This window comes from Beta vulgaris, chromosome 1 (genome assembly GCF_026745355.1).
Source record: "Beta vulgaris subsp. vulgaris cultivar EL10 chromosome 1, EL10.2, whole genome shotgun sequence".
In the NCBI taxonomy this organism is placed as follows: domain Eukaryota; kingdom Viridiplantae; phylum Streptophyta; class Magnoliopsida; order Caryophyllales; family Amaranthaceae; genus Beta; species Beta vulgaris.
The window spans coordinates 49,305,248-49,377,336 of NC_079202.1; the positions used below are offsets into that span (position 1 = coordinate 49,305,248).

Sequence of the window (72,089 nt, forward strand, 5' to 3'; positions counted from 1 at the left end):
CCTACGGAAACACTAAGATAAACGAAAGAAAAGGCTATGAAAAAACAATGGGAACTCGCCGGAGAACCCGTCAGTGACCTATGCGGCGCCGGAATTTCGGCGAGTTCCTAGGGTTAGGTTTTGAGACTAGGTTTTGAGGAGAGAGGACAGGGCAAAAGTTTAGAGAGAAAAGGAAATGTGAAATGAAATCTAAGACGTAAAAACACTCATATTACAAGAAACGTTGTTAATAATTTACAATTTTAAGTAATCGTGTAAACCCAAAAAAAATCTATCTTTACTGCGTGTTACAAATATTTTCTTTTAAGAGAACATTAGCTACTACGATAGGTTTCCTAAAAATGCTCAAGTCCACTGTTGAAGAAAATGATCTGATCTACTCCATATTAGATGTATCATGTATATATCTTACCTTTCAAAAAAAAAAATGTATATATCTTACATAATAAAATTTTGTACATACTCAACTTAGGAGATATCTCTTAGATTTTTCCGCAATCTGGGTTTACATACACGGGTTTACATGGATGTTAATGCAAGTATACGACTACAATCTATTAGGAAACAAGATATACAAACAAGACAAAATAAAAACATAACAAAAACATGAAAATCTTATTGTGCACATGTGACCAAGCTAGCCATGTCCTACAACAAGACATGATCGTGTAATGCAACAAACACATTGTACCACGCAAATTAGATCATGCACCGAGGTGTAGGATGAGCATCCTACACCTTGCCCATGTGGCTGACTTTTGGCAATATTTTTGAAAGTGGGCCAGCTCTTTCTCTCTCATCACGTGAAACAATTTTTTTAATGTACAAATGCATATGGTTTGGTGTACAATAATCTACGAGTGTACATTTAGGGATTTTCAGTGATCAAAACAATGACCATCAATGTACATTGTGATTTTATTGAATTTCGGTATGAGAATGTAATTGTACATATTGAATTTCATTAGTGAACAAACATCAAACACACCAGTGTACAAAGAATGGAAATTACTCACTTGACATATTTCGGTATGGGACTGTAATTGTACATATTGAATTTCATTACTGAACAAACATCAACACACCCAGTGTACAAAGATTGCAAATTACTCACTTGACATCAACTTCATGAATTGGGTTAATTTCAGCTGGGGATTGTCATTGTACATTTTGATTTTATTAATGAACAACCATGAAGCCAAGGATGTACAAGGAGGTTGAGTGTGGAAAAGAGAGAAGTGGTGAATTTCGGTATGAGACTGTAATTGTACATATTGAATTTCATTAGTGAACAAACATCAACACGCCTAGTGTACAAATTTTGCAAATTACTCACTTGACATCAGCTTCAGGAATTGGGTTACTTTCAGCTGGGGGGCTGTCATTGTACATTTTGATTTTGTTAATGAACAACCACGAAGCCAAGAATGTACAAGGAGGTTGAGTGTGGAAAAGAGAGAAGTGGTGAACAGTATATGAGGGGACATCAAATCAGTTATTAAATGGTGAACAGTAAATGTCAAATCATTTACTTTTTGAATTTTCGATTTTGTACATTGGATGTAAGGGGAATGTACATTGGCTGTCAAATCAATTACTTTTTGCATGTTGAATTGTGCGTTTTATTCTTCTTGCCTTGCGTTTTGGACAAGGTGCAGGATGCTCATCCTACACCTTGGTGCACCATCTACGCATTGATTGTACCATGGGTAATTTATACAAATAAATTTCACTTAGGATGCATTCGCTTCATCTTAACTGAATTTATCTGAACTTATTGAATATGATTGGACTTGATTCAACTTATTGGACCTGATTGAATTTAATTGGAACTTATTAGACCTAATTGAAATTTATTAACCTGGTTGGAACTTATTAGACCCGATTGGACCTGATTGAAACTTATCAGGCATCATTGCTCATTGACTTATTAGAACTTGTTGGATCTAATTGAAACTTATTGGAATTTGTTGGACCTGATTGGAACTTATTGGACCTGATTGAAACTTATTGAAATGATCAGACCTTATTGGACCTGATTGGACCTAATTGATACTCATCTAAACTTGTTTGATCTGATTTGAACTAAATATCATCTTATCTAAACTGATTGGAAACTGAAACTTACTCGCTCTGTGTTTTATCTTTCTCATTTAATATCTTGACACAATTCACACATAGAGAGAATCTTCTCAATTTTTTTCAATTTATAAGAAAAAATATAGTCATGTGGTGTCTTATTTGATTCGTCTAAATTAATACTTTATTAATACTCAATCATTATAATTTTTACTAATAAATAATGAAAGATATTTATTTTAAAGAGGCGCATTGGGAGACATGCACTAGAAAATGAGAAGGATAAAAAAAATAGAGCGAGTATTCTTTAAGGCGAAGAGAATACGTCCTTATTTGAATGTATCTTAATGCATATTAACTTATTAGAGTCTATCAAAACTTATTAGAATATATTAAACTTATTTTACTAATATTTTCTCGTATCTTTTTGTTTTTCCCACTTTACTTTTGGAGAGTCACCAAGGAACTGAGTTAGTGAAAAATCGGAATCACATGGGTTGTTTTTCTAAGAGATATTATAAATACTCTAATTATGATTAAATTAATAAGGTTATATATAACTAATGAAATGATCATCAAACATATATTATTAAAACTTACTAATATAACTACAATAATTATTACACGGTTATATATGAATACTCATGTGCCTTCCATTAATAATAACAAAGATTATTAAAAAAAAATGGAGTTAATTTGAACTTATTGCATGTAATATAAAATTATTGAAACTTACTTATTTGAATTTGTTGGACCTAATTTAAATTTAATTTTTTTAAAAAAAGTAAAAATAGGTTGAATAGAACATTACACGTTTCCAGACTACCATGACGCTATCATGCCCTTGAATTCGACAAGGTTGTGTCTGCGCAGTTGCTAGTCTTTGCTTATTGTCCTTGTATCTCCTTCCTAGCATGATCAAGATTACTTCACAACTCACCACGTGATCACAAATCCACTATTATGTTGGCTTGGTGTACAACTTACTAAACTTGGAACACACAAAAAACTAATAATTATGGTTAGCTAAGTGAAATATATGAGGTTATGGGCCTCACATAGTGCACTAATAAAACTAACCTTACTACCAGACCCATACTATCAACAATTTAGTTGATCAAAATTTAGTCAAATAGCCTTCCTAATATAAAACTGCCTACCATTAAGAAATTAAAATAAAAGATTACTTTGTGACTCACTATGTGCTCACAAACCGGTTAACATGTTGATTTAGTGTGCAACTAAATTGACATTATACACACCCAAAAAAAAAAAGGACTACTACAGTCAGCTAAATAAAATATATGAGCTAGGTTATGGGTCTCAAACAGAATGCACTAATAAAAGTACCTCGATTACTAAATCTATACAATCAATAACTTAGATGATTAAATTTTAGTCCAATAACTAACCTACTTATATAGAACTGCCTAGCACTAAAAAATCAAAATAAAACATGTAGACATAAAATGAAAACAAGCTTAAAGATAAGTAGATTAACAAGTGCATCACAAGAATGAAAGAAAGAGACAATAATGGAGGTATGTAAGGAGGGGGAGAGTACTTGGTAGTTGTAGGGCTAGAAAAAAATGGTTGCATAATTAGCTGGTGAAAATGTCCCACCAAAGAATGGAGGTGGGGGTGTAACGCATTTAATTTTGTAAACTTATATTAAAATGTACATAATTTTTTTAAAGGAGTTTCACATATCACAATTCATATCCAACCCCCCTCTTTGGCAGTTTGGCCCCTTCCTCTCCTTCCCCTGAAAAAGAGCCCACATGTTCCCACCAGAAGGGAATAAAGCAACATTGAATGAGACGAATTTGGGGTAATCTCTCCACCTTTGAGATCATTTTTCCAGACAGCTATGACAATGGCGTAGACTTTCCCCAACATTTGATGTGTCTAGTTTCTACCCACATATTTTCTTCTTTCTCCCTCTTCTCCCTACTACTTCATCAGAATCTCTTTTCTTTTCTTTATTATTCTCTCTCTTTCTCATCTCTTTTGTCTTTGCTTGATTTAGAAACTATATTTATTAAGTCTTTACTTAACATAAATAATAGGTTTTTGTTTCATCATGATGATACCTTAAAATATTCCATTACTTTAATTCCTTTTTTTGACTAAGGCGTAGTATTATTAGTTTATTAAACTAGATCAAAGTAACCACGATATGATAGATAGATATTGCCATGCATTCTTTAAAAGAATACCTGTTTCTGCATGTTTTCAGGTCGTTTTCTTTCCTTCTCAAAGCTTCATATGATGAGACTACTCCATTAAAATAGGAACTGTACATGGTGAAAACACAGTAGTTGGCGTGGTGTAACAAGATTTGACTAGACACACCACGTACATACCATTATTGAGCTTAGGAGTAGTATACTTCTACTAGTTTGAGTAGTGATCATCATAGTGTGTTTGGAAGATATTACTCTAGAGATTTTGTTTTGAGACATCATCATAGCTATTTTCATTTGTACCTCTTTCAAACCGAAAGATTTCATGATGCACACTTACTATGCTGTATGACAATATAAAACTCTCATAACTTAACTACAGATGCACTATAAGACAATTCAAAACCCTCACAACCTCGATATAAAGTATATTTTCATTGGATGAAATGAGTTTGATTGTACAATATACTTCCTTTGTTTAGAAATAGTTGCACCATTTCTAACTTTCACGCACGCATGCCGATGTATGGTTTCAAACATTAATATCTTTAATTATCAACAAGTAAAAAATATAAAAAGATTATTTTAAAAAAATTTACATCGAGACAAATCTAACAAGACCCCCACGTGACTATGTTTTTCCTAAAATATAAATCACCAAAGACAATCGAAGTGTAAGATGTGAATAATGCATAAAATAGAAATGGTGTAACTATTTCTAAACGGAGGAAGTATGATTTACAACAGAAGTAAAGTATATTATCTTACTCTAAACCAGCAAATAGTAATACCAAGCTTTAAAGTTTAAGTAAATTACTTGTTCATATATCATTGTTTTCATTGGGACGTATTTGGTTATAAGACTTAGAATATTATAATTCCTCGTTTTTTATTTTGTTGTTCCACATCGACTTTTACACTTGTTGATGCACATCTTGACCATTATAATTACCAATTAGAAACAATTGTATGAAGTTGATATTATGCAATATGTTACATTAAATTCAAAGAGATAATATTGCTTACCCATTACAATAGCTTGGAAATAACAAATGTTACCTAATAATAACAACAATTCGCAAGCGTTCTCAGCAATAAATTAGGGATCTAAGCTATTTATTCTCTAAAAATTTCCCAATTATTCTTCTTTATCTTTTATGGATGTAGTGAAATGTGGTATGACATATTGCAATTAATTTCGCAGTTCAAGAACATGTGCTATTCTTATATATTACGAGTAATCCTTTTATTGCATATATGAACGTAGCAAAAATACACTCTAGTACCATATGACTCAACTACAAAGAGCAAATGCTTCTGGTCCTTCAAAGTGGAGGTGACGAGGAGGTCTTTTAGAAGTTACCCTTAGCCTTAAGAGTTTCTCTTTGTGGTTGAGTCATATGGTACTAGAGTGTATGACCCAACACAAATATTGGTGTTTGGCTAAAAGAGCAAATACAATATACTTACTTACGCATAAGAGTTTCTTATATGGCTTAAAGAGCTCTTCATCACATATATTATACTCTCTATAATCATCTTCCTTGGGTCATTACAATAATTACCTAATTGTTAGACACATATCTGTTGCTAAAAAAGTCACTTGTTTAATACTCTTTAATCGTCGAAATTAAATCAAACAACATACACTAATCTATCATCATGCATGTTTAAGATGATGATATAATTGCAATAGCAATGAGATATCTATTGCATTTTGGTTTATTTAGTTCTTCCGTTCTATATTAATTGCAACGCTTTCCTTATTCGGAAGTTTCTCATCTGTCCCTCATTTGATAATATATTATCTTCTCTCTGTCTCTATTCGATCTATCACATTTGTCTCGCTTTTTATTTATCTCTCTCTTTTTCACATGAGTTTCTTAAGAAATGTGTCAATTAGAAAAGATATTGCAATAATAAGGAAAATGAAAAAGTATGTACATATTATGAGAATATTTAAGGTCTGGAAAAATAGATATATTTCAAGATTGAGGAAGACTCGAGTTTTGGCCATTTTCAGGATTCACTAGCACACAACGGTTAAGGTTTCAAGAATGGTAATATATTTTGGAAGTCCCATAGGTTTTTATCGAATTTTTATAGGAATGTTTACTAGATAGGCTCTTCTCATGAATATCTTCTCTCTTTTAACATGACTACATTTATTAAGGAATCCTAGTGGAAAAGAATAAAAATTGAGATGTGCCTTTTCCTAATAGGTTCCTTCCCTTCTCCACCTTTCTATATTCAACTACTATGTTCTCTCTCGATAGAGTTGCATTATTTCTTTCTTAATAGAACTCTAACAGGGTTCACCAATCTATCATCAATTTTATTCACGAGCTTCATTTAATATAATCAAGATCAGAATCTCGAGAATATTGTCACTTTTAAGCATAGTGTATATATTACCCCAATTGAACTTTTAATTACAATAAATCAGAGTACAATCTCCATATACTAGGTTGATGTATTAGTGTATTTATTAACCAATCATCAACTCATAATATAGTTTGCAAAGCCGAATTATCACATTGTTGTGATCCTATTTATCTCTACATTGATTTAAGTCATTAGCTTATTACATCACATAACCTCCTAGCTAGTAATGATCTAGAAGAATTAAAATTCATGAGACTTCTTCATCCGACATGATTCAGATCACAAACTTGGATTGCTGGACAACCATCACTATATCATGAAGCCAGGAGCATCATGATTTGAGGAAACATACAATTCAAAATAATTGAACATATATACTTCCTCCGTTTCATACTACTCGCTACACTTTCCATTGTGAGAAGTTTTACATTACTTACTACACTTTCTTTTTGAACAATAAACTCTCTCTATCTCTCTCCTCTCACATAGGTCCATTTTCTTTTTACTCTCTACCTCTTTCTTCTCCAAAAATTATCTAGGAGTCCGTGAATTGAGAAATGTAGCGAATAATATGAAACTGAGAAAGTAGTAATTTTCTTGTTTATCGGCATGTCACCATTTTATGATATGATCATATGAATGGGGTTCAAAAAAAATGTTTCATAAGCTGGGAACTTTCGGTTTCAGCCATTTTCCGGCTTCACTAGCTCAGATTTGGCCGAGGCTTCGAGAACAAAAAATTTTCGAAAACGTAAAAAACCTCGAAGTCGTGCTCCATAGCATTCGACAACGCAAATTTAATCATAGGTAGTGTACGTCACTACATACACTTTCTAAGTTAAACCACATTTACACTTTCAAAGTGAAACCAAATTTAGAACTCATATATGTATGTTTCATATCTTTAGTCTCTCTTAACTTTGGATATAAGCATTAAATAAAGTGCTCTCATAACGGTAAGAAAGAGTAGCACTAAATTCAGTTTCGCAGAACCAATACTTTCACAATACATGCCACATAAAAGGGTATAATAATAAAGTCCTTTTGAAGACAGAGAGTGGGAGCAAAGTAACTCCACAACAAGGAAGAAGAAAAAAAAAGGGTATAATGTTCAAAGAGTGAAGTAAGATTACCAAAAAAAATTATCATACATCCAGTGTACCGTGAACATGTTTCACTCAAGGTTATTTTTAGCTCATTACTCATTTGAATTCCAACTGAGCAAAATGTGCAATAAAGAAGACTTTCGAATGAGCAAATGAGAAAAAAATAGTTTTGGGTGTACCATGCACATAAAACACCCGAGTGTACGAGAAATGAACTCGGAAGATTACAATAGAAAAAACAGAAAATATGAAGATAATTAATAGGGGGAGTTAAACAAAAGAGGTAACGGGCGTAACAAAGAAGCAACCAAACACGAAAGAGAAAATGTGCTCTTTCCCTAAATTCAGTAGTATCACAAAATATAACTCTAACATCACTTATTTTGGAACTTACTCTTTTACTACATCATCCAGCTGTATATATAACGCATGATTCCCCCTTATTCTTCACCAAAAAAAACTAACCTTTACCCAAAAAAAAAAAAAAAAATACTTTGAAATTAAGTCAAGGAAAAAAAAAAGGGGAATAAAGTTGAAGTATCTTTTGCCCAATGAGATGAAGTTTTTGAAAGAGTAACAGCAACCGTGAGCTGAAAGTGTAGAAAAAATAAAGGAGGAAATTAAGGAAAAATAAGGGATAAGTATGGAGTAAAATTAGTAGATAAGATTATGAGAGCAAAAGAAAGGAGAAGATGACAGATGTTAATGAAAACAAAAATATACTCAAACACCTAAGTTTGGTTTGCATGCTAAACACGTTTGATTCTACTTTGGAACTCTTCTATTCAATGAATTTTGATTTAATGTACATGATATCATATGATCTCATCTTCCTACATTAATACTAACTTGCTTAGTTATATTATTAATATCTATATTTACTAAGTACTAACTAACTACTAGTACACAAAATTGTGTACTACTAGCTAGTAGTAATTGATATTCCATTAATGTTTTGAGCCATTCATTAAAATTGTGTGATTGGGTTGAATGTAGATTAATAATGTGGTACGTATATTAGGGTTATGATTTCATGGTACTCGATTTCGAGTTTTTGATTTATTTGTCTACCCCAGAAGTTGTTCTGGGGTAGACGCAGAGCTTTTTTTTAGTAAACTCTTCATAGTTTTCTTTCCGAAGAAATTAAAAATGAAAAATAAAAAGAATAGTTGATTAATGTTACAAGAAATAAAATTGGAGAATGAGCAATTGCTGAATAATGTGAATATGATGATATTAATAATAAAAATATTGAATCAACTCAATCTCAAAATTTCTCGTAATATAATGTACTGGGATATAAATATTTGAGCAGCTAGCAGCCTAGCACCACCAAGAAGCTAAGTACATCATCATCATCAACGTCCTAGAATGAGAGAAAAAGAGAAACGAGAGAGAGTTTAGCACTACAACTACTACTAATACTCTTCCAAACATTTAAACCCTAAAATAAAAAACTCTAAATTACCGACCAATTTATGAATAATGCACTTAAAAATTACTCACTAATACCACAAATGACACAGCACATAACAACAAACAACAAATTGATCTCAAGAAAAGAAATCCATAGTCTAGTAATAATACTAGCTAGTATGCTTATTATAGAAAGGCATAATGATGATAAATATTTAGGGCTTTTTACCAAGTGTATGCTTGTTATTATGCATCCAAACTTTAAGCACTTGACGCTTAACTTGAACTTCAGCACAGAATTGTTGCACAGCAGCTTCATCATGTTTCTGAATTCTCCACCCCAATTTCTCAGCAAATGCAAGCATCTTATCTTTTTGTTCTTGACTAAACTTAGTCCTGTGTCTCTTTTTTGGTACCATCATCATTGCACTACCTCCACCACCACCACCACCTCCTCCGCTCTCTCGTCTCCCATCCCCTCCGCTACTGCTCGGGTGAGACATATCATCCGCCATATCGCCACTATGTGTCCCACCCGATGTAGAGGGGAGAGCAGCGAGAGGCGTATTACTATAATGATGGCGCATGTGGTGCGAGTGCGGGTGCTGATGCTGATGCTGATGTTGCTGATGGTAAGCAGATGCAGGTGGAGCTGGAGTCCTATAGTATGCTGAGAATTGCGGGTACATTGTACTTGCTGGTGCAGCAGCTGCTGCTGCTGCTGCTGCAGGTGATTGTATAGGTGGAGATGATATCATTGTACTATTATTATCACCATTGTTTGTGTCGGTTTCTTTGCGGTGGAAGTTGCGGTGACAGTTACAAGCAGCGCATTTTAGTGCGTCGAGTGAGCCTTCTGCACCAGCTGCCATGAACTCACCGCAACCATCTACTGCGTGACCTCCGATGTTTACTGCGTGATTCTTTAAGCATTCTCTGTACCTCACCGCACTAGATCTTCTCTCTCCTCCACCTCCACTCGGTGGGTTGACTCGGGGTCGACTCGGTACTGAGTTGCCTCCTGTAATTGAGTCGTAACTAGGGGGGATTATAGCTGCTGGTTGTGGTGGTGGGGGTGGTATGGTAATTTCATCTTCATCTTCATCTTCCTCTTCTTGTTCTTCATCGTGTTCGTCTTCAAACTCCATCTCTTTTTTTTTTTTTGTTTCTGTAAGAAAATAAAAAGTTTTACCTCGTAATTTTCTTTTTTGGGATTAATTAAACTTGTAAATTAATTGCATAGAAGATCTGGGTTTTGGGAGTTGATGATGATGGATTTTGGTCGGAGAGAGAAAATAAAAGGTTTTTGGGTTTTTTTTTTTTTGGGTTTTGAAAAAAGAAATAGTATAATTTTTATGTAAAAATGTTGATAGTTGAACAAAGTATATGAAGAGAGAGTTGAAAAATGAAAGAGGGGGTTTATTCTATAAAAGTGGGGGGTTTGGGTTTAAGTGAGGGTAGGAAGAAGATAAGAGATTGAGGATGAGATGAGATGAGACTTTGAAAGAGAGAGGATGAGAGTGTGGACATCAATTACCCGATCTGCTGCAAGAAAATTTTAAATAAAATTAAAGGAAAGTGTGTCCTACTTTCAGTCTTTCATCTTTTGCCTCATTTTGCTTTTCTTAATTTTACCTTATTCTAATTTTCACTCAATTGCTCTACTTCATCTTCAGCCTTCCTGTGGAACTATACCATAACTCAAAGTCCATACTCCATGAGTAATATTGTAACTTTTAGCTATAGGTAGACCCGTTAATGGACATGGTAGCTCAATGGGTGTTAATGTGTTATTAGAGGTGGTAAAAACTTATACATACGAGTCATAATTCGACCGGAACTTAATACGAAATTAACGGGTTTGAGTTAAGGTTTTCAATATGTTTAAGTAAGCGGGTTGAGCCGACATAACCAGTTTATCAAACGAGTTGGGTTAGGGTTGAACATTTTAATGCGAACATGACACGACAACCCGTTTAACTATTATTCTACTATCAATATTATTATTAGTTTGGCTTGAAATAATTTGAATATTTTTTTATAAATATATAAGATTTATTCTTTAGTTGTTTAATTTGAAATATAAGACGTCACGCTTGATAAACAGATCAATAAATCAGTCGGATAACCCGTCTTATAGGTTAGGGTTGAGGGTGTTTGGACCATTTAATGCACCGATGGACCCAGCACGATAATGACACGACACAACCGGTTTTCTGATTCTATGCTTTACTCATTATGGTTTGGCCTTTCATAGGTATGGTAGACTAGTCAAATGGTTTTATATGTGCTCATTTTATCTATTTTCCCTCCTATACGCACGCTTTCTAATAAGTTCTTTCTTAGCATGTCAATCATCGACCTGCTATTGACTCTTAATTGAAATTCTGATATATTTATCGAGGTGATCAATAAACTCAAAATCACAAAACAACAATTAAAGTCCAAGGTGATTAATGGAATGAATTTTGACAAAAAAAGAAGCAGTTTAAAAAATACTTATACAAAAGTTCATTGTATTAATGATTTTTTTATTATGTTTATTCACCATTTATATAACTTATCTCCCCTACCTACGTACTTTCTCTTCCCTTGATTTTCATGTACGATTGACTTTTTCCAACTAAAATAAAGTTATGATTCGGGAAGGATTCGACCTATTTCAACGTAATACAAAGATAATCAAGTCATGAAACATGTACCAATCATAATTCTTAAGTATTTCTCAAGATAATGTTTATCTCGATATTGGGGAATATTTTTTAAATTTAGTTAATTATTCAAATTAAGCGTAATTTTCATTAAAGAACTTTGTTGAACTCACGTTCAAGTTTATGTGTTAAAAAAGAACAAAAAGCTCAAAGTCCCACATTGGCAGATTTCTAGATTTCTTCCTTCTTTATATATGGTTTTCCTCTTAATAGATTTGTTGGAGGTTTATAGGGAATAAGATGCTAGTAATCAAAAATGCGACCCAGTCAAGGGTGAGTGGTGCGATTGTGGTATATTTTATATCTGTATCATATTCTTGGCCACTGTTACATAATAATTTTGTTCTAATTTTATGCCTTCTATTTCAAAAAATAAATATTCCTCCTTGTTTTGTTTTTCCCTTCTCCGGTATAAATAGCCATCAGTTGGTTTTTACCCAAACACAGTAAAAACTTCTTCTCCTCTAAACATTAAACACTAATAATTATTCATTTTATTTTCTGGTCGTTGTTCTTCGTATTCTCTAATTGTTCCTTTATACAACACTAGATAAAACAATAGTCTTATATCCATGGAGGTTGATTGCCAAGAAGTCATGTATACATAACGAAATAAATTCAACTCTAGCGCAGTGTTCATTCACGCCACGACATTCAAGTTGTTTCGATTGTTCCTACGATTTTAGTTCCTACCTACAAACTTCATATTGAACCGACATATATGCTCATTTTTTTTAATGAGCTACAACTATGAAACTATATCCCCGAATAGCATATGAACCCTAACTATACCATATATCATTTTCAAACTATAACATAAAAATCATTACAATAATATCAATTTCCATAATAATGGCAGACAAAGAACGATGCAAATACTCCAATTTTGTGAATAACTCACTTAACCCTAGATGAATACTACTAACATATATTCTTCGTCTTTAGTATATTTATTTGATCACATGATCTCCAAATAAAAAAATTCAACACATACAAGGGATGTTCTCATAATTTTGATTTTTTCAATCATGTTCAATCAGGTCTAATATGTTCGGGTCTAATTAGGTTCAATATGTTTAAATTAGGTTCAATTAAGTTCAATAAGTTTAAATAAGTTTATATAAGTTCAAATAAGTTTAGGATTTTCATGTGAACCAAACGCAAATCAGTATTATCAATATTTTAAAAAATAAATTTTAGTACAAAAAAGTTCAAATAAGTTTGGTGCAAAAACCCTCAAATATTGATGCTTAAAAATCGAATAGATTAATGAAGTAAGTGATATTCCATGAATTGAAGTCGCCTCCCTTTGTTCGCATCCACCCTCGTCTCCCATATTATTTAAGTGATTGACTAGAACGACGAGTGCCATAACACTCGCCATAATCAGCATCAGTATAAGTGATCAAACGCAACTGAGTAGTAGGATATAAATGTAAAATATAATGCATGATACACTTTAATGCATTATAATGAGTCTCCCGAGGATCATGCATAAAAAGGCATACCTGCTGAACTGCATAAACAATATCTAGACGAGTAAAAGTGATGTACTGCAGAGCACTTGCTAAACTGCGATAATGAGTCGGATCTGCCATAGGAGGACCCAAATACGCAGGCTTACAAGTCCCCATATCTTCACACTCCAATATTTCCAGTGCATACTTTTTCTAAGAAGGAAGTATGTAGGAAGGTATACGAGTAACAGAAATGCCGTACCCAAAAAATAACTGAGAGGCCCCAAATCAGACATAAGAAATTTCATATTTCAAGTGAGTAATGATACGGTCTTGCAAAGCATTAGAAGAGGTGCATAAAATAATATCATCAACATATAGAAGCAGATATGCCACACCGTTACCCTGACAAAAAGTGAATAAAGAGTTGTCACTCTAAGCAACAACAAATCCCATCTGAAGAAGAAAATGTGCAAAACGTTGATACCAAGCTTCGAGAGCTTCTTTGAGGCCATAGAGAGCCTTGCGAAGGCGAAAAACATAATAAGGAAACCTCTTATCAAAAAAATTGGGGGGTTTATGCATATATACTGTTTCCTGTAAGTCACCATGTAAAAAAGCATTTTTGAGACCAAGCTGATGAATAGACTAGTTTCGAGCCATAGCTAACCCCAACATTGTACGAATAGTAGTAGGACGAACAATTAGACTAAAAGTTTCATCATAGTCCACACCAACCTCCTGAGACCTGCCATCACAAACAAGACGAGCTTTGTGCCTTTAAATGTCACCTTTATCATTTTCTTTGTGAGTATAAATCCACATGCAATTTCCATTGTTCACCCCAATAGGCCTAGGTACTAGTTTCCATGTCCCTGTATTGATTAAAGCAGCATATTCATCATGCATCGCCATATTTCAATTCGGGTCAAGCAAAGCATATTTTGAGATTTAGGAAGAGGAGATCGATGAATAGGAGGGGATTGAACAATTAAACTTTAGGTTATATTTGGGATTTGGGCGGGGGATGCCAGCCTTAGACCTGATGATCATGGTGGTGGTGGGGGGGCGGGGGGGTTCGCGTAGGCCGAATGGCTGGGAGCCCACGAAGGGGTAGTGGGCTGTAGCGAGGTTGAAGAACCTGTTGGGGCTGGGAACGCACAATGCGGGTAGGGGTGGAAAAAGATGGCCCGACGCATGTAGGAGAATAGGACAGTGGGTCTGGGCCTGTTGAGGGATGCACGTCAATGGGGGGTTTGGGACAGGTGCAACACGTATGATAGGGGTGTGTTAGGACGTATTGTTTCGTGGAAGGGGTGGGCGTGAGTCTAGGCTAGCAATGTGGGGAGGAGAATCCCACAAAGGGAAAAGTAAAGGGCTAGGCCTAGAATCGTCCAAGAAGTTATACTCGCCAGACTAGACTTTTCTCAAATTAGTAAAGGAAAAAGTATTCTCATAAAAGGTTACATGACGAGAAATGATGATTTTATTGGAAGATCTAGACACTGATAGCCTCTATGATGTGACGAGTAGCCTAAGAAGACACAAGGTGTATATCATGGAGCTATTTTGTGAGGAGTGGTAGCTGTTCAATTGGAAAAGCAAAGACACCTAAAAACACGAATATGGTCGTAAGAGGGGGTTATGTGAAACAATATTTCACCAGGAGGAATATCATGTTGTGTCTTAGTAGGCAAGAGATTGACAAGATAGGTGGATGTTTCAAGAGATTTTACCCAATATTGAGGAGGAACAGAGGCATGACATAAAAGTGTATGAGACATGTTATTCAAAGTCTTAAGCATGTGTTCAGCTTTGCCATTTTGAGAAGAAGTATGAGGGCAAGAGAAGCGAAAAATGATGCCATTTTGGATAGAAAAATATAATTTGAACGGGGTATTGTCAAATTCCCTACCATGATCACACTGAAAAGCTTTAATAGGGCGTTCAAAATGTGTTTGAACATATTGACGAAAATGAAAGAATTGTTGATATACCTCAGTTTTCAATTTCAGGGGAACGGTCCACACATAAAGAGGAAAATCATCCAATAACACTAAATAATAATTATGACTTTGAGAACTACGGATAAGAGAGGTCTATAAATCAACATGAATAATGTCAAAAGCAGAATGAGTAGTACTATTAGATGGATGAAACGGTAAACAAAGATGTTTGCCTACCTGACAAGAATTACAAAAATTGGAGGAAGGCTCCTTATTACAAGGAATTAAATATCTACCCCTGAGAAAGCTTAAAACTTCGGATCCTAGGTGTCTTAGGCGATCATGCTAGGTACTGAACGAGGTGGCTGTGAGGGCGGTGGCAAGACATGTAGAAGGTGGGGATGAAAATGGATTGGATTCGGGGCATGTGGAGCTTCACCCGCATCCATCCATCACCCGCATAAGCCATCACCCGCATCCATCCATCCTTCCATCGTTTACCGGGTGACGGGTGGGTCAGATGGTTAGCAAGTGAGGAGATATATAACAATTTTTACAAAAAAAAATTATGCCATAAGATACATATTTATTATATTTTTCAACTAATTTTTTTTTAATAAAGTAACTAAATAAACATGTGTAATTGATAATATTGATGACGGATGGGTGTTAAGGGGATGATGGGTCGGGCGAAGAGAATCTTACCCGCATCCATCACCCGCTTTACCCCACACCCGCTTGTCATCCGTTTATTTTGGATCTTCACCCGCTTAATAAAATCGGGTTAAGCGGATGATGGATGATCCATCATCCATTTCCATCCCTAGTAGAGGGTAGAATGGTCACTGAATATAATCTCTCGAACTATTGCATCTCGCGATTATATTCCTCGTGCGAAGGTCATTTACAAAAAAAACATAAAGATCAGATTCAATAGAGGCATGATCATCAATAGTAACTTTTCGGACATAGATTAAATTTTTGATAATTTGTGGGGGGAAATAGGATATCACGAAGGGCTAAAAGGATGGTGCAGAGTCGGGAGGGATGTGTGAACATAACCATGAGCAGGAATGCGATGATCATTACCAACTAAAATATGATCAGTAGTGCTTAAATTAAATAAGGGTATAAGAGTACTTGATGAGTTCGTCATATGAGAAGTGGCCCTCGAATCCATCTACCAAGAGTTATCCTGAAGAAGAGTCATTGTAGAAAACGCATTCCTTAACTTAGTGGGAGTCATAAGGCCTCATAGTCTAAATAAGGAGGAGGGGCAGCATAATGGGCTTGTGGCCCAAAGTGGGTGGACTGGGCATACGACACAGGTTGGCTGTAGTGTGGACTTGGGCCTGGAGCGTACTGAGCGGGGGAAGGGGCCCTGTAGTGCTGAGGATAGGGTGTGGCACTATAGCCCGACCCCATGCTGGAGGAGGTTGCGGTGCAGCTGGGCCGACCCACGAAAGTTGGGATGGAGACTATGTTCGTGAGGGTTGTTGGCCAACAGCATGAGGGTGCTGCTGTTGGGCATCGCGACCACGGCCACTGCCTCCACGAACCCCCCCCAATCGCGGCCACGACCGCCGCCACCACGCTAATTGGGTTGTGGTGGTTGCTGCGGTGTGGGTGCGGTGGATGTACCGATGGGAGGGCCTTGCGCAACGAAGGAGGATGAGGTGGGAGCCTAATGTTGGGCTTTCCGAGATTCTTCCAGCAAAAGTCGCGTACGAATAGATTCAAACCGTAATAGCCCTATTTTTAAGAGCGTTTATTTAAACGCTAATTATAAATATTAAGTTAATTATGTTTCAGATACTTTTATTTTATTTGAGTTTTGGAAGTAATTTATTATTTGAAACTGTAACAGGTTAAAACTATTTAATTCTCGCTTTAGAGTTGTCCTATTTTCAAAGGAAACTTTTTCGGATTATCAATAAAAATTTATGAGAATAAATTCTGAGAATCAGGGTGTTGTTGTGATGGTTAATTAATTTGAATAGAATTGAGAATTGATGAGTTCCACACTCTCCAATATAGTTTGGTGAGTGTGATGGTAATAGTCCGGGTTATCTCGACTAGAGTTTCCTTCGCTGTGCTTAATCCTCTATAAGCTGGTTAGGGAAATTCGGGTTGTTACAAGTGGTATTAGAGCTTGATTACTTTTGGATACGCTGCGATATCATATCATAGTGTAAGGGTTAAAAAATAGGTTTAAAGTATTCACTAAAGAGTTAGGTATAAATAAATCAAGCTGTATGAGTGTTTGCGTTTATGCGTGTGCTATATGAATCTATTTACGTGCATATGTAGTATTTTATTTGAATATTTGCTAAAGTGTATAATGTTATCTTCGTATGACTTGATTGTTTGTGATATTATTTACTTAAAAAGTGTGTATTTCGAGAAAACTTATATGATTTGCTTAAGTAAACAAATTTCAAGCAAGATCTCTGCAAATGAGATGATTGGAATCCAATGCCAACAAGTTTGCCCCTTTTGTTTTCTTTGCTCCTTGATTTTGCGAGTTGAGTTGAAGTAGAGATACGAATTGAAAGATGATGGTAGAATGGAGGTTGGACGCCTAATATCTTGCAATCTTGAGATTTTGGTTTTATTTAAATTATTATTTTTAAACTTCGAGAACGAAACTTTAAATAAGGATGGTAGAATGTAATAGCCCTATTTTTAAGAGCGTTTATTTAAAAGTTAATTATAAATATTAAGTTAATCATGTTCCAGATAATCTTATTTTCTTTGAGTTTTAGAAGTAATTTATTATTTGAAACTGTAATAGGTTTAAACTATTTCTCGCTTTAGATTTGTCCTATTTTCAAAGGAAATTCTGCCGAATTTTCTATAAAAATTTATGAGAATAAAGTCTGAGAATCATGGCGTTCTTGTAATAGTTAATTCATTTGAATAGAATTGGGAAATGAGTTCCACACTCTCCAATGTAGTTCAGTGAGTGTGATGGTAATAATCCGGTTTATCTCGACTAGAGTCTCCTTTGCGTGCTTAATCCTTTGTAAGCTAGTCAGGAAAATTTGAGTTGTTACACAAACGAATGTAAGGTCGTCTGTTGGAGTAGCCACAACATCAAAATCAATACCATTAAGACCAGAAACAAGCCGAAGGACCAATTTTTGCTCCGAAACTAGTTGATCAACATTGGCAAGTTGATCTTTCAAAGTCTTTTAATTTTGTGCAATATGACGATATGTCAGAAAAAATAGACAAGTGAAGAAAATTAAATTAATTTTCAAGATAGACAACACAAGTATGTTTATTATCTTGAAAAATAGCCTTCAATTTGTCGCAAAGAGCTTGTGCGGAATCCCCACGACAAAGAATTGTATGTAGAAGATCAGAGGAAATAGTACCATATATCCATTATTTAACAATAGAATCAAGACACAATCATAATGCATCAGATATGTTAGAATGGTGTTTGGTTTCTGAATTAATGTGATCTAAAACATTAAAGGCGTGGGAGTGGCACTCAAACAACTCAACCTAATTTGAATAGTGAACTTTCTCACGATCAAGAATCAAAGGGATACAATTTTTTATGTTTGTAACCAAAAGGGCGGGGTGGAAGTCAATGTTAGGGGTTCGATTTTGGCGGATTGGTCGGTTTCCGACGGTGCCACGTTAGCGGAAGCAAGAGGCACACAAAAAATAATGAAGGTGGTGCACACGGTGGATGTAGGCGCAGGGATAGTAAAAAGAAAAATAATCTATAAAACCTATAATTGTGATACCATGTTAAATTTGGGAAAACTCTTCAACTGGAGTGATTACCATTGATCAATATTTATAGTGATACATCCTAGGATAGTCCTATTATGATTAGAAAACCTATCCAAAGTATAATTCTATGAACAAAATATATCCAAACTATATTTATTTTCTATCAGTTTTAGCATATAAACTCGATCCTGTACTTTGAGCATGTAGTGGATATAAATGGATGTGGAATTTATTTTAGGAAATATTAACAATAGAGGTCTCAACTTTGGGTGATAATTTTTAAAAGATCTGAATTATTGATTAACCTGTGTAGGTCCCAACTTTAGGAGATCTTAACTTTTAGCGGGCCTTAGTGATTTAAAACCGGCTTAATAGGTCATAACTTGTAAAACTTGGGTCACACCAGAAGGGTTAATTGAGGGAGGGAAGTAGGAACTAGGTGAGATTTAAAAAAAAATCGTCAGTTTTAAATCAACGAGGCCCGTTAAAAGTTCAGATCCCATAAAGTTGGGACCTACACAGGTTAGTCAATAGTTCAAACCTTTTAAAAATTATCGCCCAAAATTCAGACATCTATTGTTAATTTTTTCTTTATTTTATAGTTAAATTTATACTTGTCATTGATAGTAATCGAGTACAAAAAAAGAGTAATAGTTCGTCTCGCCAATCTATTGCCATTTTACATGCTAGGTAAACTAAAAACTAAGGTTTCATTAGCTACCCATCAACGTTTGTGATGAGCATAAGTTCATCCTTTGTGCACTGCATTATGAGACCTTTCCTCATATCTTCTTGTGAGTCCCTTTTAGTATTGGTTGTGTGTGCATGCATGATGTCCCTAGATGGTTCCAGCTTAATGGAAGTCATTCACTATATATAAACAGGGAACATTATATTTGTGTTGTTTGATTCAACTTATTTTGTCTTATCTTATCTGAAATTATCTTATCTTATTTTATATCTAATCTTATCTTAAATAAGTTAAAATAAGTTAAACATAACAGGACCTAAATATGTTAGAACTAAATATGTCTATTAAGAAAATTGGCTATAACTTGGTTAAATTATCCTATACTTTGTGATATTAATATTCTCCCTTCAGGCTGCAGGGTGGAAAAATGTTCAATGAGAGTCAATATATTGAAATTTTGAAATGATTCGAGTTTAGGATATTCCTTTTAGTTTTATCATTGTATAATCTACTTTTTTTTATCAAGTACATCTATATAAAATTTATTTTATAAATATTTATTGTAACCTGGTGCTCATTGTAAGTTATTGTTTGTCATATTCAACATACTTTTTTTTTAACTTACCTTACTTTTCTAGAGTAAGATGAACTCTTCTAAAGTTTTAATCTTTTTTTCCAAGAAAACTTCTCTTAACTTCTTCAAAAAGAAATATTCTAAAATTGGAAAAAATAAGTTATACACAAATGTTTTTTTTTTACACGGAGAAACTGAGAATGTGACGATATATTGAGATTTCATCTTGAACGTACAATAATTTGGCAGAGAGAAACGAATCGTCCCATATCAACAAAGCAAATCTAAGTATATCATTATACATGTGCATACTTGGTAATCGAAATGATGAGATAAGCTTAACAAAATTTCAGCAACTTGTTTGGAGAAATACTTTGCAAGTCACCACTTATTATTACACATGCACATGCATTACCGGCCGGCAGCTGCTACTTGCTTCGCTTCTCATTTTTGTGTTTATGTTAGTCCTTTTTCATTCTTCAACAATTATTCTCTTTATTTTTATGTTTTTTTTAAAAGAAACAATTGCTAATTTCTTTTTGGTGTTTTCACTTTAGGGTGGTTAACAACAATTACTTTTACAAAATTTTATAAGATATACATCTGCTCGCTAGTCTCATCCCAAAAAAATTGAAAATTCAATAGCAAACGCATGTCTTTTTTAATTTAGAAACTTTATGCAAGGAACATCATTTTAAAACATAAAAATTATGCAAACTTTAGGATTTGTAAGACAATTAAGCATTAAAATTTAAAACAAACTAATCATCTTTAAAACTTATAGAAATTACGAACAAAAATGGATAGTAAGGACATCTTTATAAGTTAGGGAAATTACACTTGGTAACATTGTACTTTGGGTTTTCTATAAGGTACCCAATTTGTTTTTCAATTCTATATGGTACCACTGTGATTTGGAATTATTATCTACCGTAACATTACGTTAAACAAAAACATTAGTTTGGGGTTATATGAGGTTAGGGGTTTGTCTAATTTTGCGTAATTAAGGTTTTGGGAGTCATTTTTTTCCTTAACGACCAAATTTAAGGTTCAATTTAGTAAAAAAAAATTACGTATTTCCTGACACGTGAAACAAAGTTCTAGTCGTTTTTCTCCAATTTCAACTTTAATTTTTACCTATAAGAGTCAAAATGACTTCCAAATCTTTATCGAACTATTCTCGATTCACAAGACACGTAGACAAGGCAAACTACTTGTTAGGTTTTTGGTGGAGATGCTTGAAGCAAGGAAGCAAAGAAGAGGCGAAGAAGAGATGAAAAAGGCTACCATCACTAGCAGCCTGGGCAGGCAGTCTGGGTTCCCGGGGGAGTGACATGCGTGCCCATACAGACAATTGTGGGCTCGGGTGGGGGTGTCCCTGGGCGGGGTTGTCTTCGCTCGGGCGTGGGTTTTTAGGGCAGAAGGAGGAAGGATCTTGTCGGAAGTTTGCCTTCGGGCGCGCGACTTTCGGCCCCGGGCTTGCTAACTCAGTTTTGTGCACGTGTTTTGGCAATTTAAATTTTTTATCGTGGCCGTTGGATTGCTTTTATGTCTTATAGTATATATACCCTATTTTCGTTTTTCAAGAAGTGCAGCACACATATCTCATTATTAAAACATGGAACTTCATCTTTTCTAGGATTCTAGGAGAGTGAATGAGTTTGTGGGAGATTTGTATGTTCACCATTGTTCTTCATTGATTCCATAGTGCAAGTTTGTGGGTTTTTCTCCCAAAACTCGGGTTGATCACGTTAATCTTGGTGTGTTCTTTCTTGTTTTCTTTCCTCTTTGCATTACTTGGTTGTTGTTCATGTTCATGCTTCTTATAATTATTGTTGATTGCACAAATTAGTTAGCACTTGTTTCTAAATTACAATAGTTGATATTAAGAGCTAAGGTTTAACTTGGGGAAAGTAATTTAGTGTTGTGTTGGTAAACGAAGATTTGTGGTTGAAAAATAAAGTTCGGATATTTTGGTGTAGAAAAAGGAAAGTTTGAATTTCGGGATTACATCTCAGATAACCCTGACATATACCCCTTTTTTCCAAATAACCCTCACATTATCACCTTTATCGTGAATGACCCTATATTTGTAATTTATCAGTAAACATGACGGACTTACACTTAGTTTGACTTTGGATGAGTTTGGCGCCATTTAAGGAGGTGGTTGATAGTTATTCAAAAATATGTTGATTAGTTTTAATCCACAATTCAAAGGTTTTATTTTTGGCAGCAAATCATTAATAGGGCGCCAAACCACCTTTTTGAAATTTAATGCCATCAACCACCTCCTTAAATGACGACAAAACCTTCCAAAGTCTAACAAGTTAACACCATTTGTAATTCCATCATATTTAATGACAAATTAAAAATTTAGGATAATCTGCGATATGGGTGACAATGTGGGGGTTATTTGGGAAATAGGGCTATGTGTCAGGGTTATCTGAGATTATCTTGAATTCTTTGGTGAAATTAACAATGGAAGAAGGGAAATTGAGGATTAAAAGGTTTGATGGTAAAGATTCTGGATTTTTCAAAATGCAAATGGATGATCTTTTGTATCAAAAGAATCTTTTACTTGTCTCTTGAGGAAAAGAGACCAAGTGGTATGTTTAAGGATGATTGAAAAGTTCTTGATAGGAAAGCACTTGGAGTTGTGAGATTGACATTAGCCTGGAGTGTAAATTTCAATATCAACGATGCAAAAACAATGGCGGGTTTGATGAAAACTTTGTCAAGTATGTATGCGAAACTGTCGGTTATCAACAAAGTATACTTGATGATCATTTGTTTGATACGGAGATGGTTGATGGTAGTTCGGCTACTGAACACATCAATGAGATCAATTCGGTTTTGGGTCAATTATCTTTGGTGGATATCATATTTGAGGATGAAGTGAAGGCATTGATCTTGTTGTCTTCTTTGCCCTTGTCATGGGAAACTACAGTGACCACCATTAGCAACTCCTCCGACAAATAGAAGTTGAAGTATGATGATGTGAGGGACTTGATTTTGAGTGAAAGCTTTCGAAGGAAAAAGTCCGGTGAATCATTAGGTGGTGCTTATAATAGTAAAAGTAGGGGGAGAAGGAATCAACAAAGGAAAAATGCAATTCAAGGAAGATCGAAGTCAAGAGGTCATGGCAAACCGAATGGGGGAGCTCATGTGGTGTGTTGGGGGTGTGGTGACGAAGGACATTTGAATAAAAATTATTCAAAGCGATGGAATGAGAAATGAAAGAAGAAGGTTCAAGATAGTGATGAAGAGTAAGATGCATCAACAAACTTGACTTCTAAGTACATTTCTAATGCTTTTGTGGTAAAAACGAATGATTAGGAAGAGTTGGTTGGGTGCTAGAGATCATGGGTCTTGGATTCCGGTTCTTCTCATCATTCATCACAATAAAAGGAGCTGTTTCGGAATTTCAAATATGGAAAACCTGAAAAGGTCTATCTTGCGGATGGAAAGGTACGTAGTGGAAGTCATGGGGCAAGGTGATGTGAGTTTGAAACTCACTCATGGTGGCTTATTGGAGCTGAAGGATGTGAAGTTCATCCAAGGTTGAAGAAAAGCTTGACATTAGTGACCCAACTTGCTAAATCGAGTCACAAGGTTGTGTTTGATGGTAGTTATTGAAAGATTGTCAAGGGAGTTATGGTCATAGCTCGTGGGACAAAGAGTGGGACACTTTTCGATCACCATAGGGAGCACAAGAAAGGGGTTTAGAATTGGGATGAGAACTTCATGTTAAATGGCGTTTGGTCGAGAACCTATAAATAGTGGGTCAAGGGACGAGAAATGTGGTGAAGCGGTATCCCAGTGGCATATTGACAGGTAAGCGCAAAAAGTGAAGGTCGGCATACAAGCATGTTGTGTCGTAAATCCTAAGTGGATAAAAGGGTGTATTATTCAGGTGGGAGCAATGTAAGTTTGCTTTTAGAATAATGAGAAACTTCTTTGGCTTAGGTGATGATTTGTTTGCAGGAGTTGGATTGGACCTCAGTGGTCTTCCTTGGTTGGAGAGGTAGTGGTTGATCTTCCTTGGTTGTAGAGGAAGGGTCTTTATTTGGTTGTGCTTCTCTTAGGTGATCCAACCTCCAGGAGACCAGGATAGTAGGGTGTGTAGGTTGATGTAGTGATAGTGCAATTATTTGGAGGTTGGTTAGTGAGAATTAAAGTTGGTATAGGCTTTGATGTCCTTGTATCGGAGTTGGTTCAAACTTCGATGTCATTTCCTTGGTGTAGAAAAGATGTGTTCTCATGGGGATGCCTTGTCTAAGTGGGAGCATGGTGATAATGCTTGAGTTTGCATCTAGGTGGTGGGAGCATGACTATGATGGGTTTGGAGAGATGTGGATCGGGGTTGGTTGAGACCTCAGTGTTGTTTCCTTTGGTGAAGAGGAAGTGAGATTGGCTATGGCTAATGTATGGAGAGGTGATGGTACCGGGTATTTATGGAAGGATGCTCTCTTGGTTAAACCGATCTCCAGGTGGGAGATTGTTGGATTTTTGGTGGAGATGCTTGAAGCAAGGAAGCAAAGAAAAGACAAATAAGAGATGAAGAAGGCAGGCTACACCAACAACCCGGGCGGGCCGTGTCCTTGGGCGGGTTCGTCTTCGCTTGGGCGTGCATTTTAGGGCAGAAGGAGGCAAGAACTTGCAGGAAGTTTACCCCGGGCTGACAAGCATCTTTCCCGTATGGACGGTTTTCGAGCCAGTGCAGGCTAACCTAGTTTTATGCACATATTTCACGATTTAAGTTATAATTGTGGATGCTGAATTACTTTATGCCTTGTAGTATATATACATCCTATTTTCTAGTTTTAGGAAGTGTAGCACACATATCTCATTATTCAAACTTAGAGCCTCATCTTTTCTAGGGTTTTAAGAGAGATAGTTTGTGGGAGATTTGAATCCCGGAGCTTGGATTTTCTACGTTAATCTTGGTGTGTTCTTACTTGTATCCTTCTTCTTTGCATTACTCGGTTGTTGATTGATTTTCATGCTTCTTCTTGATAGTTAGCACTTGTTTCTAAATCATAACACTACTGTACCTATTTGACCCAAAACTAATGTTTTATCTAACGAAATGCTATGATAGAAAATAAGTCCAAAATACAGTCGTACCTTATAGAATTCAAAAAAAATCCCAAAGTACAATGGTACCAAATAGAATTTTCCTATAAGTTGTAACCTCCTTAATTATCATTTAATTTAAGCCCCTTTATTTCCCTACTGCCCTAATCACATCAAATTTCATCAATCAAATCCTTCAATCAAATTTTTAATTAAGCTGTATAACTTTAAAGGCTTTCTCACGTAATGTAATCATTTAATTACATATCAACGTAATTATCGAGAAAGTTTATGAAATCACTCTAATGTATAAGTTTTGTCTTACGTGAGAAGTTTTGCTTTATCAAAATTCGACCTCGAACATCGTACGTGCCTTATATTGTGAAACGTAATTATCGGAATAGGCAAAAGAAACAAATTTTGAAATTTTGTTTTATCAATAATTTAATATGCGCCTTGACGAACACTTGTTGTCTAAGACAATATGTTATTTGTGAACACTTGTCTCCTTTTTTTCAATTGAAAAACCTGTTATAAAATGTTATCATATTATACATGACTAACTAACGGTTTCCTCTGTTAAACAAATATGAAATAGTAAATTTTATCTCACTTACGTCAAATAAAAGAGCAATCTCGCATTACAATCAGTGATTGAGGACATTGCAGGAATGTTAATTACATTAAGGGGGTGTTTGGTTGGGGGGCTTCATGAAAGGGTAAGGGAAACAAAGCTCTTGATTCCCTTACTTGATGTTTGTTTGGTCATTTTAATCATTCTCTTTACCCCCTCCTTTCCCCCAAAGTCCTCTACATCCATTCCCCACACCCCCCTAGGGTTTCACTTTACCCTTTCTCTCCTCTACTTCATGGTCACCTTGACCAATTGACCCACCCACCACCAACTGAACTCACCATCCTTGCCAACAGAACCACCACAACCCCACCTGAACTCACCACCCTCGCCACCCTCGCCACCACATCGCCACCTGAACTCACCACTACCACACGTCATCTGAACCAACCGGAAAAAATTCCCCCAACCATCTAACCACCCGGTTAGCCACCCCCACCCCTTGAAAACCACCGCCCGAAAAAAACCACCACCCGTAACAAAAAACCACCCCCCTAAACCCTAAACCACCATCCGTAACAAAAAACCACCACAGAAAACCACCGCCCGAAAAAAACCACCACCCCTTGGCGCCAAACGTAACAAAAACAATGTAAAATCCAACTTAAAAACCCAACTCTAATAATTGATTATGGCTTTAGATGGTCAAATTCGGCTATAAAAACTTCAGATCTGAAATTTTTATGGTCCAATTTGACCTTTAAAACCTCAAATATGGTCTTTAATGGTGGTAGAGAAGGAAAACAAGGAAGGGGGGATTGTAACGGGCGGCGGTGAGGTGGCGGTGTGAGGTGGCGGTGAGGTGGCGGTGTGAGGTGCGGTAGTAAGAGGGAGGTGTTATGAGTGGCAGTGAGAGGGTGCGGCGGCGGTGAGGGGTGGGGGTTGTGGTGGTGGTGGTAGTACTTAGGAGAGAAAGGGGAAGAATGTGAGGAAAAATAATGGGAGGAGGAAGATGAGTTTTCAAACCAAACAACATTCTTTAAGAAAGGGTTTTCTTTTCCTTTCTCCTTGTTTCTCTTTCTTAAACCCTTTCCCTTTCCCCTTCATGAACCAAACGCCCCCTAATTATAATTGCATATACTGAGAACTATTGAAATGGCCAATTTTGAAACGGCTGAAATCACACAGATTCACATGATTATACTCCCATAGTCCCATCATTCACAATTTCACATGATATTAATGAAGATAGGACAAAAAACTCTGCTTGAGTTATAGGATAAGATCATGGCACACTTTTAAGCGCACACCCCTAGCTAGTCTCAATCTATCGATAAGAGATTAACCTCTTAATTGCAATCTTTGTCCCCATATACTACCATATGATCTTAGCAAGTTGAGAGCAAGTTCAAACTTTGTATAAATGAAAAGATAGCATCAAAATTCAATACAGCTTTAAATGGCTTATAATCTTCTCTCATAATAATTGTTTTACGGTGGGAGAAAAATTTATCGCAATTTTTAACACGATTTAAATCTAACTCAAAATAGCGAATTACGGTTAGGAGTTTGAAGCCATACAACTACTCATTTAATAATAATATGGGTTAGACTAAGGTGGACATTTCCAACCCAAATTTAATCTGATTCAACTTATTTACATATAAATTTTCTAAAAAGCTATTTTGAAATTTGTGAGAACTTCAGAAAAAAAAAAATCTAATGATTATACTTTGAGGTGAATTTACCGTTGAAAAATAATTAGCTCAAATTAAAATTTAATAGTAAGAAATACTCTATAAATAAGTAAATTAGGTTATTTGTTTAATAAATCGGTTAAGTTAAAGTTGAATTTATCAACTCTTTTAATAAATATTATAATTTGTATTATATTTTAGCCGAATATAACTAGGAACCTGACCTGATGTATTTACCAGCCCTAATCTTATTGTCATTTATGTAAAAACGACCGGTAATAATTAAAGCTATCTATCTTATCTTCCCTTAGAGAAAAGAGTATTAAGTCCAATAGTATATTGACAATCTAAGGCTATGTTCAGTTCACCTTATTTTTGCTTATTTCATATCTAATCAGATCAGATCAGAAAAAATAAGTTCAGATCAGATCAGTTCAGATCATGCTTATATTTAAAAACTCATTATTATTTAAATATCTTCCATTACATATTAGTAAAAATTATAATAATTGAATATTAATAAAGTACTCATTGAGACGAATCAAACAAGACCCCACATGACTATATTTTTTCTTATATACTCCCTCCGTTTCCTAAAGATCTTCCCTCTTTCCGTTTAAGGTTGTTTCCAAAAGATCTCCCCTCTTTTGCTTTATTCCTTATTTGGCAACACAAATTTCCCTATTTACCCTCTCATGTCACTATCATATGGTCCACCATTACATTATTAATTTAATTTACTCCCTTTCTCTCTCCTACTTTAACCCCTTTAATTTTTATTTGTTTATTTATCTTAACCCCTTTCTCTCTCCTACTTTACTCACACCATGCCCCCACACAACTTGATTTTTCTTGGTATCTGTAGTAACAGTAAGTGGGAAGATCTTTAGGAAACAGAGGGAGTATTGAGAAAAATCTAAAAGATTCTATCTAATGGTGAATAGTGTCAAGATTCTAAGTGAAAAAGATAAAAAAATACAAAGGGAATATTATTATTTAATAGTACATTTGTTCAAAAGAATTATTATTGTTTGTTGTACTTATTAATATTGGTAATTATTATTAATCTTGTTGTTACCATTATAAATGTCATTGTTATTTTATATTAAGTTATTTTTTGTTACTAAATAATGAAAAATTAAAAGCCACGTGTTAAGAACATAAGATTGACACAAAAATAAGAAATATATAAAATATGATATCTCAAATTCATGACAACGAAACTACTAAGTTCGGATTACATTTCAAAATAAGCTAAGTGTGAGATACAAATTATAAATTTAGATTGTACATTTTAGATTAACTTGTATATCTTATATTCAAATCTCTCTAGCATTTGAAGTTACACAATTTTTATTTCTTTTTTTGCTCAAGTCATAGTTGTTTGTATATCTTATTTTATTTTATATGGAAAAAAAAGAGTTGAGTTTTCCGACTTCTCAAGTGTGAAACATTTTTTTAAAGAGAAAGTGTGAAACATTGTATAAGTGCTCTTATAAATAATGACTTGAGTTATATAATTATTTTTAGTAATAATAAATTATTATGATTATAATATTATTATTGTTCTTATAATAATGATAATATAATATTATTATTATTAATAAAAGTTGTGTAAAAGTTGTAATAGAAATAAAATGATAATAATAGTAATACTATATATAAAGATCTTATAATGTATTGCATAATAATGATTTACAAAGTAATAATATAATAGTAATAATATATATTATAAAAGATAAGATCTTGTAAATCAGATAGATCAGTTCAGATCAGATCAGATCAGATCAGATTAGATCAGATCAGAAAAAATAAGTTCAGATCAGATCAGATAAGTTCGGATCAGAAAATTTCAGGTGAACTAAACATAGCCTAAGGCTATGTTCAGTTCACCTAATTTTTTTCTTATTTCAGATCTAATCAGATCAGATCAGATCAGATAAAAAAAAATAAGTTCAGATCAGATCAGTTCAGACCATGCATGGTTATATTTAAAAATCATTATATCTTTCATTACATATTAATAAAAATTATAATAATTGAATATTAATAAAGTACTCATTGAGACGAATCAAACAAGACCCCACATGACTATATTTTTTCTTATATATTGAGAAAAATCTAAAAGATAAGATCTTGTAATCAGAAAAAATAAGTTCAGATCAGAAAAAATAAATTTAGATAAGTTCAGATCAGAAAATTTCAGGTGAACTAAACATAGCCTTTCTGGACATATATAAGGTTGTAGTTTAGTCAGTAGGTGACTTGGTGAGCCACTTGTACTCTATTTCCATCACAAACCCAACTGGAGAAAAGAGTAGACGTTTGGCCATTTCTGGACATACAAGTGACTATCGTTTTCTATTGATAATGCAAGTTTTTTGGTCATTAATTGTCCTTAAAATATAATAATGGTGTTTATTAATTTATTGTTGGATTTATACTTTAAATCTTAATGAATAAATTTGAAGATTAATTTAACAATAATCAAAGTTAATATCAAAATCAAAGCAAAAAATCTTTAAAAGTAGGTGTGGTTTAAGCAAAATTGTATTTTTAAACCTCAACGTGAAAATAACAAAATTTTCCCGGAGTTCGTAGAGGAAATGATAATATACTCATATATTCAACATCAAAACCCAACTTATTTGTAAAGATGCTCCTAGATGAGATGTTTCTATCATGATCATAAATCTCAAAATTTGAAGATTAATTTAAAAATTAAAATTAATATCAAAATCAAAGGGAAAATTCATTAAAAGTAACTATGGTCTAAGCAAGTGCATGTTTTGTTAACCTCAGCATGGAAATAACAAAATTTCTCGTCAAATTGTAGAGGAAGTGATATACTCATATACTCAACATCAAAACTCAGCTTATTGTTAAAGATGCTCTCATATGGAATGTTTCTAACATGATCATAAATCTCAAAATTTGAAGATTAATTTAAAAATCTTAATGGATAAATTTGAAGATTAATTTAAAAGTTAAAGTTAGTATCAAAATCATAGCAAAAAATCTTTAAAAGTAAGTATGGTCTAAGCAAAATTGTGTTTTTTTAACCTCAGCATGAAAATAACAAAATTTTCTTCAATCGGTAGAGGAAATGATGATATACTCATATACTTGAATTCAAAACCCTAAGTGTTGTTAAGGATGCTTTTAGATAGAATCTTTATATCATGGTCATAGATCTGATCATGATAAAGATGACAATGAAAATATAATGGATTAATTAGATTGATTATGAGCCCACATTTTAGAATCTCAAATTATTATGGACCATTAAATTTTTAGTCATCTTTATTTATGACCATATTATAGAATTTTCATCGCAGATGAAGTGTTTTAATGACCTTTTAAAAAGTTACCATAATGTTGAGAAAAGTTATGAACCTTATTAAGAGTGAATGCATGTGGTCAAAGAGGACTTTGAAGCTTCCACGAATATTGGTATATATTTCCTGCAAAATATATTAATGATGGTTCAAATGTCACGTTGTATAATAATTTGACAGTACAAGATGCATTTTCAATGGCCAAAATATAAAATATGGATGGAAGCCATGTAGAACCAAATATGACCATCACATATATAGGAATACAAGAAAAGACAAATTTAAGTGCATGAATATGTATGGAGATATATATACAACATAGATTCAAAGGCAGCAAAGGAACATTCTGGGCAAAGGACAACATAGGCTCAAACAATTTGGTCCCAAAACATAGTAAAATTCCTGTTATAAAATTTAGGAGGAAAGTTATCTGCAAAACAACTGAGGCCCATCATCGAAGTTATTCATCAAGTTAGATCGGCAAAGAGATCATATATTTTTAATGTGATAAGTTCTTGACATGTCGGAATTTATGGTGACTGGTTACGTATGTCTGTCGTCTATGAGCATGATATTAGATATACTTTTCTTCTTTTTTTGATGCTTATAAGTTATATCTTCATCTTTACTCCTATTTGTTTGGACGTTGATGGCTACAACAAGCAAGCTAAAAGTCTAGCTATGGAATATACTTTATTGATTACAATACAAAAGTCTTGGAATTCATTTCATATATGGACAACGTTGGCAAATACTTTATGTTATCCATCTATGAGCTCCAACTTAATATTAATTGAGTTGAAATTATTGTTAAATTCATTAGTTAATATATGTTCATTAATTGTACGGATATAATTATATATAGCAGGAAGTATAATAAAAATATTGATCAATGGTGCGTCTCTGATACCCTTATTTCAGGCCTAATATCCACCACCTTTCCCCCCCGTGTGCACCCAGGCATCATCGCTGGCCCATCCTTGGTACACCCCTCCCCCTCTTTATGGGATTCCCCATATTAGGCTCACACGCCCACCCCCTCTCCTCCTCACCATATGCGCACAAGGTCTATGTCCGATATTCAAACCCAATCTCAAATAAGGTTTGACTAATTTTTCCACACCTACTCTTTATCGCTCCTATTCCCAAGTCACATAAATTTACCTAAACTGATCGTAACTAGAATGTGGCGATGCGTGATGAGTATAATGCTCTTATTAATACAGGGATATGGGAACTAGTATCTAAGCCTCCAATGGTGAATATTGTAAATTGTATGTGGATTATACTCAAAAAGAAAATGATAAATTAAAAGGTGCTCTCTAAAGGCACAAATCTCGTTTTGTTTGTGATGGCAGGTCTTAGTAGGTAAGAGTTGATTGCAATGAGACTTTTAGTCCTGTTGTGCACCCTACTATGATCTGCAGTGTTTTGGATTTGGCTATGGCTTGGGATTGGTCTATTAACCAACTTGATGTAAAAAATGCTTTTTCACATGGTGACTTGCAGGAAAAAAATTATATGCATCAACCTCCGAGTTTTGTTGATAAAAGACATCCTCATTATGTATGTCGTCTGCGCAATGCATTTTATGGTCTCAAACAAGCGTCTCATGCTTGGTATCAACGGTTTGCTCATTTCTTGCTGAAGATGGGATTTGTTATTGCACATAGTGACAACTCCAATTGTTTACTTTTCGCCATGGTACAAATATGACCTATCTTCTTTTATATTTTGATGATATATTATTCTCTGCACTTCTTCTGATGCTTTGCGAGATCGCATTATCAATTCTCTTAAAATTGAGTTTTCTATGTCTGATCTTGGTCCTCTCAGTTATTTTTTGGGGATTTTTATTACTCTTATGCCTTCTTAAATGCTCCTCTCTCAGAAGAAGTATGCACAAGAATTATTGGAGTATGCAGGCATGGGGTCTTGTAAGCCCGCCGCCACTCCCATCGATACTAACTCCAAACTTAGTTCGAGGTCCAGCCCTCCAGTGGTCGATCCCACACTATAATGTTGCAGTCTTGTGGTGCTAATTTACAGTCTCTTACTTTTACTCGCCTCGATATTGCCTATGCGGTACAGTAGGTTTGCCTTTTTATGCATGATCCTCGGGTGAATCATTTTCATGCCTTAAAACGTATCCCGCGTTATATTCAGGGAAACATTGATCACGGGTTACATTTATATCCTACTACTTAGCTGTGCTTGATTACTTATACTAATGCACATTGGGGTAGGTAGGTGTCCTGACACCCGTGTTTCTACTTTCGGATATTGTTGTTTTCTTGGTGAGAACTTAATTTCTTGGCAGTCTAAGCGTCAACCTACTTTATCTCAATTGAGTGTCGAGGCTCAATACAAGGGTGTTGCTAATGTTGTTGCGGAAGCTTGTTAGCTGCATAATCTTCTTTTGGAATTACATTGTCCTTTCTGATAGACTAGTATTGATAATGTCAGTGATATTTACCTATCTCACAATCCTGTATAGCACCGACGCATCAAACATGTTGAGATAAATATTCATTTTGTTTGAAAAAAGGTAGTGTTTGCTCATATACCAGTTTTGCATGTTCCTACCATGTATCAATTTGCAGACATTTTCACTAAGGATCTTCCGCGACATTCATTTATGGAATTTAAGATTAGTCTCAGCATTCGCCCTCCTCCCACTATGGTTGCAGGGGTGTGATAGAATATAATATTTTGTAGGATATATTTTTTTCTTAGAATACTAATTTGGAAAGGTTTCTTAATATGTATAGAACCATCATTAGGTTATTCTCCCTCCGGTCTTTATTAATTTACCCGTATTCTTTTTTGGGATGTCCCTTATTAGTTTACTCCTTTTTCATTTCTATTTTTGGAATGGGACCACTAACTTTTCATCATACATACATTTAACTTTAATATATACTCCCTCCGTCCCTTAGAGCACCTCCATTCATGGGGCACCCCATTTTTTCTCTCTCCTCACCTTATTTGTCCACCTCATTTTCCACTACCTCCCCATTTTATCTTACTCAAATTTGAAACACATACCTCCACTCATTTACCTCCCCATTTATCTTCTCTCTCTTATTTCCTATACTCCACCACCTTTTCTCTCTCCTACTTTCCCATACCCCACCAATATTTTATCTATTTATTATATACCCCAACCTTTTCTTCATTTGGGCACCTCCCCTAAAACTTGAGCATCCTCATTAAATGGGGAACCAACCCCACTCATGGGGAGCCCCATTTGAGGAGAGAGAGTCCATATGGGGAGGGTAAAATTTGCCATTGGAGGTGCTCTTAATAGAGTGTCCATTTCTTTTTTGGACACTATTCAAAGATAAGGAAAGCCCTCAAAAAATATTTCTAATATATAAGAAAAAACATAGTCATGTGGGATCTTGTTTGATTCGTCTCATTACGTACATTAAGAAAATCAAACTTTTATAATTTTTACTAAAATGAAATTAAAGATATTAACGATACAAAACGTGCATGGGCAAACGTGCATTGGAGAAATGGGCACTCTATTTAGGGACGGAGGGAGTAATAATAATTTCTCTTTCTTTCTATGACTCACAACATTATTTCTCCTAAAACTCTATGCAAAAGAAAGGGGTAAACTAATAAAAACCGGAGGAAGTATAATATAAATATTGGTCAATGATATAGTCTTCAGACAAGGAGTTCAATCCAAACTAGCGCAAAATTTTGTGCAAGAGGACCATAATAGGCTAATGAGAAGATGAAGAATGAGCCAAATAATTGGTGTACGCTTATGCTTGGCAAAGCTCGATCATATAGGCATGCAATCAGGAGTATTGATTTCAATGTGTGGCTCAATCATGCCAAAATTTGCACATCTGAGCAAATGATCATATTGAACCTCTAATGTTATAATATATATTGTTTACACAAACTTCTTTTTATTATTGTTCACTCATGGCCTTATTTTAGACCATGTTTTCCTAATGAATCTATAGTTTTATTTGATTGGTTGATAAAAATACGCCCAACATAAATCATATTTTTTTTTTAGGTTTTTACAAGAGAACTTATCACTAAGAACCTAGAAGTTTAAGTGCTTGGATGGATATTGGTACAATTATGACTAAGTTTATGTTATTCCTAAACTACATTCAATCATGATAACTTATTGCAATTTCTTAAATTATTTTATGATGTTTTTTTAAATTATGTTCTATCATGAATGCAAGTTTTATTCAACTTTCAGTTCTCACACAAAGTTCAAGTTATGAGTGCAAAAATCTATATTGTGTTAGCAAAGGTTATATACTCATTAATTTCTACTAGCGGCTGCTTATGCTTCATTTGATGATGTTGAACTTCAAAGTCCTAAAAACATTGGAGCAAGGAATGTAGATATAGCAAGGAACAATTGAACATTATTAGTATTTAGTTTTAATATATGGATAATGTTAGTTAAATGAAAACAGTTTAAGAATTCAAGATACATTTTCACATCAATTGAGGTAATAAATGCTTGATTTAATATTTTATTTCCATTTTAAGCACCTTATACATAGCCATAAGGGCTACATATATCATTTTCCTTAATATATTGCTCCCATTAACCCAAAAAAATTATAAAAAAAAAATAAGGCAAAGAGCAGCAGGAGCTCCCTTGATTTTATTACCACCATCTTTGTGTTCAATCATCTTTTACCTGAATTCATCAAATTTTGTGTTTGAATTTAGATAAAAGTCAATACGTCTCCATTATTTTCAGCTTTATATCAAGATTTGTGTTTCTAGTGGCCTTAAATGTTTCCTTCACACTATTTATATGAACGATTGTTTAAAAGACCATGAACACTTAGAAAGTTAATTGCTGTGAGTGTATCTTAAAGTTATCTTTCAAAGTCACAATTCTTTACCTTGGTTTTCAAGGTTGACAATGTATGAGTAATTGAGTGCAGACCCTTATTTGCTTTCTTCACGTTCAAATGCTACAGTTCACTAGAAACCAACTTCCTGATTTGCTCACAAGTCCTAATTGACAACTTTCTAAAACTTTGGACTAGTTGAACAAGCTAGGTTGTTATGATTTTGCAACAATACAATGCAAGTATACAACGTTGCTAAATGAATATAAAAGTTACTACAAAACTAATATTTACATCCATTAGTTTAACAACTTATATTTCAATTTTACACATTTTCGTGGAAGTACATAATTACAATGAAGGACACGAGTAACAATTTTGATGCATCTTCAGTTTAACAGCTCATTAAAAAATTTAAGCATTACTATTCATTATATACGTTACATAAACTAGATGAATTAAAATTGAGGTCATTTAAGTTAGGTTGGGGTTCAAATCTTTTGAGGTCATTTAAGTTAACAGAATCAACACCAATCAGTTCTTGAAAATGTCTGGTACGTTATATGCATACTTAAGGAGTATCTGATAAATTTTTAAAAAAGTAGAAATACTCATGAATTTTGTACAATCTTAAGAATATCTGGTGAAAAATCCGTAAATTTCTTCTTACTCTTTTTTTTCTTTGTCCCATATACTTTACAAAAACACGAAATTACACCTTTAATTACTTGCTTTGAGCCGTAACGCTTAAAAAGAAGTCCAGAAAAATGAAGCAAACAATAAAAGAGCGCAACGCAAGAGAGGGTAGTAGTATTGGTGAATGGTGAGGAGTATACTACAAAAGAAGGTTGATTATTAAGTATAGATATGACGTAATGAATGGATGGTGTCCCTAAAATGAGGTGAGATATCATGTGAGCCTTCTGTGCCCCCGTACCCCCAGCTGTCAGCTGCCAGGAAACCATTTCTCTATTTTCTCTCTCCTACAAATTCTTGCCCAGACCACTCACACTCGTAGTAGTCTTTTTATTCACTGAAAATCATTTCCCCCCCCTACTCACTTCACTACTCAATACTCACTACTCATTCTAAACCGTTTTACTGTCCCCTCCTACCCTGTTCCGTCCGTTTCTATGCATGGACAACGTTTACAGTGCATTCAGCAGTAATATCAACGTCACATACTCAACAGTACACTATATTTTTTCACTCGTTATTGATTTTGTACCAACAACTATACTTAGGTTATAAATTCAATTTAGCTTAGCTCAACCCACTTCAACTTAACTTATAGTTCCAATTCAGTTTTTTTTTTTACTTCTCACAACTTCGATTCAATTTAATTCAATCAAGTCATTCGGTTTAATGCAGTTCAATTCAATTCAAGAGAACAAAACCTTACGCTTAAAAAGCACAAAACAATGAGTAAAAGAATAATGTTCACTATTCTATATTTGAAATATATGGTTTTTTTTTTTCCTAACATAGGATAAAGTCTCTTGTAAATAGGGGAAAATTAAAAATTCCTCCATGCATGAGATAATATACGATCTTACTGCTTTTTAGATCGAAAATGATATCAACACTACCAGACTATCACCTACTGTTAATATTCGAGATATTCGAGATAATGATACACCAAGGTTATTAACGATGATAAATTTTTACTACTATACATCCAAAGTCCAACCTGCAAATGGTCCTACAATTATACATGGGGTCTGAAACATCTGCAACAGAGAAAAAGAAAGGTCTCTCCATTCCGTTCCGTTTAATTTGGGTATTTAACGTGTGCAGATGAGTAGTGGTAATTTCTAAGCAGAAGGTAAAGAGGGTAAGGTAAGATTCTTTTGTCCTCTAATGTGAAGAGAGAGAAAAATGAGAGATAGAGAAGAAGAGGGAGTGGAGGGTCAGAAAGAGGTGAGGACATGGATGTTGACAAGACGAGAAAAAGGGTTCAGTGGACAGTGGGTGGGATTTCTGAATTTTTTTCTTTTTTATTTTTTTCCTTATTTTATTTCGATTTCTTATTTCTATTTTTATTAACATTTTGGATGCTTTTGGCAGCCTTTATGTTTTTTTTTTTGCCTCTTTTCCTTTGTCAATGCGTCTTCTTCTTGGTGGGGGGGTCCAATCCTCTGGTTTTTCTCTTCCTTCATTAGGGTAAACAGCTCATTACTATTACTCTATCTTTTGGTAAAATTAGGGTAAACAACTCATTATATAAAATTGTATATTATCATGCTTCCCTCTCCGCCTTTCTGTTTCTTTTTTTGGCTTTTCTATATGCCCTAGAATATGAGAAAATATAAAAGTATAAAAACGCTAAATGGCAATGTTTAGTCGGGTATGTTCTCTTCTCCTTAATTTTGTTTATTTAAAAAAAAAAGTTTTAAAAAGTTGAAAAAAATTCAAAAAAGTAAGATAGGTTAAGCAAAATTCAGGTGAATTAATTCACTTTACAGAATTAGGTCTGATTAGGTCTAATCAGATGTAAATAAAAAAGTGAAAACAAAGTTGATCATCAAATCTAATAAGTTCAATAAAAATTAAAATAACACACTCTAAAGATGTAATCTTTTGCCAATGCTAGAAACTATGTTCTAACTTATGTTTAGTAAAAAAAAAAAAGTAAAAGATCCCCTAAAAAAAGTAAAAGACTATATAAAATATTGAAATTAGATGTTATTTCCCCTCAAAGAAAAGAAAATAAATATTGTTACTATATTTTTTAGAGAAACTTCTAACAATGTTTTTTGCTTTGCCGCAATTTATATTTTCAAAACACAATTTATACTATGAATTTACTAATTCCTCTTCTTTTTATCGATAAAATTTGACTTAACACGTTTGTCAATGCATATTATTGACGGTTATTTACACATGAGTAAACAATTTTTGAGAAAGCACATTAAGAGTAATAAATAAAGATCTCATATGATTACTAATTTCTTTTCACAAGCTAGTCGAAGTATGATATATATGTGATTACTAATTTCTTTTCACGTGTGTGTGTGTGTGCGTGTAACGCCCCGACTTTTAAGCATCGTTAATTCATTAATTAACTCTTAATTAGCAGCGGAAGACCTTAACTTAGTCGGTGCGTTACTGCCGTACTTTCCTTTTGGAAAATACAAGGCAACATAAGTTCGTTAAAGAACGTAACTTTATAAATATTAAACTTCATAACTAACTTAGAAATGCGTAAATAACTAGGTGAAACATAATTAAGGTTCATAAACTAATGTTCTCAAGCTTAGAATACATATCAATAAGAGTCTGCATAATTTAAGTAGTAATTATTCCTCACTGCTACGCCATTCCGTCATCCCCGTCATTACCTAAAACAGAAAAGCAAACGTCATGAGCCGAGGCCCAGTAACATACCACTCTAACATCGTAAATTCATTTCAATTCATTTTAGTTGCAAACAGGGAGGAGAGAGAATAGAGTAAAAACATTTCATAAACATTTTATGTAAACATAAATTCATTATTATCTTCATATCATAATCATCATCATAATTATCTTATTGGTAACTTGGCGAGTATAACATACAGGGACGTCTCCCATCATCATCATCATCATCATCATCATCATAATCATAGGGCAATAGCCACCAGGGACATCGTCCCTAACCAGAAGGTGGCATAAAGCCAAGCATAGTGCGGTGCCACCAGGGACAATTGCCCCAACCAGAAGGTGGCGTTTCCGCCATAGAATAGAACGGTACGTGCACGACGAACATAACGTCGTACTGTCAAGAACCATCTTTCACTTTTGTTTATCATGTTTCATTTCTTTTATTTATACATTATACTTCACAATCATCATGAAATCATATTCTTTAATCTTTCGCAAGTCATCATAAATTACGTAACGTCATGAAATATCATGTTCATAAAAAGATTTCATATCCCGCAATCCATAAAATCATATATTTAACATAAACATTATAGATATCAACATAAAACGATATTTAGAAAGGGAATGCGGGTATTAGCAGTAGATGTTACCTCAAATCCTGCTTAGTAACTTTGATTGCCGGGGGAGGCTTGTAATATCCCTTTTTCCCTAATCTACCCAATAATTGATAACGAGACGATTAATATTGTACCTTCCCTATTTGTCATCATTATAGTTATAAGGTTGACTCGTTGACCATATTAATAGTTGGACTATGTATATTCGTTTATTTAGTAAATTTATAAGTGCCATCTTATTACTTAAATAATTATTATTATTACATTAGCATTTATAAAATAAAACTTGTCATTTTTAAATATTAATAAATTGAGGTTAACAATATTAAGTTAACAAAAAATATCAGATATGACTACTGTAACACCCCCAAAATCCACACGCGTCTACCACTGCTACGTCGCGTCGACTTCGGGGGCGTTACCGCCGCGATGGAACGCAAGGCATAATAAGAGTTAACGATAACTTAAAACATCATCTTGAAAACTAAAATGCAGCGGAATTAAAATATAAATACAACTCGGGAATCATCAATGACCCCTTTCCTTCAAACCACAAACCATTTATATAAGTCTTAGAAAAACCAATAATACTTATTTAAAACTGCTTTAATGTAAATACCAAAGCCTAGTCCCCATATGCTCGAGAATATGCAGCAACACCAGCACACCTAGTCTGCTCCCCATTGTAGATCAATGGTTCATCGCAGTTCATCAAACACATAATAACACACAATCAGCTATGCTGAGTACGTAATGAACCATTGAATACATATAAGCATAAATGATGCACACATTAACGATCTTAATGAACTACATTATGTCATCCTTTAACCTTATATCTTCATTTATTTGGCATCGAACGGGCACCGTCATCTTACTAGAATCATACGGGCTACTGAATCCTTAAAGACACTTGGTCTATTAGATGAAATGCAAATACGGTTTTGTTCCGTCTCACACCCATCACCTTAGTATGCATACCCCCAAGATCGAACGGAACCTTCCGCCTACTTGAGTTATCAAAATATAAGGACACTACTGTCGTCACAGTAGGCCTGCGTAGGAGTGTAGGACAAGTCCTACACTCCCCCCATTGTTCTATACTTGTAGGGAGTCCAACTACAAGTATCGCCATAATCTTCTTTTATTACCAATCATTCTTTTATAACTTTAAGGAGTCATTTACATACTCTCTTAATTACCAAACTCAATCTTATCCAGTAACACTCTTGTTACTCTATAGATCAGATTAATAATGCTGATGTTACACTACGATAGAACTTCGCATTTCAATGCAACATATTTCAATGCATCATATTGATTTCACGTTATAAACGTCTAACCAAACAATCACAATCAAATGTTCCCTATCATGGTACTAGGTTCCAATAACATGAACTGCAACCTAAACATGATACTAAGCTTTGAAAGTAAACTGGTACGCGTACGTACCTTGTAACGGAGAATTTTCGCTGACTTAATAGAACGAGCCGCTTATGAAATTGGGACCTAAATCGTTAAAACAAAGCTTTAGTGTTACGTCCTTGATAACACTAACAACTACTACGTCCAGATAACGATTCGAATTAGTAGTTTCCTTATCTAAATTTCGTTATAATTCTAATCTAGTGAATTTAACGTCTTTTAGAAGTCAGAATTAGTGAGTAACTAAGTTATTTAGTAACATTAGTCCACTATTTTACCAATCCAAAATGTCATAAGTCCAGCCTGTCTTATGTCCAAAAGTCAAGTCATATGTCCAAAGGTAAGTCATATGTCCAAAAGTAAGTCATATGTCCAGAAAGGTAAGTTCCATGTCCAAAATAAGTTCCATGTCCAAAAGTAAGTTCCATGTCCAAGGTCATAGTCCCAAATCAGGTTTTGAAGTTTCGAAACATAATAATGTAATAAGCACACTTTTCCTACTTCCAACTTATTCCAATTACAAACCTAACCAGAATTTATACTTAAAAAGAACAATAACTTAATAGTTAACAATCTAATAAATTACTAAACACTCTAATTATTAATTATAATTTACAAACCTTTCTTAACTATGAAAATAGTAATATAAGAATAATTAATAAACTGACATACTAAGTTAAGTACAAAATTATACCACTGACTTTCGCCGGCACAAAATTCCGGCGACGGAACTCCGGTGGCCTTCCGCTGTCACGCACACGCACGCTACTACTTCGCGCGACACACCCGTGCGGTCTTTGTCGCCCAAACTTCACACACGCGACCCCGGTTTTCTCGCGCGCAGCCCTCGAACACCGCGACACCCCCGTCGCAGCACTCGAACCACACACACACACGCACGAACCCGCGGACGAAGGCTTCGCCTGAAATCGCACGAGCCTCGAGCCAACCACGCGCAGCACCAACCCTCGCGCGCTCGAACCACCTCGTCGCTCGCACCAACTCCCGGGCAGACTCCCGACCACTCGCGCACACTCGACCCACGACGCCTGCGCACCGCTCGAACCACACAAAACCTTCGTCGGAATGTTTCGCACGAGGCCAACGAAGAAAGACAGTGAGAGAAACCCGAGAGAGAGAGATCTGAGAGAGAGGAGAAGAAAAAATTCGAAAGAGAGAGAAGAAGGGTATGAAAATCGGCTGAGGAGAGAGAGTGGAAGAAGAAAAGTCGGCTGGGAGAGAGGGAGAAGAAAGGGTTAGGGTTTTCTGAAATTCCCTCTCCTTTTCTTTTTTTACTCCCTTCCAAAAGGTAGTAACCCTAGGTCGATTAGGTTACTCTTTTTTTAAAAATTCCGGAAATTCCTAACAAATTCATATTACTAATAATTTATTCCTATTAACTTGTAAATAAAATTAAAATACCTTTTTATTAATTCTTTTATATTTTCTTAATTAGTACGAAATTAGTATAAAAATACGGAGTATTACAGGCTTCCCCCCTTAAAAGAAGTTTCGTCCCGAAACTTTGAGGTAGCCCGTCTTAACGACGATCTTTTGCACTTCTAAGTCCCAAATTTCACAAGCGTTTTCTAACGTTCACACAATAGATAAGCAATTTTCACACATAACTAGCATATAACTAACATAATCAACATAATTAACATACTTTAGGGTGAAAGCGCGAAATTCTATCGCATTCTTCCCCCCTTAAAAGAAAAGTTACGTCCCCGTAACTCACTACCTCTTGGAAAAGCTCAGGGTACTTCAGACGCATTGCATCTTCGGCTTCCCATGTGGCTTCCTCGGTAGTTTGATTTCTCCACAACACTTGACAATTCTGACGTCCTTATTCCTCGTACTTCGCACTTTGCGGTCTAGGATCTGGACAGGTTTCTCCTCATAGGACAAAGTTTCGTCTAACTCTACGTTTTCAGGTTCAAGGACATGTGACGCATCAGGTACGTATCTCCGGAGTTGGGACGTGAAACACGTTATGGACCCTTTCTAAGTCGTTGGGTAAATCCAGGCGATAAGCAACTTTCCCTACCCTCGCCAGTATCTCATAGGGTCCTATGAACTTAGGGCTTAGCTTCCCCTTTTTCCCGAATCGCATCACTCCTTTCATTGGGACACCTTAAGCAACACTTTTTCCCCAACTTCGAAATTTTCGTCCCTTCGCTTCTGGTCCGCATAGGTTTTTGCCTGTCCTGTGCAGTCTTAATCTTTTCTTGAATGACTCGCACTTGATCCATCGTCTCTTGAATCATATCAGGTCCTAACACTAGTCTCACTGATGTCGTTCCAACACAAAGGGCTACGACACTTTCTCCCGTACAACGCTTCAAATGGTGCCATCTTAATACTAGCATGGTAGCTGTTGTTGTATGAGAATTCTATGAGGTCCAAATGGTCTTCCCATGACCCTTGGTATTCTAAAGCACATGCTCGCAACATGTCCTCTAAGGTCTGAATAGTTCGTTCGTTTGACCATCGGTAGCGGGTGAAAGGCTGTACTCATTAATAGTCACTACCAAATGCTTCCTGGACCTTTTTCCAGAAATTCGACAGGAATCGAGAGTCTCGATCTGATACTATACTTGTGGGTACTCCATGCAATCGAATGACATTTTTCACATAAGCCTTGGCTAAGGCTTCCATACTCCACGTATCTTTCATAGGTATAAACCTTGCTGTCTTGGTTAGTCTATCCACTATCACCCAAATGGTATTATTGCCTCCCCGACTCCTAGGTAAGGCGACAACGAAGTCCATGGATATCGAGTCCCATTTCCAGTCGGAATGTCTAAGGTTGAATCTTTCCTGAGGTCTCTTGTGTTCACTTTTGACTTTCTGGCATGTTAAGCATTTGGAAACAAACTCAGCTACTGCTCTCTTCATACCAGGCCACCAAAACATCTTCTTGAGGTCCTTATACAACTTATCTCCCCCTGGGTGGACAGAATACGTCGTGTTATGACCCTCGCTCATTATCTTTTGTTTCAGCTCTTCACACTTTGTGGTACACACCACCTACCCTTATCTCGTATGCTTCCATCCTCATGGATAGCAAACCCTCTGCTTTGCCCTCCTTAAGCTTTGCCTTGACTCGCTCAAGTTTCACATCCCCAGGTTGACTCGTTCTTATCTCTTCTAGGAAGTTAGGTTCGATTGTTAGGGCACTCAGCAATCTTTCTACCTCCCCTTCATGAACAACTTCTATCTGAAGTCTAGAGAATTCCTCACAAAGTTTGTCGCAACGACTAATGTATTCAGGCTATGGCTAGACTTGCGACTTAACGCATCAGCAACAACGTTGGCTTTACCCTCATGGTATTGGATGTCTAAGTCATAGTCCTTGATGAGCTCTAACCATCTGCGCTGCCTCATGTTGAGGTCTTTCTGGGTGAAGATATATTTAAGGCTTTTGTGATCGGTGAAGATACGGCAGGTTACCCCATAGAGTAGTGTCTCCAGATTTTGAGTGCAAATACTATGGCGGCCAATTCTAGGTCATGTGTTGGGTAATTGACTTCATATGGCTTCAACTGTCGGACGCATAAGCTATAACTTTCCCGTTTTGCATCAGAACACAACCCAACCCATTTTTGGATGCATCACTATACACATCATATCCTTCGTTCCCATTAGGCAAGGTTAGGACAGGGGCTAGGTTAACTCTTCTTTGAGTGTTGGAAGGCCTTCTCACTGTCCTCATTCCAGTAAACCTACAATCCTTCTTCATCAGGTTTGTCATAGGTTTTGCTATTTTGGAGAAGTCTTTCACAAATCTCCTATAGTAACCGGCTAAACCCAAGAAACTTCGTATATCCGTGACATTCTTTGGAGTAGGCCATTCACTCACGGCTTTGATTTTCGCAGGATCGACTGATACACCCTCCTTAGAGATAAAATGACCCAAAAATGACACTCTTTCCAACCAAAATTCACATTTCGAAAACTTTGCATATAGTTGGTTGTCCCTAAGTGTCTGCAAAATGACCTCCAAATGTCCTCATGTTCCTCCTTGTTCTTAGAATAGATCGGATATCGTCTATGAACACACGACGAATTTGTCTAGGTAGGGTCGGAAAATTCTATTCATAAGGTCCATGAAAACTGCAGGTGCATTGGTTAACCCAAAAGGCATAACGTAAACTCATAGTGGCCATATCTGGTTCGAAAGGCAGTCTTAGGTATATCATGATCAACAATCCTCAACTGATGGTAACCAGACCTTAAGTAATTTTGGAGAACATTCCCGCACCCTGAAGTTGGTCGAACAAATCATCAATCCTAGGTAATGGATACTTGTTTTTCACAGTGACATTGTTCAACTCTCGGTAGTCTATACATAACCTCAAGCTACCATCCTTCTTTTTCACAAATAAGACGGGTGCTCCCCATGGCGACATGCTAGGTCTAATATACCCTTTGTCTAGAAGTTCCTCTAACTGGTTCTTAACTCATTCATTTCTGCCGGAGCCTCGATAGGGGCTTTCGAAATGGTCCAGTCCCAGGTACTAGGTCAACGGTGAACTCTACATCTCTCCTTGGAGGCATACCAGGTATTTCCTCAGGAAAGACATCCTGGAATTCTCGGACTATGGGCACATCTTCAGGCCTTAACGGATCATCCTCCACTCTTCTCACTGAACACATAAATAGGGGCCAACCCTTGTCTACGTAGTTCTTAAGTTGTAACGCATTGATAACTTTAATTCCTGGTTCTCGAGGTATTCTCCTATATGACACTCTTTCCCAAAGGGTCCTTTAGTTCCACTTTTTGCGCATCGCAATCTATCTTAGCCATGTACTTCCAAGCCAATCCATCCCCAGAATGATATCTAGGTTTGATAAGTTAAACTCTATCAGATCAGAGGAAAGTATCCCTCACCTATCTTTAATGGCACTTTTGGAATCTCTTAGAACAATTAACAGTCTCCCCAGATGGAATGACTATAGGCATAGAAATCGACTCAGACTCGACCAATGTTAAATTCTTAACAGTTGCATGGGCAATAAATGACAAGGATGCTCCAGAATCAAATAAAACTTTAACAGGAGTGGAGTTGATAGAAAATGTACCCGTGACAACGTCTCTACGAGCCTCTTCTTCACTAGCCGTCATCATGTACAGCTTCCCTTTGCCCTTATCTTGGGAACTAGTTGCATTGTTACATTAGAGACTTGGTTGCTGGTTTGGTAGCGGGCTTGGAATAGTTAGAATTCCATTGTAATTACCTCCCCCGTTACCATTCCCGTTCCATTTCCGTTTCGGGCTTGTCCCCATATTCCCTTCCTTTGGCCATTGGGGTTTAGCTTGTTTTTCGAATAGCATTCATAGGCTCTATGCCCCATCTTCCCACATTCCCGGCATTCCACCTTGTTACCCTCACAGTCTCTACCAGAATAATTGTTAGGGCACTTTCTACACCTATACACACGCTCAAGTCTGCGATTATTGGTGTTGTTATTGCGGTTATTGTTGTTGGGATTAGCGTTGTTGTTATTGGGTCCCTTACCGAAATTCTTTGAGGGTCTTGATGGTTTTGGTTCCCATTATGCTTCTTCTCAAACTTCTGGACCTCAGGGTTTGGATTATCCTTTCGTTTCTACCCTGCTTACCCCCTTCCTCTCTCTTCCTGATGGCATAAAGATGAGCAGCTTTGCCAAACACATGATCAAAGAGGTGAATGTATCTCCCCCCAGTCTTCCTTGCAGGTCAAGGGTAAGTCCTAGTTCGAAACGTGAGGCTTTAGATTCCTCAGTAGGTGCTATTTCCGGGGCAAATCTCATCAGCTCGATGAATTTCCGGTAGTACTCCTCAACAGACAGAGTCCCTTGTTCCAACATCATAAATTCCTGGGCTTTCTGCTTCTTAAGGTATGGAGGGTAATACTTGTCCCTTAAGGCCTTTTTGAAAGTTTCCCACCCAAAACCAGGCTGACTCAGGAGGTTGTCCTTAGCTTGGATCCACCAGAAATGAGCATCTCCCTGAAGGTAGTAGCTCGCTAAGGGCACAGTTTTCTCATCAGGGCAGATAGAGGTGAAGAAAAGTTTATCGAATTCCCCAACCCATTCTCTAATTCCTCAGGTCCCCCTTTCCCATTCAGTATCGGTGGGTTCCTACGGGCAACCTTTTCGGATAAATCCCTTCACGATTGTGACCTTGGGCTAGGTTGGCAGTGATTTGCACCAAGTCACGTATCGATTGCTCGATATTCAGAGAGGTTTCAGGCTGGCCTCCGACCGAACCATTCTACGCTGAAAATAACATAATAGCTATCTCAGTGACACCCACATCATCCTGTACTTTCTTAACAATACACATTGCACATATAGCAAGCAGTTGTCACGAACAAATATTAAGTCTTTATTGACTTGCAACACAAACATCTCACATGAGACGTCACAACCATAACAAGGAATATCATAAAGTATCATTAAAGGTTTTAAAACATATTATATATATTATAGGTATTTAAGAGATAAAACGATCGTTTCAATCAAGTAAAGAGTTTTGTCGCAAAAATAAGGTTTATTCAACACTTTTTTGAAACATCTTGTACATCCTCTTAACTATTCTATTCGAATATTGCAAGAATCGTTCGCAATTCAATTGACAATCAAACAACACATTGCGTTCAAGACACGAAACGAAATCACATTTGCAATCATTCCTATGATTAATGCACATAACATAATATGTTCTATATGCTCCTATCCCATACTACCCATTTTGAAATCGTTTTTAAAACGTCTTTGAAATTCAGAGCCTTCGGCTCTGATACCAGTTTTGTAACACCCCCAAAATCCACACGCGTCTACCACTGCTACGTCGCGTCGACTTCGGGGGCGTTACCGCCGCGATGGAACGCAAGGCATAATAAGAGTTAACGATAACTTAAAACATCATCTTGAAAACTAAAATGCAGCGGAATTAAAATATAAATACAACTCGGGAATCATCAATGACCCCTTTCTTCAAACCACAAACCATTTATATAAGTCTTAGAAAAACCAATAATACTTATTTAAAACTGCTTTAATGTAAATACCAAAGCCTAGTCCCCATATGCTCGAGAATATGCAGCAACACCAGCACACCTAGTCTGCTCCCCATTGTAGCATCAATGGTTCATCGCAGTTCATCAAACACATAATAACACACAATCAGCTATGCTGAGTACGTAATGAACCATTGAATACATATAAGCATAAATGATGCACACATGAACGATCTTAAGCATGATGCTACATTATGTTGCATCCTTTAACCTTTATATCTTCAATCTTTAATTGGCATCGAACGGGCACCGTCATCTTACTAGAATCATACGGGCTACTGAATCCTTAACAGACACTAGGTCTGTTAGATGAAATGCAAATACGGTTTTGTTCCGTCTCACACCCATCACCTTAGTATGCATACCCCCAAGATCGAACGGAACCTTCCGCCTACTTGAGTTATCAAAATATAAGGACACTACTGTCGTCACAGTAGGCCTGCGTAGGAGTGTAGGACAAGTCCTACACTCCCCCCATTGTTCTATACTTGTAGGGAGTCCAACTACAAGTATCGCCATAACCTTCTTTTATTACCAATCATTCTTTTATAACTTTAAGGAGTCATTTACATACTCTCTTAATTACCAAACTCAATCTTATCCCTAGTAACACTCTTGTTACTCTATAGATCAGATTAATAATGCTGATGTTACACTACGATAGCACTTCGCATTTCAATGCAACATATTTCAATGCATCATATTGATTTCACGTTATAAACGTCTAACCAAACAATCACAATCAAATGTTCCCTATCATGGTACTAGGTTCCAATAACATGAACTGCAACCTAAACATGATACTAAGCTTTGAAAGTAAACTGGTACGCGTACGTACCTTGTAACGGAGAATTTTCGCTGACTTAATAGAACGAGCCGCTTATGAAATTGGGACCTAAATCGTTAAAACAAAGCTCTTAGTGTTACGTCCTTGATAACACTAACAACTACTACGTCCTAAGACCATAACGATCTAACGATTCGAATTACGCAATAGTTAAAACCTTATTCTAGAACTTTCGTTATAATTCTAATCTAGTGAATTTAACGTCTTTTAGAAGTCAGAAATAGTGAGTAACTAAGTTATTTAGTAACATTAGTCCACTAATTTACCAATCCAAAATGTCATAAGTCCAGCCTGTCTTATGTCCAAAAGTCAAGTCATATGTCCAAAAGGTAAGTCATATGTCCAAAAGTAAGTCATATGTCCAGAAAGGTAGGTTCCATGTCCAAAAATAAGTTCCATGTCCAAAAGTAAGTTCCATGTCCAAAAGTAAGTCATAAGTCCCAAATTCAGGTTTCATGAAACAGGTTACTCATGAAACAGTAATAATGTAACTAATAATAAGGCACACTTTTCCTACTTCCAACTTATTCCGATTACAAACCTAACCAGAATTTATACTTAAAACAGAACAATAACTTAATTAGTTAACAATCTAATAAATTACTAAACACTCTAATTATTACTTATAATTTACAAACCTTTCTTAACTATGAAAATAGTGAATATAAGAATAATGAATAAACTGACATACTAAGTTAAGTACAAAATTATACCACTGACTTTCGCCGGCACAAAATTCCGGCGACGGAACTCCGGTGGCCTTCGCTGTCACGCACACGCACGCTACTACTTCGCGCGACACACCCGTGCGGTCTTTGTCGCCCAAACTTCACACACGCGACCCCGGTTTTCTCGCGCGCAGCCCTCGAACACCGCGACACCCCCGTCGCAGCACTCGAACCACACACACACACGCACGAACCCGCGGACGAAGGCTTCGCCTGAAATCGCACGAGCCTCGAGCCAACCACGCGCAGCACCAACCCTCGCGCGCTCGAACCACCTCGTCGCTCGCACCAACTCCCGGGCAGACTCCCGACCACTCGCGCACACTCGACCCACGACGCCTGCGCACCGCTCGAACCACACAAAACCTTCGTCGGAATGTTTCGCACGAGGCCAACGAAGAAAGACAGTGAGAGAAACCCGAGAGAGAGGAGATCTGAGAGAGAGGAGAAGAAAAAATTCGAAAGAGAGAGAAGAAGGGTATGAAAATCGGCTGAGGAGAGAGAGTGGAAGAAGAAAAGTCGGCTGGGAGAGAGGGAGAAGAAAGGGTTAGGGTTTTCTGAAATTCCCTCTCCTTTTCTTTTTATACTCCCTTCCAAAAGGTAGTAACCCTAGGTCGATTAGGTTACTCTTTTTTTAAAAATTCCGGAAATTCCTAACAAATTCATATTACTAATAATTTATTCCTATTAACTTGTAAATAAAATTAAAATACCTTTTTATTAATTCTTTTATATTTTCTTAATTAGTACGAAATTAGTATAAAAATACGGAGTATTACCTATTATTAAGTTGGCTTAATTTAGTAAACTCAACTTGTCCAATACTCATACTAAGTCATATATACTACTTAAAAAGATTTATGTTATACAAAAGTTCATATACATATATTTATCTCATTAGCCCAATAACAAACAAGTTATAATTTAAATGTACTTAACCCAAAGTATATCGTAATTATAAAGTGACCATTTAAAAGATTTTGGGCCTAAAAAGATAACAAAACAAGGGGGAAAATATTAGAAGGGAACCAAACTACAGAACATATAGTTCCAAACTCCATGTACCTTGCGACAAGGAGCACGGGAAGCGCACGTCGCCGGATAAGGAGGCTGCAGCGCGAGCTTGAAGTGTCAGGGTGGTTCGTCGAATGTTTCCGGAGAAGTAGGGTGCTGCAGAGAAAAAAGGTGGTTGGCTGGCGGAGGGTTGTTGGCATGGTTCAGCGTGGCTGCGTCGCCGAAATGTGCTGCGTGCAAGCAACGACAGAGAAAGGGAAGGACAGCTAGTGAGCGAGGGTGCTCTGGTGGCGCGGTGGAGCTCGCCCAAAAACAGAGGAACAAGAAGTGTATTTTGTGGTATTTTTGGTTAACAAAGTTCTGATTTTTGGTTTTGTTTGTGTTGGCAAATCTTGGAAATCAATCGTATATAAAATTATTGGAAGCTATGCTCCTACGTTGATCAGTTTAACCTTTGAAAAAAAATGAACTTGGGTCAAGAAACATTAATGGAGGAAGATTGAGAATTCAAACTTGCTTTGAGGCTTCTTCCAGATTTTGTGAGATATTGTGGCAAGCTTTATTGACTAATGAAGAAGATTTCTGACATGAGCGTTGTAGTATTGAATTGAAGTGTTTGATTTCATGTGTGAACACTTCAAAAAGATTTGCCAGAGAAAGAAAATGGAGGAAGGAAGAAGATGGGCTAGAGTTAGACTCATAGGGTCATTTTTGTAATTTCTATTTTTGCTTAAGTATATAATTGTTCTATTGTCCACAAGTTAGATTAAATAAAGGGACTTGAAATAGCTTATATACATTTTAATATCTATAATTCTTGTTTTTGTTAGTTTGAAAAGATTTAATTTATAATAAAGTCGACAATTAGTACTACTTAAATACGGGATATTACATCCTCACCCCCTTAGAAAAAGTTTCGTCCTCGAAACTTAGTAAGTCAAAATAAGTCATGCAGTTTATATCAAAAATCATTATGAAAGTGAAACATATTCATACTTTAGATAACTTATGCAGATCAGACATGATAAACATACGTAATAATCTAAGCAAATAGATGAGGGTATTTCGCTTTTATTTGATCTTCAAGTTCCCAAGTTGCTTCAATCGGCGAATGGTTAGCCCATAAAACTTTTACCATGGGAATTACTTTGTTTCTGAGCTGCTTTTCCCTACGGTCAAGGATTTCACGATTTTTCTTCGTAAGTCAAGTCGTTCCTCAGTTGTAAAGGTTCATGCCTAATCACATGGCTTGGATCATGTATGTACTTTCTTAACATCGATATATGGAAGACATTATGCACCTTATCTAGGTCTGTCGGTAGGGCCAGTCGATAAGCCACATCATTCACTCGCTCGAGAATCTCATATGGGCCGATATACCTTGGACTAAGCTTACCAGATTGACCAAATCGCATGACACCTTTAGTAGGTGAGACTTTCAGAAAACATGATCACCCACTATAAACTCTAGTGGTCTCCTTCGTCGGTCTGCATAGCTCTTCTGTCGATTCTGCGCAGTCTTGATCCTGGTCTGAATTAATCGTACTTTTTCTGTCGTTTCTTGTATCAAGTCGGGTCCGATCATTCGAGCTTCGTCAATATCACTCCAACAAAGGGGTGTTCTACATCTTCTTCCATAGAGTGCTACATATGGGGCCATTTTGATGCTAGCTTGGTAGCTGTTATTGTAAGAAAATTCTACCAGTGGCAAGTACTTCTCCCAACTTCCTTGAAAGTCTAACATGCATGCTCTTAGCATATCTTCTAGAGTCTGAATCGTCCGTTCCGTCTGACCATCAGTTGCTGGGTGGAAGGCTGTACTGAAGTCGAGTCTAGTGCCAAGAGCTTTTTGCAATTCTTTCCAAAACTTTGCCTGGAATCTTGAGTCTCGATCAGATACGATTGAACTCGGAACTCCATGTAGCCTGACAATTGTGTTCATATACAACTCAGCTAGCTTGTCTAAGCACCAATTATTTCTTATAGCTAAGAAATGCGCGGATTTCATCAATCTATCCACAATCACCTAGATAGAGTTCATGCCTCGAGTTGACGGTGGTAGTCCCATTATGAAATCCATGGAGATCGAATCCCACTTCCAAGTAGGGACACTCAAAGGTTGTAGGAGGCCTGCAGGTCTTTGGTGCTCTATCTTGACCTTTTGACAAGTCAAGCATCTTGCCACAAATTCAGCGACTTCTTGCGTCATGTTGCTCCACCAGAATGTCTGTTTCAAATCTTTGTATAACTTGTTTCCTCCAGGGTGGATTGAGAAAGGATTATTATGAGCTTCTTCTAAAATCTTCTTTTTTAATGTCTCCTTATTAGGGACACATAACCTTCCTTGAAATCTCAAAGTACCATCCTCTTGGATCACAAATCCTGGCGACTTCCCTCGTTTCACATCATTCTTTATTTTCTCTAACTCTGGGTCTCCATCTTGTGCCTCCTTTATGTCTCCCAACAATGTTGGCCTCAACTCCAATGCATTCAAGTACGCACCTTCTTTTCTCTGAATGATCTCCACTTTCATTTTCCAAAGGTCATCGCTTATAGCTTTTGGTAGGGTCACGGTTGTGTTTAAGTGAGCTTTTCGACTTAGGGCATCAGCTACAACATTTGCTTTTCCAGAATGATATTGAATGTCAAGGTCGTAGTCTTTTAGGAGTTCTAGCCACCTACGTTGTCTTAAGTTCAACTCTTTTTGGATAAAGATGTATTTGAGGCTTTTATGGTCGGTAAAGATTTTACATGAAACACCATATAAATAGTGTCGCCAGATTTTGAGGGCGAATACGACAACGGCTAGTTCAAGATTATGGGTTGGATAATTTTGTTCGTGCGGTTTAAGTTGTCGAGAAGCGTATGCTATAACCTTCTCGTTTTGCATTAGCACACATCCTAATCCATGCTTGGAAGCATCACTATACACAACAAAGCCATCTGTACCAGAAGGAAGGGTTAGAATTGGGGCAGAGGTAAGGCGTTTCTTTAACTCCTGAAAAGCTTCTTCACATTCATCGCTCCATTCAAACTTGACCGACTTCTTCACCAATCGCGTTATAGGCATAGCTATCTTTGAGAAGTCTTGGACGAATCTTCGGTAGTATCCAGCTAAACCCATAAAACATCGAATTTCGGGGACATTGGTGGGTCTAGGCCACTCCATTATGGCTTTTATTTTCTGAGGATCAACGGAGACTCCATTCTCGGAAATGATGTGCCCTAGAAAGGCAACTTCTTTCAACCAAAACTCACATTTCTTCAGCTTCGCATACAACTTTCTTTCTCTTAGTATTTCCAACACCTTTCTCAAGTGTTCTTCGTGCTCACTTGAGTTTCTTGAAAATACAAGATATCATCGATGAATACAACAACGAATTTATCAAGGTAGGGCTTGAAAACTCGGTTCATCAAGTCCATGAAAACGGCTGGGGCATTGGTTAATTAACCCAAAGGGCATCACCGTGAATTCATAATGGCCGTATCGAGTCCTGAAGGCGGTTTTTGAGATATCTACTGGCTTAATGCGAAGTTGATGATATCCAGACCTCAAATCTATCTTGGAAAAATTGGTTGCACCTCGCAGCTGATCGAAAAGATCGTCGATACGGGGTAAAGGATATTTGTTTTTGATGGTAATCTTATTTAACTCTCGATAATCGATGCACAACCTCATAGTTCCATCTTTCTTCTTTACAAACAAGACTGGTGCACCCCAGGGTGAAACACTGGGTCGGATGTACCCTTTCTCGAGCAATTCATCTAGTTGCTTCTTCAATTCTTGCAATTCAGCTGGTGCCATTCTATATGGTGCCTTCGAGATAGGGGCAACTCCCGGAATGAGGTCGATGCTAAAGTCTATTTCTCTTTGCGGAGGCATACCGGGTATGTCTTTTGGAAACACGTCAGGGTACTCTTTTACTATAGGGATATCGGACAAAGAGTCGTTAGGTTTTGTTAGGTCTATTACATTACAAAGGTATCCGTAACAACCCTTCGCAAGTAGTTTGAATACTTTTGAGGTTGAGATAATACGGGGTTTGGCTTTTCTTCTTCGATAAGAAACCTTGCGCCCATCAGGTCTTCTAAGAATTATCTCATGGTTCAGGCAATTAATGTCGACTTGGTACTTGGATAACCAATCCATTCCCAAGATCGCATCAAAGTCGGTTAATTCAAATTGAACTAGGTCGACTAGAAATTCACAGCCTCCTATAAGGATAGGGAAGTTTCTATACATGACATCACATGAGATAGAATCACCATTTGGGATGTTGTTTCATTTCCTTGGTAGTTTTCCACCAAAGATTGGCTTGTCCTTTCAGATAAAAGACTGCAAAGTTAACTTTCCACTTATCGGGGCACTGGGTAGCATCGAACAATTTTTCCATGCCGTTTAGCCACTCTTTAAACTCAGTGGGGTCTGGTTCCATCATAAGTTGGGGGCTTATGAGCCGAGAACCTCTTGAACATGTTTGAGCACTCTTCTTGTTCAGTTCTAGGCCTTTGTCGATTTACTTGTAAAAGCTCCATCATCATCAGCGTCATTAAATCCATTCGGTTATCACTAGCATCTCACGTGGCATCTCCAAAACAGGGTCGCTACGCAATGGGTCAATCCTTGCCCTCATTTCTTCGAGCGTGATCTCAGACTCATGGTTTGCGTTTCCTTCATTAATAGGGTCACTTTCACTTGAGGCCATCGTCTAACACATAAAATATTTTACGTTTATGACATACTCATTTGCCAGCAACATACTCCATCAACAGCGTTAAAGTAGCGTAAAATTTTCCCATTCCCCGTCCTATCACTCACACTCATATTCATTATTGATTTCCTTATTTATCTACAATCATTTTTTTATTATTTATTATCTCATTGTTAGCTAAAGTATTTATCCTAAAACATTTTAGTTCTTATTTCAAATACGTAAAACCTTTAAGGTTTTACTTAAGGTTTCGGAACCATTGGCTCTGATACCATTCTGTAACGCCCAGACTTTTAAGCATCGTTAATTCATTAATTAACTCTTAATTAGCAGCGGAAGACCTTAACTTAGTCGGTGCGTTACTGCCGTACTTTCCTTTTGGAAAATACAAGGCAACATAAGTTCGTTAAAGAACGTAACTTTATAAATATTAAACTTCATAACTAACTTAGAAATGCGTAAATAACTAGGTGAAACATAATTAAGGTTCATAAACTAATGTTCTCAAGCTTATAATACATATTAATAAGAGTCTGCATAATTTAAGTAGTAATTATTCCTCACTGCTACGCCATTCCGTCATCCCCGTCATTACCTAAAACAGAAAAGCAAAACGTCATGAGCCGAGGCCCAGTAACATACCACTCTAACATCGTAAATTCATTTCAATTCATTTTAGTTGCAAACAGGAGGAGAGAGAATAGAGTAAAAACATTTCATAAACATTTTATGTAAACATAAATTCATTATTATCTTCATATCATAATCATCATCATAATTATCTTATTGGTAACTTGGCGAGTATAACATACAGGGACGTCTCCCATCATCATCATCATCATCATCATCATAATCATAGGGCAATAGCCACCAGGGACATCGTCCCTAACCAGAAGGTGGCATAAAGCCAAGCATAGTGCGGTGCCACCAGGGACAATTGCCCCTAACCAGAAGGTGGCGTTTCCGCCATAGAATAGAACGGTACGTGCACGACGAACATAACGTCGTACTGTCAAGAACCATCTTTCACTTTTGTTTATCATGTTTCATTTCTTTTTATTTATACATTATACTTCACAATCATCATGAAATCATATTCTTTAATCTTTCGCAAGTCATCATAAATTACGTAACGTCATGAAATATCATGTTCATAAAAAGATTTCATATCCCGCAATCCATAAAATCATATATTTAACATAAACATTATAGATATCAACATAAAACAGATATTTAGAAAGGGAATGCGGGTATTAGCAGTAGATGTTACCTCAAATCCTGCTTAGTAACTTTGATTGCCGGGGGAGGCTTGTAATATCCCTTTTTCCCTAATCTACCCAATAATTGATAACGAGACGATTAATATTGTAACTTCCCTCATTTGTCATCATTATAGTTATAAGGTTGACTCGTTGACCATATTAATAGTTGGACTATGTATATTCGTTTATTTAGTAAACTTTATAAGTGCCATCTTATTACTTAAATAATTATTATTATTACATTAGCTTTTATAAAATAAAACTTGTCATTTTTAAATATTAATAAATTGAGGTTAACAATATTAAGTTAACAAAAAATATCAGATATGACTACCTATTATTAAGTTGGCTTAATTTAGTAAACTCAACTTGTCCAATACTCATACTAAGTCATATATACTACTTAAAAAGATTTATGTTATACAAAAGTTCATATACATATATTTATCTCATTAGCCCAATAACAAACAAGTTATAATTTAAATGTACTTGAACCCAAAGTATATCTGTAATTATAAAGTGACCATTTAAAAGATTTTGGGCCTAAAAAGAGTAACAAAACAGGGGGGAAAATATTAGAAGGGAACCAAACTACAGAACATATAGTTCCAAACTCCATGTACCTTGCGACAAGGAGCACGGGAAGCGCACGTCGCCGGATAAGGAGGCTGCAGCGCGAGCTTGAAGGTGTCAGGGTGGTTCGTCGAAGGTGGTTCGCGGAGAGAGTAGGGTGCTGCGAGAGAAAGAAAGGTGGTTGGGCTGGCGGAGGGGTTGTTGCGGCATGGTTGCAGCGTGGCTGCGTCGCCGGAAATGTGCTGCGGTGGCAGCAACGACAGAGAAAGGGAAGGTACAGCGTGAGGTGAGCGAGGGTGGTCGTTGGTGGTGGCGCGGTGGAGCTCGCCCAAAAACAGAGGGAACAAGGAAGTTGTATTTTGTGGTATTTTTGGTTAACAAAGTTCTGATTTTTGGTTTTGTTTGTGTTGGCAAATCTTGGAAATCAATCGGTATTTATAGAAATTATTGGAAGCTATGCTCCTACTGTTGATCAGTTTAACCTTTGAAAAAAAAATGAACTTGGGTCAAGAAACATTAATGGAGGAAGATTGAGAATTCAAACTTTGAGGCTTCTTCCAGATTTTGTGAGATATTGTGGCAAGCTTTATTGACTAATGAAGAAGATTTTTGACATGAGCGTTGTAGTATTGAATTTAAGTGTTTGATTTCATGTGTGAACACTTCAAAAAGATTTGCCAGAGAAAGAAAATGGAGGAAGGAAGAAGATGGGCTAGAGTTAGACTCATAGGGTCATTTTTGTAATTTCTATTTTTGCTTAAGTATATAATTGTTCTATTGTCCACAAGTTAGATTAAATAAAGGGAACTTGAAATAGCTTATATACATTTTAATATCTATAATTCTTGTTTTTGTTAGTTTGAAAAGATTTAATTTATAATAAAGTCGACAATTAGTATTACTTAAATACGGGATATTACAGTGTGTGTGTGCGCGCGCGCATATATATATTAAATATTGAATTGCTTCAATTTTAAAAGTAAACAATATAAATAGTAAGTAGTTAAATTATCAATGACATAAGCTGCGAGTTTATTTTCAAAAGACATGCATAATAAAATTAGTTGTAAGTTTGTATATATGTAAAACCCATCAATTTGGAAGTATCCAATTAGGTATTTTCCTTAGGAGGTATCGAAAAGGAATTTGGAAATAGTTATACGTTATTACCTAGTTTTCTTAAATTAATATTTGGAGTACAACATATGAAAATAATATATGAACCAATGAGAAGTAGGAAAAATGAACATGGCCCATGTCTTGATTAATAATGATATAAAGCTTTCATGGTATAAAAATTTACTCAAAACAAAACTGTTGTTAACATTGTGAAACAACTTAAAATAGAATTATATTCACTAGTAGAATAATTGTTTATTGCTGCGGTGGTATTGATGCGGTTTTACCCATACGCAGCATTATATCACGTAAAAAAAAAAGTAAAATATAAAATAAAGATATTGCTGCAGTTTCTACCAAAAACCGCTGCAATATGGTATCAACAAGAAAATTTTTGAAAAAAGGTGACTTTTTTACCAGCCCTATTGCTGCGATTTTTGTCAAAAACCACAGTGATATATTAAAATATTATTAAAAAATAATAATAAGCATTTATACTACTAATATTGCAAGTATTAAGAAATGAATTAGTATCTGGGTCCGGATGATGCTCCGTATTTTCTCTGTGCTACAATTTAGTAATAGTTAAATTAGTCATTTCATTCATTATATGGATTTCAAAAGTTTTCCATTCATATATCATCATTAATTTTGATTGAAAAGGCAATAATGGTATGGTGTATTAATGGTTGGATTTCTTTCTTTCATACTTGAGGTTGTGTGTTCGAATCTTCACGTTAACAATCTATTTTTTTTACTATATGAGAAAGTCGTGGGTAGAATGTTATTGAACGAGGGATGGTGACATATGGCACAATACATTCTTAAGAACGCCTTTAATATATTAGTATAGACTAGCCTTCATATGCACGCGATGCGTGCATTAATTTCAAAATTTGTTATTCTATTAGATACTCCATTTGTACTTTATTTGTGATTAAACTTAAATGTGAAAAATTCAACAATTAGATGAATTTAGATATATTAATTCGCTAATGTAAAAAGATAAAAAGATTGTGAGTGATTGTTAACATTAATTTTTTGTGAATGAATATCGAAAAGAAGGAAAATTTGTCAGAAACCACCTTTTATAATCACTTTTTTGTGAGAAACCACCTTTTAAAAAAAATTGGTTAATTAGCCACCTTTTTTGTTCTTTTTTATGTTGGAAGCCACCACTTGCTGGAATCCGGCGTTGACCTTGATTTCCGGCATTGACCATCAGATTTTCGCTATTTTCCCCCCTTTATCTTTCTCCCCCCTCCCTCCTCGCATCCCCGGCAACCCCCCTCCCCCCTCGCATCCCGGCAACCCCCTCCTCCCTCGCAACCTGCCGGCAAACACCCCCCACGACCATCCCCACCCTTCCAGCCCTAAGCCCATCACCTCCCCCGCATCCCCTGACATCTTAGGTGGAAGAAATGGCGAAAAATCTGGAAAAAAAATGGCGAAAATCGGATGGTCAACGCCGGAAAATCAAGGTCAACGTCGGATTCCGGCAAGTGGTGGCTTCCAACAAAAAAAAGAAAAAAAAAGGTGGCTAATTAACCAAATTTTTTTAAAAGGTGGTTTCTCACAAAAAAGTGGTTATAAAAGATGGTTTCTGACAAATTTTCCCGAAAAGAAAGAACAAAAACAATGAGTTGGTTTAACTGAATTAAAGAGTATCAAAGGTAGTGAATGTGCATACTTTTCATGTGCACGTTACGTATGCCATCTTTTTTCATAAGGTATAAATATTTTGTCCATTTAATTTTTGATTGAAGTATTTAATGCATATACCATTTTAAACTTGTTTTAAATGGCAAGTTGGAATGAGAAATTTTTAAATGATTTGCTTTTGTAATTTTTTTCATTCCATTAATTAGATCATTAAGGGTATTTTAGTCACTTCAAAAGAGGACACCACACCTCCTCCCTTGGCTTATATAATAGAGATATGACATTATATTAGGAAGAGAAAGGTAACTAGGTAAGGAGGCCTTAATGATTCTGGTTAAAGTATTAAGAAATGAAGATGGCACTATTATTTTAGGAAGAGGAAGGGGGAAAAATGTATTCTAAATAATTTTCTTGTGGCCTCTACTAAAATTGAGAACAAAAATTCAGCCAAATTTGAAGAAAACAAATATGCTAAGCAAAAGTTCAAGCCTGTTGTCAAAAACAGTTCGGATCATTTGCTCTAGTATAACCCATCCGTTTTTTTTTAATCTACACAAATAATTTTTTTTGGTTTGTTTCTTTCTTATCTACACGTGGTTGCTTTTTCTATTCTTGGTAACATGTTACATCTACTTTCTCCTTTTTTCCACCCATCATCGACTTTTAAATATTTTAACCCACTTTTTAATTTATCTCTCTCACTTTTCAGTTTCTGAAAAGAAAGTTCAAGGATCAACATAATGAATTTCTCTCTAATATCACACAGACTTTTGCTTTTCTCATTCACAAATGTAACATTTCTGTTTGTGTCACAATATAGATTGATAGGTTTAGGAATAACAAGCTTCAAATCTTCCAATAAACCATCAATCCATACTATTTCACTGCAAGTTTGAGACATACATCTATGCTCAGCCTCTGCAGAAGATTTTGAAATAGTCTTTTGCTTCTTAATCTTCCAAGAGACAAGATTCTTGCCAAGAAATACACAGTAGTCTGTGAGAAACCTACCAGTGAATGCACAAGTTCCCCAATCAGAATCACAATATGCAGAAAGGGATTTTGCAGAATCAGCATGATAATATAAACCTCAATCAATAGTTCCTGCAGGATATCTAATGACATGGATGACAGCTTGAAGGTGGGGATCTTCTATATAGGACAAGCCATGAATTTGTTAAGTTGTTAGACTGAGTATGAGATGTCAGGTATGGTGAGGATAAATCAAAGAAGTTTGCCAATGAGACTTCTGTATAATTTAGCATTAGAAAGAATCTCTCTTTCATCAAGAGGGAGTCTAATTCCTCTAGGGAAAGGAAAGTTGCAAATTGTAATTTTGTAATCCTTTATTGTAAAGGATGTCCAAAATGAACTTCCTTTGATTGAGCATAGTCCCTCTTTCAGTCCTAGATACTTATATCCCAAGAAAGTATCTCATCATTCCTAGATCCTTGCACGAAAAAGCAACATCTAATTGCTTCTTTAGGTGTGCAATTCCATGTTCATCATTAACACTGATCAAGAGATCATCAACATAGACAAGAGCAATAACCTGTTTGTCATTCACCTTCTTTGTTAAAAGAGAGTAATCTCTTCTACTTTGTTCAAAACCCTCTTTGATGAAGGACTTAGTGAGTTCTATACTCTATTGCCTTGAAGCTTGCTTCACGCCATATAAACTTCTTTTTAGTCTGCATACATATCCACTTATCTCTTCTTTGTGCCCTGGTGGAGGTTTCATATATACCTCTTTATCTAGATATCTATGTAAAAATGCATTGTTGATATCTAGGTGGTGGAGTGACCAATTCTGAGCAGTAGCCAAAGCTATCAAAGTTCTAACAGTAGTGAACTTTCCAACTGGAGAAAATGTGTGTTTGTAGTCTTTATCTTTGACATGTATGTCACTCTTGATACTAGCATGGCCTTAAGCCTTTCAACTTCTCCATTGGGTATCAATTTTACTTTTGTACACCCACTTACAATTAATGGCCTTCTTACCTTCTGGCAGTTTGGTGAACTCCCAAGTTCCATTTTCTTCTAAGGCTTGCATTTCAGTTTCCATTGCAGCCTTCCATCCTTCACTTTGTGTAGCTTCTTTGTAGTGGAGAGGCTCTGTAACTCTTAGAGCATTATTCAAGACCTTATATACTCTACAGGATAATGCTCAAAGCCTTCAAGTCTTTTTTTTTTATCATGAGAGATACTCTTTCTGAGCCTGCTTTTGTGCTTGTGTGTCAAGAAAAATCACCACATAATCTTTAAACCTATTAGTGATGTTTCTTTGTCTCACAGGTCTTCTAGTATCCTCAACAGATGTGTGAATCTGCTGGCGAGGTGGAGATGGTGGAGCAATATCATTTCTTGTTGCATTCTGCTTTTATAGTTTTAGTTTCTCTTGCACTTTCATTCAAGAGAGAATCCTGCATGTATCTGCTACATTATCTTCATCATCTGCAGTTTTCAACCTATTTTCAACAAATTCTACATAATCTCTTTTATTCTTATTAAGAACAAAAGCAAAATATTTTCATCAAAAGTCACATCTCTTCTAATGAAAATTATTTTTTAAAAAAAATCATATAGCTTATACCCCTTTTGATGTGGGGGATAACCTATCATGACACACCCGATTCCCCTTTCAACAAATTTATCATTTGGTTTTCTGCTAGGGCTAGCATAACACAAGCTCCCAAATGCTCATATGTAGGTTCTATCTTCATGAGTCTTCTGTAAGGGGTTTCCCAGTCAAAGACTGAATTAGAAAGCAAGTTAATGAGGTAGGTTGCACGTGCATGATTTGACGACACTCATGCTAAAAGATTTCAGTGCCATTATCTGATCTAATTGTCTTTACTTTGCACTTAAAATTATTCTCAACATGTGCAAGGAAAGAAATCAAAATTCCTTTCACCTGCTCCTTGTTGGACATAAGATGTGTCCATGTCGCTCTAAAGTGATCATCTACAATGGTGAGGAAATAAGTAGCTCCTATAATATCTTTTACACTATATAGGCCCCATAGATCAATGTGAATCATGGAAAAAATATTTTGAGCTTGTTATTCGAAGTTTAGATTCTGATGGAGAGGAAGGTGAGATTTTATCACCAAAATCATCCTTAATTGCTTTGAAAAAAACAATTTGCTGAAAAATCAATATTCTCTGAATGGTTAAATGTATTGAATAGTGGTATTAAACAACCTTAATCTGTGAATGTTCAAATGAATCTGGATATATAAGCAGATTTCGTAGATACAGGAACTTGAAATTGAAATTGAAAATTACAATAAATCATCTGATAATAATGAAAACACAATAGAAATACCTAAAATTGATTTGGATGATATTCATGATGAAATTGATTACTGGAAGAATTCGATTGTGTATTATAATTCGGGGGCAAGTCCACCACAAGATGGCATGGAGGATTTCTTTTAGAGAATATGGGTTAATATGGCTATTGATAGAATTGTCATAGTTGGAAATGGAATATACATGGTTCGATTATGTAATCAAGAGGATCAGGAGAAAATCTTGGTTGAGGAATAATGTTATTTTTTTGATGGCAAGCCATTGATTGTTCAATCTTGGAAGCTAGACGTTGGTTGGAGTAAAAAGAATGTTGAGAAAGTGCCTATTTGGGTTGAATTACATGGCCTGGATCTGATATATTGGGGTGCAAGAAGCTTGAGCAAAATAGTAGGGGTGATCAAGAAATTTGTGAAGTTAAATCAAATGCAGAAGGGTAATTTGTTGTTTGTTAGAGTATTAGTTGCGGTTTACATTGATCAACCATTCCCTTAACTCATTATGTTCAGAAATGAACATGGGCCCATTGTGCAACAAATTGTGTTCTATGCTTGGAAACCTATAAAATCCACAAGTTGTACTGGGTTTGGCCATGGATATGAACAATGTCACAAGCCTAAGAAGATACAAAAGATGTACTATAAATGGGTGGTTAAGAAGCATAAACCTGACCAACCTCAAACTTCTGTTCAATCTCAACACCAACCTAGTCCAAAAACTCAGCAAGGAGATAAAAAAAGGTAACACTAGACTAGGTCCTACTATTTCGGGTCAACAACATTCAATAATGGTTGGGGACAAGAGTGGTAACTCAAAAAGGACTAAGAAGACTCCGGTTAAGAATAGTTTTGAGGTTCGATTTGAAGCTACCGTTGATGAATAGTTTTATGAAGTTAAACAACAAACAATTGAGGAGATGGATGGGTTAAAGGCCTTTGAGAATCATGGATAAAATTTTGTTCCACACAGGGGGTTAAATAGGAGTAATAGGCAGATGGAGATGAAGAAATTCATTTCTAGTCATAAAATTGCTCTATTTGGCCTCTTGGAAACCAAGATAAATATTTCCAAGATAGGAAATCTTTAACGACAGTTGTGTCCTCGATGGTGCTTCACCACAAATAGCAGCATTATTGATAGAGGAATAATTATATTACATGGATCACTAATGCTTTTACAGTTGATGTTGTGTTTATGTCATCTGAATTGATACACTGTAAGGTAACTCCTATGGGACATCTTCCTAGCTTTTACTGCTCATTTGTTTATGGTTCAAATGATAGAAATGAAAAAGAACAATTATGAGTTGATATTGTTAGACTTAACACAACTCAACCTTGGATGATCTTGGGTGACTTTAATGTTGTGCTAATCTAGATGAGAGGATTGGTTCTCTTGTGTGATTAAATGAAGTACAAGATTTTAAAATTTGTGTTTTGCAGTGTGGTTTGGCTGATATAAAGTAGGTTAGGAGATTTTTTACTTGACAGGGTTATGGCCAATAATGAGTGGATGAAAGTGTTTGAAAATGGGGTTTGTATTCATAAAGACATGGGTGGAAAAAAACCTTTTCGTTTTTTAACATATGGGCCTCTAGTGATGGTTTTCTAGACTTGGTTAGGGATGTTTGGCAAAGACCAATTACTGCGTGCAGGATGTACAAGGTCACTCAAAAGATGAAAATGCTGAAAATTGAACTCAAGAAGTATAATCAAGCTGGCTTCTCTGACATCCAAGCTCAAGCTCAGCAGGTTTACAACTTGATGATTTAGACGCAGCACAATGTTCATGTGCACATAAAAGATGGTACTTGCATTGATGCTGAAAGGAGGGCCACTGAAGATTACAAGAAAGCTCAAGAAAGATATATAAGCTTCTTAAAACTAAAGACAAAGGAAGGGTGGATTGAGAAGGGGGATGACAACACAAAAATTTTCCACCAATCCATAAAAGCTAGAAGACAGATGAATAAGATTTATGCTATTCAGGATACTACTGGAACTTGGATGCATGAAGAGCAACAGATCAAAGAGGCTTTTGTTAGCTATTATCAAGGGATATTGGGTACAAAGATGAGTGGCAGACGTAATGTGAAGCAGCATGTGATTTCAGAAGCGCAACAAAGCTTATTTCAGCGCGATTTTACTGCTGAGGATGTTAAAAGGGTTATGTTCTCAATCCGTAATGAGAAAGCTCCAGGAATTGATGGATTCAATAGTTGATTCTTCAAGCAATGTTGGGAAATTGTAGGTGAAGAGATCTCAGCTGCTGTTACTGAATTTTTTCAAACAGGGTAATTGCTTAAATCTATTAATGTCACATCCATGACTTTGATCCCAAAGGTCAAAAGTCCCTCCCTTGTAAGTGACTTTAGACCTATCTTCCGCTGTTCAGTTATATACAAGTGTACAACTAAACTCTTATGTGAAAAATTAAAACTAGTCTTGCCAAGCTTAGTTTCCAACACCCAGGGAGCATTTGTGGAACGTAGAAGTATCTTGCATAATATCTTACTATGCCAAGATATAGTGAAGATGTAGACAAACTTAAAAGTGTTGCCTTTTGAAGATAGACATTCAAAAGGCCTATGACACAATTAGTTGAGAATTCTTAGAAGATATGATGTTGGCTCTAAAATTTCCAAGTAGATATGATGATATGGTTATGACTTGTGTTAAGAGCCCCACATTCTCTTTGATGATTAATGGAGCTTTAACTGGCTTTTTGTCTTGTGTATGGAATACTTTTTCAAGATTATGACATATTGGCAAACAACCTGAATTCACCTTTCATCCGAGATGCATATCACTTGGTCTCAACCACTTGTGATTTGTGGATGATATCATATTATTTTTCAAGGGAGAGTTTAAGTCTGTCCATATGATGCTTCAAGGGATCAATCTGTTTGCTGCCACTTCAGAGTTGAAGGCTAATCCTACCAAGTCCAACTTTTATCACAACAAGAATGTCACTTTTTTCCGTCCGTCGAAATCGAACGCTAAAAACGCGAAATCGGACGCTAACAAGTTTAGCGTCCGTCAACGGACGCTAAAAGGCTGATGCAAAATCCCTGGTCGCTAATTGCCCAATTACCGTCCACTAAGCGGACGCTAAAAATTTAGCGTCCGAAATTCTAGCTTTAGCGTCCGATTTATTGTCGGACGCTAATTAGCGTCTGATTTTAGTTGGAAGCTAATTAGCGTCCGACTGAAGCCAATTAGCGTCCGATTAAAGTCAGAAGCTAATTAGCGTCTGACTAAAATCAGACACTAAAACTGTAAACCAGACCAAAACATATGCTTTTGCTCAGAGCCTCAGAAGCTTTTGTAACAGATGCTTCTGCTCACATACTTTTGTTTTCACCTTTCACTTTGCCCAATTATTTTTTTATTTATTCATTTTATTAATTTCAATTATTATTTCAGATAATAATGTTAGAATAAAAAAATTAAAAATTAAACAAATGAGAATTTTATTTAAAATACATATATATTACAATCTAATATAAAATTTAGTACTATAATAGTATAATTACATTGTAATAAAATCTAATACAACTTCAATCTAATACTAGTCGAACCCTGCCGAGGTACTGCACACGCGCCAGCCACACAAAACAAGAAACTCACTAGCGCATCAACCACATCTCCGCGCATCAGCCACCGGTCTGCCGCGCCAGCCACTATAAATAACAAAATAAAAATTGTACATAATCATTTGGAAGGAACAAAAGATGAAATTAATATTCAAGAAGTTAACTGATATACCTTTGACGCTCCCTAAAAATTGTTGGCTTGTTTTTCAGATCACGACCACTGCGGCGAAAAACTTAACTACAATTCATAAAACAATTGTCAGTATGAGGGTAAAAACCAAAAAAGACCCTAAAAATAACCCTAAATTGATTTAAACAAAGACACTGATTGCAGGCTCACTTCTTTACACTTCTGGAAGGTCTCTCAGTATCCACTATTAAGTTCAGTTGCACAATTTAAAAATTGGAATACCCAAACAACAAACATGATTATCAACCATAATTAATAAATCATAAACTTAACAAAAGCACGGAATAATCTCCCTTCCTTCTAGCATCCCACATACAGCCAAAAATTCCAACACTACACCCAAATTTACAGCAAACTATAAAGAGTCATAGAGGTGCGTAAAATCAAGAGTTATAATGCTGCTTGCTGAAATAAAGGTCAATTTACGAACACATTTCATTGCCAAAATAGAAACGATATCAGCAAAATTCGATACTTCATACACGGCTCAATCAAACATTGTTTTGCAAGTACCTACAATTCATGTTTGTGTAAAACCATGCATATGTATCCATTTCAAAAACAAAACAAAAAAAAAATTACAAACTCTGCACTCTAACAACAGGCATCATCATACAAGATCTACTGTTTTAGCAACCTACAAAGAGAATTATTCTTAATAACTGGCCATATTCTCATAAAAAACTGATTAAAAACGAAAAACGAAAAAAAAACACGAAAGACTAATTTCCCAAAAAAACGAAAACTGATTTCCAAATCAACAAAAAACAAAGAAATAGAAATCAAAATTCGAATACATAAGAAAAACTCTCAAATTTCGAACCTAGATACAAGAATCTCTAAATTTCAGACCCAAATCCTAAAAAAAGACAAAACTGAAAAACAAAGACAAAAAGCCAAAATCGCGAAATTGAAAATTTGAATAAGCAAATCGAAAATAAAACACACAAAATAAAATCTCATAAAACCGAAAACTCAAAAAAATAAAGAAAAATCGAAAAACAAAAAAATTAAAAAATCTTAGGGAATTGAGATCTAGGAAAACACAAAATGAAATTAAAAAAACAAAGAAAATCGAGAAAAGAAACTCCACAATCAACAATCAAAACTATAAAAAAAATATTTATTAGTTAAATCTGAGTAGAAAAACCTGATTTCGTGAGATCTGAAAGAAAGAGAGAGCACCGTGTTTTCTTATGAGGAAGTAGAAAGAGAAATGTGAGATGAGGCGGTAGAGAGAGATGAGAGAGAAACGTATGAGTGAGGAAGAGAGAGAAACGTGAGAGTGAGGAAGAGAGAGAGGCGTGGAAAGAGTGAGGAAGAGAGAGAAACGTGAGAGTGAGGAAGAGAGAGAGGCGTGGAAAGAGTGAGGAAGAGAGAGAGGCGGTCGGTTTAGGGTTAATGATGTATTGATGTGGTCGACTGGAGGAACTAAGATGCCTATTTATATCCTTTTTTACCGTCCGTCTTTCGGACGGTATTTTAACCTAACACACGCTAATTAGCGTTCGTTTAAATGAACGGGCGCTAAATCTCAGAAAACGGGCGCTAATTAGCGTCTGTCATATATCGGACGCTAATTTTGAATTTACCGTCCGCTTATACTCTCGGACGCTAAATTCAGACGCTGAAAAGACGGATTTTGTTGTGTATAGTTGTGGCCTTTCTGATCAAGAGAATACAAGGATAAAGAACATCTTAGGTTTCAAGCATGACAGCTTACATTTTATGTATTTGGGTGTTTCAATCAGTACCAAGAAACTTTCTGCTATTAATTGTGGAAAGCTGGTTGAGAATATGGTTATTAAAATAAGAGTATGGAGCTCTAGAAACATTTACTCAGTCTTGTTGAGTATAAGTGTCTATTGGTCCCAAATATTTCTTCTTCCCAAAGCTGTTCTGAAACAAGTAAATTCCATTTGTAGATCATTCTTATGAATTGATACCTGTAACAGTTTTAAACCCTGGTATGTTAGCTGGGACGACACTTGTAAACCTAAGAGTCGTGGGGGATTAGGATTTAGAGCTATTACCCATTGGAATATGGCTATAGTAGGCAAGCTTGTATGGGATATTGCCTTGAAAGCTGATAACCTTTGAATGAACTGGATCCCTGATAGATATATCAAGGATCATGATTGGAACTCTTATGATGCTCCTCAGAATGCTAGTTGGGTGGTCAAATTCATAACAAGTGATTCTTTCCACTTGTGGGAATGACTGCTTTGCCAAAACAAAATACAGAACTGCTAGCACTTACAAAAAAATGTTGAATCTTAGGGACGAATTGGCATGGAGTTTTATATATGGGATGCTCATAGTCTTCCTAAACATAGTTTTGTTGGCTGGCTAGTGATGAGGCAAAAGGTTGTAGACTAAAAGTAAATTAGCAGCTTTGGGGATTTGTGAAAGTTAGATGTGTCTGCTATGTGATGCCGAGGAGGAAGATCACTCACATTTATTTTTTGGCTGTCATTTTTTAGGGATTTGTTTTTTTGATATTCCCAGAAATGTGCTCACTGGCACCTGAATCAATGATCCAATATTTCAAATCAAACTGTTTTCTATGTGAAATAGTATTAGATACAACAACTTTACCTGCAAAGTTACTGTAGGCTACAACATTTGTTCCAAGGGCCTTCATGTCTTCTTGAACAACAACTGAAATCATCTTGATGTCATCCCCCTTGTCATTGTTTTCAGCTTGGGTATTGTTTCACTCAAATGGAGTCTTAACACTATCTTCATCTCCTTCTTTGATGACATTTACAACCTGTCTTGAGTTGTTGCAATTCCCCGTATTTTTAGGCATTTATTGAGATTATTTAAAACAATTATAAATTTTATCTTCAAAACTCTTTTTAAAATCACATTGGAGGGAATCATTTGGATTTTAGTATTTTTTTGAACAGTAGTTGCTCTTGTCAGTATCTTATTTATTTAATTAATTATTTAAACAAATATTTGAAAAATAACTTTATAAAATCCAAAATTCATTTTTGAGTAATAAAATCAGATTTTACATTTTAGTATGTAATTTTCGGATTTTTTTTATAAGTGTTGTTTTGAAAAATCGGTTTCTTTTAAATAAAACCGAAAACTTTAAATATTTAAAATATTTTGTAAGTCTTATAAAATCAGATTTTTATGATATTTATTGATTAGAAAGTATGGGATTTTAATTGATTTGGGAAGATTTAACAATCTCTTTAAAATCAAACAAAATTGATTTTAGGAAAGAATTTTTATAAATATAGGAAAGAGTTTTTATTAAAAAAAAAAAAATCTGCTGCATTCTACAGCTGCTGCACGGCAGCTTTCTAGTGTGTTACAAAAATTTTAAAATTTTTTTGCCCTAATTTTAATGATTAAGGAAAATTTTACCTCTTTTCTACCCTAGTTTACACTGTAAATACCCCTCTAATCCTTCATTTTCTATTCACCAAAAATCTTGATATTTCTTTATAAAGTTTTCCTAAAGTGAGTGGTCTCTTTGAGTAGTTTTAGTTTTTCACCGAGGAGTTTTAGCGGGAGGTTTTGTAAGTACTCTTTTTCAAGTTGTTTTAATTCCTAGTTTTTGATCTTTTTGAGTTTTATAAAAACATGTTTTTAATTGTTTGAGCATGAATCATGTTTATAATTAGTTAGTTTAGCATAATTTTCTTTTGAGTTCATATATTGTTCATCATTTTGATTAGAACTAGGTTATAATTAATAGGAGGATTTCGTTCGTGAGCATTCCCTTACTAGTTGATTTTCTTGTTTCGTGAATTATCAAGATACGTTTATGTGGCTTTGATCTTTAATTGTTAAGTTTACACTAGTTATTTATGTTTTAGTACAAATTATACATATTGGTATATGTGGTTAGCTTGATCAAATCTTCTTGTAGTTAAAGCTATAGATAAAAGCTTATTTTTTTTTCTCTCCTACTTTGTTAGTTCGTGTATTGTATGCACATGTTGTTCATAAAAACCAAAGATGGCTTCACTTGTTTTAAAAAAAGAAATAATCAGTTGCATGTGGCTAACTCAAAGTATAGGAAACAAAATACTTTTACAAATCAGTGGTATTAAGCCTAAGTTTTAATTTCAAAAGTTTAAATTATCTTTTCCTATAATTAAGTTTGTTATCATAATTCTTTTTTTGAATTAAAGAAAAGGTTTACCCCTATGTTATTCTTATTACAATTACCCCTTGGCTTTGTTCAATAAGGGTTCTTTCAAGTCCACGAGTTGGCATCAAGGTTACTCCAATGTCTTTGTATTCATAAAGGGATACAATTTACTGATCCGGTCCAAAACCAGATCAATAAATTTTTTTCTGATGCAATTTTAAGGTAAAACCGGATCAGTTAATCACATTTAGTTATCCGATTTTACCTTAAAACCACATCAGATTGTAAGAATTTATGTTCAAAAAAAATTGCAAACCTGCAGCCTGCAGGTCTGCAACCACTTTCATACACAATCACAGTTACTTTAACAATATATATATATATATAAAAACATATTTGTATACAAAAAAAAAAACCTTTTATACATATATATACCATAATAATACATATATGTACCTCAAAAAATGCATACACAATTCCAGTTCAACAATGAAAACAAATGAAAATTACAAACAAAAAAAAGGGAAAAAATGACAAAGATTTGATTTCATAACCAAAAATGAACAAAAATTAGAAAAAAAAAAAACAAACAAACTGGATCTAACTAAAAAATATAAATTACAGAAAATGAAAGAAAATTAAAAAAAC

At 35.6% G+C, this 72,089-nt stretch overlaps 1 protein-coding gene and 2 long non-coding RNA genes across 3 annotated transcripts; all 3 read right to left on the reverse strand.

The window, feature by feature from the left end:
* Positions 1-8,965: 8,965 nt before the first annotated feature.
* On the reverse strand, positions 8,966-10,851 carry LOC104891487 (zinc-finger homeodomain protein 1). Its single transcript, XM_010677188.4, has 2 exons — positions 9,402-10,851; positions 8,966-9,122 (listed from the first exon to the last, which is right to left on the reverse strand). The coding sequence occupies exons 1-2, from the start codon at positions 10,318-10,320 to the stop codon at positions 9,115-9,117; spliced, it is 927 nt and encodes a 308-aa protein (XP_010675490.1). The 5' UTR covers positions 10,321-10,851; the 3' UTR covers positions 8,966-9,114.
* Positions 10,852-40,149: 29,298 nt separating this feature from the next.
* On the reverse strand, positions 40,150-42,985 carry LOC125496313 (uncharacterized). The gene is made up of 3 exons (XR_007272990.2): positions 41,939-42,985; positions 41,272-41,328; positions 40,150-40,492 (listed from the first exon to the last, which is right to left on the reverse strand). It is a non-coding gene; the product is annotated as an uncharacterized LOC125496313 (long non-coding RNA).
* Positions 42,986-47,992: 5,007 nt separating this feature from the next.
* LOC125496308 (uncharacterized) lies at positions 47,993-50,636 on the reverse strand. Its single transcript, XR_007272985.2, has 3 exons — positions 49,872-50,636; positions 49,150-49,206; positions 47,993-48,356 (listed from the first exon to the last, which is right to left on the reverse strand). It is a non-coding gene; the product is annotated as an uncharacterized LOC125496308 (long non-coding RNA).
* Between the last annotated feature and the right edge of the window lie 21,453 nt (positions 50,637-72,089).

Bases quoted from the DNA above. Each gene is read 5' to 3' on its own strand.
- LOC104891487 (XM_010677188.4), bottom strand. From the start codon at position 10,320: ATGGAGTTTGAAGACGAACACGATGAAGAACAAGAAGAGGAAGATGAA.